Source organism: Leptosomus discolor, chromosome 2 (genome assembly GCF_034619465.1).
Source record: "Leptosomus discolor isolate bLepDis1 chromosome 2, bLepDis1.hap2, whole genome shotgun sequence".
NCBI lineage: Eukaryota > Metazoa > Chordata > Aves > Leptosomiformes > Leptosomidae > Leptosomus > Leptosomus discolor.
Genome location: NC_141392.1, coordinates 114,821,386 through 114,893,474, shown reverse-complemented (window position 1 = coordinate 114,893,474; position 72,089 = coordinate 114,821,386).

Below are 72,089 nucleotides of genomic sequence, written 5' to 3'. Positions count from 1 at the left end.
GTGCCAAAAAATGAGGGCCAGGTCCGTGGCCATGGTTGGACATGAATGCCAAGGTGCTTGAAAAGGTGCTGTCAGCTTTGGAACCATTCAGCATCTATCTGAATTTTGCCTTGCGCTTCCTTCATTTGCTGCTGTCTTGGGAGCTCCTACCTCACCAGCAGAATTAAACCAAGACCTGACAAATTTCTCATGCTTATGCAGAATTGGTTTTAGTCACAGCATTTAAAAAAATCTTCTATAGCAAAACAAACATTACCCTGTCACTTACTGAAACAATTTGGGTTTAAACCTGAATTCAGCAACAAAATTTGTTTCTTACTCAGCAATGTATATCTAGGATAAATTACTATATATAAAGAAGCTCGTAAAAATATCTTCTTTTTCACAGTCATTGCTTTGAGGAAGGCCAGACTGACCCTGCCTTGCTGAAGTGGGAAAGACCAAGTGCCTCTTCTGAGGGTCTTCCTAGTTCCAGTTTCCGATTCTCTCATTCAGCTCTCATGTGATCAAAGGTAACTCCACAGTTGAAGACATGGTAAATATTCTGAATTTTCATGATTTCTCCTAAAATTGAAACTTTGTTTTGGTAAAAGTCTCATGCTATTCTAGAAGCTAGGTTGTTAAGAAAATAATGGAAAAATTTCCTCTCTGTGGAAATTGCATACACTATTTTCTATTGTTCACTTAAAACCAAGTATATTACACTTCCAGCATTGACAGCAGCCTCATATTTTTTTCTTTATATGAATAAAATATGAAGAAGAGAAAAAAAATATTTCCTGTCATAGTGTTGAAGGGTGAGATGTGAAAAATCTGGCAAACGCTGAACAGTTTCATAAAATTATTGAGTAACTGCTGAAAAATAGGTCTGGAAAACAAAGGTAAATAGGTGCAATCATGTAAGAGAGAGCTCCATAAAATGAAAACTAAATGTGTATGCATTAGTTCCATCACGTGAGAAGTATTTTTAGTGATAAAAGTAAGCAGAATCGTCAAACTTCAGTAGAATGACATGCAATTATACTTCAAGGCACATTTTCAGCAATGGAGGAAGAATCCACTTCAGAGTAAGAATTTTAATTTTTTATGTATTTCTCTCTTTAGTAGAGTACATGTCAGAGGATCTTAATCTGCCATTTGCTGTGCATCCCTAGGAATCCTTTCCCTGTTATGAACTCCAGCAGCAGCTGGTGAAAACTGATGGTCCAGTGCATCTTTCAGCTTTTTACCAGCCAACATAGTCAGTCCCAACCTATTGACAGTGAATTAAAGAACTGTTGTAGAAGAAGAATAGCTTTGTCTGATGTCTGGGACAGCCTGCTCATAATCTGACTTTCTGATGTTAGTGAGTTGCTGCTTCTGTCTGTGTTGCACCTTGCTGACAAATGGAGGAAAACATATACTGGCTCTGATGCTGGATTTATTCTTCTTAGGTGTCTATAAAGCACAGGGATGAAAAGCACTGCCCATATACAAAGAATGAGCTTGAAATAAATTTTAAGTTGTTAATATGGATGCTGTTTTTCTCAGTTTTACTGCTCTGATGACAATGAAATTCATGTGAAAGTATATACAGCAGCAGGAGAAACACATCATTTCATTTAGCAGACTGAAAAAAAAAAAAATCACCACCCAAATCATGTTTCTATCTGTTGTTTCTACAAACAATTTAAAGTTTTATTTTGCTGACAGTTCAACTGCGTATGACCAGATGGGATTCCATTTGTGGTTTGTCAATACACTTTTTAATTTCTCAGCTACTTTAAAATAAGAATTTGAGGGCTAATTCAGTGCTTGTAAAAGGGGAATTCCCATGTCTATAATGACTTTCATTAAAGAGCTTATCATCATGGGACAGTTAATACAGATCACTTAATAGCCTTTGCATGACCCCTTTGAGGCTGACATATTAATATGATAAGCCCTTGGCAGATGAGGCAAGTAGGATGATAAAATTCATCCATGCTGCGCAAAACCAGAGGCTCTGAAGGACTCATTTTTGCATTTTGCATTCTCAAACCTCTGACTTGAACCAACTAACTAATGTGTTCATCCAGAACACATCACTGTGTTCACCCATCAACATCACTTTAGCGAGGAGCATCTCTCTTATGAGGAAAGGCTAAGAGACCTGGGGCTCTTTAGCCTGGAGAAGACTGAGAGGGGACCTTATCAACACTTATATATATCTAAAGGGCAGGTGTCAAGAGGATGGGGCCAGGCTCTTTTCAGTGGTGCCCAGTGACAGGACAAGGGGCAGCGAGCACAAAATGGAGCACAGGAAGTTCTACCTGAACATGAGGAAAAACTTCTTTTCCCTGAGGGTGGCAGAGCACTGGAACAGGCTGCCCAGGGAGGTTGTGGAGTCTCCTTCCCTGGAGATATTGAAAACCCCCCTGGATGTGTTCCTGTGTGACGTGCAGGGGGGTTGGACTAGATGATCTCCAGAGGTCCCTTCCAACCCCTGCGATTCTGTGAGTAGGTTTTGGCAACATCACCTCTGACACCATTTTTTTTTAAATTCCTTTACCTCCATTCAGTCAGCTAATAGGTTGAAAAGTGGTAAATCACAGAAGCTCAGGCAACATTCCTAAAGGTTATCAGCTCTCTGCATACCAACTTCCCACTACATTCTTCAATCTTTATATCTACAGGTATCAGTCAAAATAAAATCTCATGGAAGGAGCGTGAGTATTCATCACATTTCCAGCTCTGAAAATGAAATATCAGAGTTCTGTGGCAATGTCAAGAACACAGGAGAAAAATTTCAGTGTGCTAAGATCTTGCATTCTTTTGTCTTAGTTTATTTGAATAGCTCAAATTTGAATGCTTTACCCAGAACACAGACCCTGTTGCAGCTGATGAGGATAGTGGAATTTCTATGGTAAAACTCTTAATACCATGAATACAAGCCTGGGAATAACCACGCTGAAGACAGTGTTTCTCATACAAGTGCGCACTGATGATGCATGATCAATATTTGAACACATGCCAAAGCCCAGTGTGAATCTTTACAAAATTCTTTAAAATAGACTTTAAATCAGGTAGAAAGTACCTCGAAGGTTTAACTATTTTAGTGACATGTCATAATTTTAAAAAATTCTGAAGAAGGCAAACTGCCAATCAATTCACTTGACATCCATCCTGGAACCTGAAAGGATTTTGAATGCCTCTAAAGATAAAGTTATACAAACATACCTACGTGGACAGAAGAAGGAGTTATAACTGAAAGAAAAAGAACAACAGCAACAGAACCCCCGTTGCACAATTTTGACTCACAGAGAATAAAAAGCATCTTAAAAACTGCTACTGCAAATAAGACAGGATGAGTAATGAGAGATTTGTGCCATCATTATATAGCACAGGGAAATGACTTCTCACCTAGCAGAAGAGTCACAGAACACATTGTTTCCTACACAACAGCTATAGAAAAGGGGATATGCTTTAGAGAAATGAGAATGGTTTTCATGGTTATCAGGTGAGTTGCCTCTTAAATATCTTTTTCTCCCAGGGTGCATTCCTCAGGCCAGGGATCAAAGTGCTTTCATATTCTTCTCAATGTTTAGATCCAGATGATCTAACCACCCTATGTCTGACTTACTGGATACAGGAGCACGTCTAGAGGTCCTAATTCCACCTAAAGGAGATGCGGAAGCATGACCCAGCCCCCTTCTTCCGCATGCTCTCTTTTATGTACAGGAATATGATCTCCAAATGGGATCCAAAAGGTCTAGTAGGTATGGATGATCAGTGGACCGAAAATCTCAGATATGTTCTAGCGTGGGTGCAGGTCAGATAAATAAAGGTTTAGATCCTCATCTCAGACCTTCCAACACATGTAAATGTTGAATAGCCAGTCGTCTCCAAGTTGATTTACTCACATGACTTTGCAGTGACAAAATCATTTTCAAATTAAAGATTGACTATCCTCAGATTTATAGGTTTACAGCATGTATGGGAAAGAATTACTAGACTAAAAATACTAAGTGCTTGTTTAATACACTTGATCTAGTGTGTGGCCCATGTGTAAGATCCTATTTGCCAAAGTAACTAGAATTTCTGGCTTGAGAAGGCAGATTTTGATATCCAGAAAAAGCTCTGGTTTGGTGTTTATTTGACCTACACGCTTTTTAACTTCCAGAGTACCAATGCTCCTCTCCAGCATCAGACTGAAAGTCAAGGATCCACCCTCATCTTGCTTTTCACAAGCCTGAAAACTTAAATAGTATTAGCTTGGTGGGACTTGAGTTGGGACTTTTCTCAGGTAGTGGTTCCTCTGTTTTGTTCCTTAAGGAAACTGTGTCATTAATTTGCCTTTTCCACTAGTCATCTCTAACAAGTTCTTGGATTCAGACATTACAGTAGAACATGAGTATCAGGAGGGTTTTACAGAAATTCTCCTTTCTCTTGCAAGGACAGATAAAAGTTTTGCCTTGGAGATAAACTTAACTGTCCCATGCAAGCATCACAAGCTCTGATAAAGGACATACCTTAATATGGATATTGGAGCTGTGTGATTAGGAGAAGAGAGGAAAACATATCTATTTATGGTGCAGTGTAACAGTCAAGTGATAAACTTTATATGAAGAAGAGAGAACAATTAATGCAAAAAATATTTTCCAATGGGGCGTGCGAACATATGACATAGGAGCAAAACACACAGGAACATTTGCCGAAAGATAATTTGTCTGAACCCTGAAAGGGGCATTTCAACTTACCATTGACTCTCTGAGATCCAGTCTTTGAGGAGGAACAGGCGGACAGTTGACCTTGGACAGCAAATTCCACCTAATAGGGTGAGAGCAAAATGCTATTGAATAAGAGGATGAAATTTTATACTCATTCATTATACACTCACAAAAGAACCTATTCTAAACCTAGCAAAAGGCAATGGAAGTCTTTACAATGATTGTAATGTTGCTTATGTCCTCAGGCTTCAGTTCAACAAAATTCTTAAGCACATGCCTAACTGCCATTAACATCAATTGAGTCTGGCAGGTTTTAAACAAGTCCCTGAGCTTAAGAATAGATTGAAGCAGTTCACTGAGGCAAAACTTAAACTCACTGACTCCGAGTGCAGAAGACTGTTGGTTTTGTCTACCTCTTACCATTCCTTCTTATAATTTAATACTTTTGTTATCTGCAAAATACTTGATCTCACACCATGCAGTTCAGACGACAATCTTCAGAAGCCCAAAGTATACGACTAATAAGCTGGATTCAGTGCTCTGTTCTGAACTATTTACAATTCTCAGTCAAATTATGGCAATGAGCAGGGAATGAATTCAGCTCTCCTCCATTTTATTAGAGAATCATTCTTTTTAGAAGTGCAGGAACAATACCAGAATAGCCTATCGAATTGACTGTCTGCTAGCAATTGCATTAGTTTGCTTATCTCTTTTGATTTCTTAATTTTATGGGAAGGGCTTTGGGTTTAATTTGCCCAGGGTACTTGACAGTGACACAGAGTGGGAAAAAGTTTTAAAATTAGATATTAACTTGTACAAGTTTTATCTTGTGTCATCACTATTCGCCCCTTTCAGTCTGTGGTATTTTTATTTGTCCTGGGCTCTGAACAGCTGATGTTTCTCATATTTTACTTTTCTCTAGCATGGGAAGTCAAGCAGAGCAGCATTTAGCCAGAGTGTTGGGTTGAAAAACTCTTGTAATAAGCTCTCTCTCCTTCAGCTTTGGGTTGCACTACTCCTTTTTGTAGAACTTTTTTTGTAACAGTTTTACCGCTTTTTGTAGAAGTGAGGGAGTGTCCATCACTGTTACTTTCTCAAGAACGCTTCTGAGCAGCTCTAGTGCAACGTCTGCATCAACAGCAGTGAACAAGGGAGAAGAGTAGAGGTGATTGGAGAGAGTCTGAGAAGACCTAGGAATACCTTTTCTTGGCTCTGAAAACAGATGATCTGTCTCGGGTAGAATAACACTGTGGTACAATCCTTGTCTAGGCAAGGTTGTCCCTTGTCCAGATATGTTTTAAGGACCATTTGGTCTTTAAGGTCTGTTTGCTTGCTTTTTCCCCTTAGGTATGATATAATTAGATATAATCTGACCTTTTCAGAAAACCTATTCCTTAATGTATTAATAAGCAGCCTCATTAATAGGTTGCTTTTAAATTTCTAAAGGAAAAAAAGTGTAATCATATTTTACCAGCGTAATCAGTAGAGAAGAAACAAACTACCGGTAGTTTGACAGCAATTGCCTACTCAGCTTCAATGGGAAAACTCTTTTAGCTGTTGACTTAGAAGGATATTGAAGTTCTTTCCCACTTTTCACTTTTTACCCTCTTAAAAGTTTTGTGTTACCCATGTTACTGCTTCTAAGCTTTTGTTTATCGGTGTACAAGGGGAAAAAAAAAAAAAAAACAAACAAACAAGGAAATACTCTGTTAACACCCTGGTTTCATTTTAGAGGATTTGCTGGCCAGCGAGTCAGCAATAGAAACAGCTTTGTTCATTCTTCCTTCCTTTGTAAGTGTAATTTCTCTCTCCACCTCAGTATGGCTGAGATGTTTGTTCCAGACTATTAGCCCTTCAAACAAGATTTTGATAGAAGAACACAGAAATATCTGCAACAAAAGGAAATGAGAAGATGCTACTGGAATTTAGTGATGAGCCAAAATTAAAAAAACTGTCCCTAGAGAATGCAGTGATCTTATACTGCACTCCAAATAGCCTTCCTGACCACAAAATAAATACATGGTGAGAAAAGAAAAAAGCAGCTATAAGGCAAGTGCATTGACCTTGTTCATTAGGACAACTGAAATTAGTATAAGCAGTCAAAATACCCGTCTGTAGATTAGAGGACTAATGGATAGCTCTTGCCCTTAGTTACAGAGTCTTCTATATACATTCAGACTACCTCACAACAATTTTAGATTTTTATTGAATGTCTAATTCCTTTTTCTTTAGGACTTAGATCCAAGCCAACATCATAGATAATACCCAGCTACCTGAAACTTTTTTTTTTTTTTTTTGAGTTAAAAGCATAGGGTAGAAATTAATTCCAAAATATAGTACCAAACCCCCACATTATTTTCACCTGAGGCACTGGATAAACAGGTAACCATCCAGCCTACTTGCCTCTATGCATATTTTTCTAATATCCCAGCTATTCAGAGGACAGAGAGGGAAACTGTCAGAAAGACCACATGGAAGAGCAGACCATGATGCGTTTAATCAGAAATTTTTTCTACAGAATGTTTAGATTATTCTGTCTTTTTATGTTTCTGGAAAAAATAAACCAACCAAACCTGCTCTGTTGAAAAAGAAGACTAAGAAGAGGTTTTGTCAACATCTATATACTAACTAGCAATTTGCACCGTGCAGAAAATTAGCAGCTTTCACATTACTACACTCATGAACCAAGAGAATAGTATTTGTTGAATGCTAAATTTTTAGTGGTTTTTTTTCGCCATTTAGATGGTCACTGAGAAGACCACTGTTATATAGCCCAGAAGTTATATAAAATGTTTCTGTAAAAGCAAACTCTGTTTGATTTTGATTGACTCAGTTAATAACTCCGTTGTAAAATTCCAGTCTTCACTAAGAAAAGCTGTGTTTTCAGTAAAAAATGAAAAGGATATTTCCATTATTGTGGATAGAAATAATTTTTAACTTTACTGTGAACATTTCCATTGTGTTGGTTCAATTCACAAGGCTAAAGAACAAGTAAACTCATCTTGTTCCCAACTGACACACAAAACTACCCTCTGGCACTGGCATTAGGTGAACCTGGAGAACAAGATAAGACAACACATCTGGACAGGGGTGCACAGCCGTAGGCATCCCACTTTGAATTCCATTCAGGTGTCCCAAACGTCCTTGAGGCAGCACAGAGGCTGCCTGGGACCCTTCCTTGAAGAGGTCATCTCATGCGCAGAAAGGCAATTTGTATCAGCTCAGTCAAAAGTTTCTTTGTTGGAAGCTTAGACAGTCAATGACAGATGGGAGATCTTGCCTTTACCCTCTCCCTCACACATGTTCCTATGAAGAGTATAACTATAGCTGTAGCATCAAATGAGGTTTGGTTTTTTCTTCTCTTACCAGTTATACCTTTTCTTCCAAGCAGCCTCGCTGAACTGAATGGGACCCTCTCCTCATGTGTGTGACTATGCAGTATAATGGAATGTGAACATCATCAACATGAATAACTGAATCCTCTTGCTGTTCTCGATCAGCAAATACATAAAATGGTGTAGTGGGTTGGCCTTGGCTAGCTGCCAGGTGCCCATCAAACCATTCTGTCACTTGCCTTCCTCAACAGGACAGTGGGAGAAAATACACCAAAAAGCTTGTGGGTTGAGATAAGGACGGAGAGATCACTTTCCAGTTACCGTCATGGGCAAAACAGTCTAAGTTGGGGGAAGTTAATCTAGTTTATTGCCAATTAAACAGAATAAGTTAGTGGAAAATAAGAACAAATCTAAAAACACCTCCCATCTTCCCTTCCCTTCTTCCCAGGGTCAGCTTCACTACCGACTCTTCTACCTCTTACCCCTGCGTGGTGCAGGGGAACAGGGAATGGGGATTCATATCACTTCAAGTCTCCACTCCTTCCTCCTCACATGGTTCCCCTGCTCCAGCGTGGAGTCCCTTCCACAGGATACAGTATTCCAAGAAATGCCATAGCACGAGTCGTTCCCATGGGGTGCAGTCCTTCAGGAACAGATTGCTCCTGTGTGAGTCCTGCCAGGAGACTGCTGCAGTGGGGGCTCTCCATGGGGTCACATCCTGCTACAGGGCACATTCATCTACTCCTGTGTGGGGTCCTCCATGGGCTGCAGGTGGATATCTGTTCCACCGTGGACCTCAGTGGGCTGCAGGGGGACAGCCTGCCTCACCATGGTCTTCACCATGGGCTGCAGGGGAATCTCTGCTCTGGTGCCTGGAGCACCTCCTCTCTCTCCTTATTTACTGACCGCAGGGTTGTTTTTCTCACATATTCTCAATCCTCTCTCCCAGATGTCACACAGCACTTTTTACCCTTTCTTAGATATAGTATCATAGAGGTGCTACCAATATTGCTGTCAGACTCAGCTTTGGGCAGTAGCCAGTCCATCTTGGAGTCAGCTGGAACCCCTACAGCATCCCTGTTAGCAAAACCATGCCACGTAAACCAAATACAGTCAGTCATGGACATATGGCTGAGTGCCAAACACCATAGCAGGATGTTCATCAGAGTGCTATGGTTTAACACACATGCAGCTTCACCTCTTGCTGTGCTGTTCCCCAGCCTTGCGTGCTCTGCTGTTCGTAGCGTTTCATGTGTCCTTTTGGAGCATCACTGAATTGCTCCTTTCCAGCCTGTACGTTTTCACATTACCCTTTGCATGTGCATCTTTGCAAAATGTATCTCTTCTGTAATGTTGTTCACTGCTTTCTATTGGTGTAATACCTGAAGTTTGATTATCCCTTGAATGCGTGAAATTTGTCAAGTGAAACTGTTTCTTTAGACAAAATACTCATTTGGATTGACTGAGTGAGCCTCTCAGTTCATGCAAGTGTTTCTACTGGAAAAAATGTTTTCATGTCAAAACATGTTAGCTGAAAGAACACTTTTTTTTTTAAAAAAAAAATATTTCAATGTTAAATGTACATAAATTTAATTTTAATAAAGGCTACAAAATAATAACTTGTATTGCTTTGATAGAGACTATTCTGGACAAACAATTTCAATAACACTTTCTTTCCATTTTCTAGACCAAACAAAACCTAATTTTGGATTAGTCTGAATATTTTCAGTCTGCAATGTGACCGTTAAAAACAAAGTATATTACAGTTCTTTAATTGTAACTTCAATGGGCCAAGAGTCTTGTTACTGGTATCACAGAAAATGCTTACTACAGTATTGTACTCTAAAACATGTAATAGCAGCAAGAGGGCTGTTTTGCTAAAGGAAGACTTTGATTACAGTTGTAAGCCTTATTAGCAATTAACTCTGCCTTGTGTGCTTCATCATACAGATGTAATAAAAGGAGGGAGCATCACCATGTCCAAAGTCCCCACTATTCCAGTCATCATGTAATAGTCATCAGTTTAGGAGTATCCATCCAACCACCAATCACACCCAAACAAATTCTCTGCAAGATGTAGTTTCCTGATATCCTTTAAGAGCCAATATTAGTAAAGTCTGCAATATCATGTTGGAAGACAGAAGATAAGGTAAATATCCTTCAGTGAGATCTGTTCTCTCATTCACAGGTCAGTCCTGTTTGCTGAATTTTTAAAAAGCCATAACTGGTATATTCAAGTCCCTCTAGGTAAATATGGACAGCCTTGATAACCAAGTCTTCTGCACAGGAACTACAGGACTAGGGGGTTGGACTAGATGATCTTTCAAGGTCCCTTCCAACCCTTAACATTCTGTGATTCTGTGATTCTGTGACAGGTTTGTATGAATGCAGCCTTCACACAACACATACTTCATTCAGGGTGTGCAAAGCACTTTCTTTTGCACAAAGTGATGATCATGCTTACACCAACAAATCTTGTCTGAATTTTGCAGGTAGAAGTAATATGGCATTCATTAAACTAATAGAATCTTTCACCGACAAATTTAAATCACAGTAGCCCACAAAGATACCTGCAGGTGTGTTTAACTGTTTATGAGTTTGTATAGTAAAAGCATTCACCAAAATGATATATTAGTTCATGGTCCTTTGCATAGTTATTTTTGTCCATTATATCTGTCTTCCTCACTTTCTGTTGTTTATCTACAACATGCCTTCACCCATATGGATATAGGTGACATCACAATGCTGTAATAAAGATGTGGTTGCTTTTACCATTACTATTCTATTTGCATTTATAGATATCTTTGTACCTGTTCTATACATTCCAAGATGTCATTTGAGGTATTTAACAAAGAAAAGCCATTCTTGTGTCTTCATAAAACCTGTTTGTTGATAAAAACCAGATTTTAACTAACATTTGGACTATCCATGATTTAAAAAAAACCAGATGGAATCAATAACTGTTGTACAGCACACATAGCTGTTTGCTGTGTAACAGAATATGTCTAACATAACTATTATGCCCAGACTGCAAAACACTAAAGAAAAGAATGCAGAAAATGAACTTGAATGAATCAGATAATAATGTTTACATACCACTATGTGGTTATCTTAGTCCTTGCAATCAATAAGAACATTTCCATGAGAAAAGAATTCCACGTAAATGAGATAAACCTCAAAGTCAGCTAAAGAGAGTAATCATGATAACGTGCATATGATGCTGTATAAGTAAGGATCTGTGGGTCTCTCTTTGTTCAACTTAAAACTAACAAGAAAACTCACCACAAAAATACCCCTACTTTTGTGCACAGTCTCTTAAAGTCCCATCAACACGTTTACAATATCAGTTCCTCAGCTTTGAATCTTTGTTCAGTCTTCTTAGTATATTTTGGTACACTTGTTGGTAAGGTGATTGTATCCTCTAGACCCTAGACTATTCTACGTATTTGGAATAGCTGAACCCTCTGGAATGTGATTGCAGTATTGAAGGGACTTTTGACTTTGACTTTTTACCATAAGTGGGCGAAATTCAAGTACGTGGATCCAAACTCCTGCCAGCACTTGCAAGCACTTGGAACAAAGTGTTCTGATTTCACCAACATGTACTAACAGATCTAATTGTTGCAGGACTTCAGAATTTTTCTTTTATGGATACTCATATAAATGAATGTTTCACAAGAAGGATGTACTCAAGAATTTGATTTTTGTTTGTTGGTGAATTCATAGAAAAAATATAAGAAAGGTTATTAGGATTTTATAAAAGTGTCTTTTCCACAGGTGGAGCTAGCATTTCTACAGTGTGATGTAACACCTCTGCAGCTTAATGTACCCTGAGATGAGCAATGACAATGCAGCATGAAATACATTTTTTCACCTTCCAGTCTTTCAGGCGTAAGAAATCATAGTTGCCTCTTACTGTTTGTGGTAAGCAGAAAGAAACTTTGAAAACGAACTTTTGAAGGCACTGAAAGTGCCTTTTAATGGCTTCATCTTGAAGATATGTTCATATTTAATACCTAGAAAGAAAGAAGCTGGGTTTTCATGATGCAGTTCTCCACTACGAGTGGTCTATATTAGCACAGTGTTCTAGTGACAAAGAAGTGTAAAATAATGAATACATAATATTTGTAAAGCTGTGGTAAGGCATATATTTTGAACTTAAAGTAGCCTCTGGACTGTAGAGACAGAATACAGTTAAATTCAGTTTTTACTTCCAGATTTAAGTAACTGCTCAGCTCAAGTATCTAAGTTTGCCATTACTTTCTAGTAGATAGTCAAATAGGAAAATTCCAGGAACACGTTTCTTTCACTTCTCTATGTGCCCTTAGCAATTTCAGATACAAATAATTAACATATGTATGCATGTTAAAAATAGTTTAAAAAAAGTACATAACTTAATCCATTCATATAATAATCACATAAAATAATTTGTAGTACTATTTAATTTGTAGCCGTGCTCATGATATAAAAATCTAGTCAGGTATGTCACAGGCTAATTTTCTTTGCTCCCACAGCTTTTTAAAAACTCCATCTTTTTGGCCTCAGGGAGAAAAAAATCATATTTACTCTCTGTCTTTAAAACAGTAAAATCCTTTGCCATTTTCCCACAGTGCATATCAAAATGTGTAAGATTAAAGTATTAGAAACAATCTGATGAAACTTGATTTTTTTAGAGCATATTTTGTACAGCGTAATACTGAAACGTTGCATCCCTCCTTTCTTTCTAGACACCAGAATTCCTTTTCTTAATGTTTTCTGTTCAGGGAAATAGGAACACATGTTTTCTATGTAGGCACTTCAGCAATTACTGATGCCTGGAAAAAATTTCTGAACCATCAATTATCTCCTTGAGATACTGGACTTAGTGCTACAGTCAGTGTCTTGGCTAAGGGCAACAGGTGAGCTTTAAAAACGCACAGCTGAAACATAGGCTAAGGGCAACAGGTGAGCTTTAAAAACGCACAGCTGAAACATAGACCTGGATCTAGCACGGTGGAATGGGAGCAGAACCCTCATCTGAATACCAGCTACAATGTGGGATAAACCTCACAATCACCTGAGGCCCCAGGTACCCCTTGTGCACTGCTGCTGCAGCACCAACCAAGTGATTGGATGTTTAACCAAGACAGCGCTTGAGAACCTGCTTCATTTTTAAGAGCTCAGAATAATTTTTTACGAGCCAGGGGTTTAAATTAAATAGTGCGCTAAGGTAGACCAAGGGAATGGCACTTTTTTTGGCTTTGAACTTGAGCATATATTTAAATATAGTGACGGACTGAAGGCTGATGAGGGACTGTCTCTCCTGCTTTCAAATTGCCTGGAAAAAGATATCTTCTACATTTCTTATTCTTTCTTCTTCAATATCTCCCAAACTGCATTACTGGTCTGTATAAACAGTTTCAGGGTTTAGAAGGATGAAGGAAGTTAAGTGAAATAATAATGTAGGAGGTTTTTTTTCCTTTTTTTTTTTTTTTTTTGTTTTCTGTCCTTAACAGAGACCCAAAGAACAGTAATTTTGTTTATTTATTTATTTTTTTTAAACCTTCATTAAACTACAAGGTGACTTTTTTCAACTTAAACCTGAAATTACTAAAACTGATCTTTGACTTTCTTCACTCAGTTTTATGATACTAAAAATCCATACAAACGGATGTAATGTTATGCTTATTTAGCAAGTACCTCTCTTGATGGCCTTAATTATTTTATTTTCCTATTCTAATGTAATATTTTAAGCTTCTGTAACATTAAAAATTGTTAAGGGACTATTTTCAGATGTCATTATGACCTTTAAAAATACCTAATCTAGCTATTTAGAAGCTTTACAACACATGGGCCTATTTTAAAAGGAGTGTGGGAGGATAATCAAAGAAAGTAATTTTGTACTGAGTAAAAAGAGAAGTGCACTAATTCCACATTAGTAAGCACGCTTCTTATAGAAAGTTGTCCTTCAGTGCAATTGAATACCACTGAATATTGTGGTAACACAATACCACTTGAGTGTCCTTCAAGGTGGCTTTGTTTGAGGTTAGTCATACATTTTAAAATTCCTTCCCATAAGAAATTTTTTTGGTGGTATTTTTATGATACACACACACATTTCCATCTGCAGCCTTTTTTTTCCTGATTATGTGAAATATATGGCTGGTCTTAATAGCTTTTTCCGCATGTGTCTAGTAAAAGATACCCAAATGCTTAGCCAGTGTACGTTGCCTGGACATACACATTTGTGTGTTATATCCATGGAACCTGCATAGCTGTGTGAAGATGTAAGACACACACACAAGTGTCACATGTAAAAGCTGCTTCTCTCATGGACTTCAAACCAGATCAGAAGTGGAAGTTTATTGATTTATTAATAACATAATTAACTGGCAACTAGTGAACCGTACATTCAGGATCCATTTTGGTGGTAAAATGGATAAACCACAACACTAGACACTTACAAGATGTGAACAAACAGCTGCAGACTGAAATACCTGCTGTAACTAATCCCCACAAGTTTTGATCACACACACACACACACAAGACATCCTTGCACAGGCCATATGGGTTTCAAGCACACACACATCTCCAGAGGTACATTACCTGGGTTCTCCAGCACTAGAAGTGCCCAGGATGCTACCTGCAACACCCTCAAGCATGCACAGGGGAGAAACTCCCCTTGAGGTCACACCTGGGGGTCCCTCCTGGTCCCCCATCTGTCCCTCATTCACCAGGTGCCTATTTCCCTGCAGCATCCCAGGGGAGGATGCTTAACCCAGCCTGGGAAAGGTGTTAGGAATTTTCATTCTTTTATCCACCTGTTACTGGAAGATTTTACTTCCAATTACATGTCTGAAGTCCAATTAAGAACCATTGTAGAATGTTTCCACTATCAAATCTATTGTGCACAGATTCACAAAGTGTGAAAACAGAAGAAGTCCAGTGAAGCTTAAATACTGGAAGCTGTTAGGTTTTACCTAGTTACCACCTCTACAGATCGATAATTTCCATGTGAAAAAAATTATATTGTCTCAAGAGACTTCTGATCTTGCTGTGAAGACACCAAGGGGTGGAAAACTGACATCTCTTCAGAAGTTCTTTTCCACCAGTATGTTGATTTTTTTCTATAATATATACACAACATACATTCATCATATATTAATATATATACAAAGATATATATATGCATTCCTCCCCATAACACACCATGTGCTTCGTTTCTGACTACTCAGCATCCAGTGGTGTATTCTTCAATACTTGAATGTTTTAGCATTACTAAGGCACTCGTCACTGGTAAACTGATCTCTTTAAATCTCACACTAGGAGGTACATGCTTCTGTCATCCAATCATTTTCACACTTTTTTTTCTGTCTTCTTTCTTAGTTTTGTTTTTATCAATGCTAGAAAAAGAAGAAAGATTACCTCCTGGATCTTATTTAGTTTTCTGCAGATTTTGTATGATTGCACTATACTTTTGCATCACAAAAGTTCAGTGCAAGCTCATTCCAAATTGTCCTCTAACTGTACAAATCCTTTTCCTAACAGGTGTTTTCCAAACTGTCACCGGTAAGACAAAGTGAGCCATCACCTGAAGTGGATCTGGATGCTGGCATTTATTCAGAACTAATAAGATGAGAGCTTTTACTCTACTTGTTTATTTCACGTGTTCACTGTCTCTTCTCACATCACTATGCTCGTAGGTCTTGACTTCTCTCCCCAGCAGGGAGATCACTGTTGGTCCAGGAAAGCTGGGCAGAATGTCGTGTTGCTTCCTACTGCACAGCTCCTCACAGTTACCTGTTTGAGGTGTTATTGGCCAAAATCCCTGGGTGTCCCCAGAATTGACTCCATACATCTCCATGACATTTCTTCCAGGTAGCGTCTTCACCTTCTTCTTTCCAGGCCCCCTTCTGCTTTCTAAGACCACCTCTTCTCTTCAGGAACCTTTCTTTAGCACTGCCCCTTACTTTCAGACCCCAAGCCCCCAGTTTCTCCAGTTCAAATAGAAGAACTTTACAGCAGCAAATGTCTGATCAGCCTCATAATTAATTGGTAGTTCTGCCCCATGCCTCTTCATTAACTGGAGGATTTAGGATGTGTAAGATATGTTTAGTCTGGGTGTTATAAAAATTTACACCCAGTCCCTACAAGTTGTATGTAGCAAGTAACAGGCTTGTGCCTTAGAGTTCAAAACCTTGGTTTTGGACAGTCACCCAGCTACACACATATACACAACTATATGCTGCCTGTTAGCATGCACCATTTAAGCTAATTTTTCAACTACTACGCAAGCAGTGCCTATACTCACCAAACAATATATGTGGCTGGTGTTCCTCACTCTCAGGTATCTAAATTTGGTGTTGGTTGCTTTAAAGCCTCATTTTGTTTAAATAGGTGAGTTTCCCAAAGCAATCAAATTCACTTTATGTGATCCATATCACCTAGTTTTAGCCATTTGAAAAGGGACTGACAGGGTTCAGTTTGATATTGCACCTTCTTGTCCCTGTATATGTGTCCAGAGGTAAATCACGTGTTTAAGCTGCCGTTATCACTTACAGAGATCTAGTTAATAAAGTCAGTGGAGACCAGACAAATATTCACTCATGTTGCTGCTGACACCTTCCCTTGGTGAGCTAAATTTGCTCTAGACTTTTGTGTCTGTGTTGATCATATCTTCATTGACTGTAATGAGAGCCTAGACAGCTTTTATGCTTCTGGACAAGCTAAATTTAGTCTGGCAAGTTAATTTATGTTGACATCTAAATTTAAATGTCTTGAATAGAATCCTATCCCACCAGCCTAATCTATGTTTATTATATCTCGTCCTTCTTTAGTCTGAATAGGAAGAGGTGCCTCCAGAGGGTGATTCATCTCGCTTGTTTGGGGATGAAGACATCATTCCCTCTCCCTTTCTTTTAATTGTAGAGAATCTGAAATAATAATTATCTGAAGCTATATAGTCAGTTCTTAGATAACTCAAATTAGGTGAGGTCAGTTCCATTCTGTTCTGAAAGCATTGTCCCCCCAATTATTTACACATTTCTCATTTGTTGTATTATTATCAAATTAGTTGGCCATAATTTATATATATATATATATGCATATATGTATTTCTGTATTTTTGAAATTCTATATTTCCAACATGTTTTTTTCTTATTCAGGCAGTTCTAGCTGCTAGTAAAAAATTTTAATTGTAGACAGGTACGTTACACAGGCTTGGAAGACTTCCTAATGCAAACACAGTCATCATGCAGATTGTTTATATTCTTGACAGGCATACTTTGCCCAAGGGGATTTTATCAGGGAATCTGCAAATGGTTACAGTACAAACCCATAGCAATGCTGGTTTTCCCTCTCGTATGATATTCTGCTGCTAGGAACAATTTGGATTGTAATTCATAGAACTGATGAAATGTATGCTTGAACATGTCCCTCATATAAATCCTGCATTACATGGAATAAAACTGTACTAATTATGCCATTTTTTTTGTTCTGGTTTTAGTTTGTTTTTAAGGCTGATAAATAAAGATATGAAGTTTGATGCTTTTTTACTGTATCTTGGTAGACTTCCTAGGGGACAGCTTTGTTGTTTAAAGCAACTGTCATACTAAAGCAAGATATAGATAAGAAATGAAGCCAAATACTAAACTGTCAAAGGTGAACAATAGTCCTTAAACAAGCACTTCTAAAATGCGAGAGTTTGTGTCTTTAAATTCCAGCTGAATTTTAGTTTGACTGCTGTTCTTAAAGAAGTTAGCAATGTCATCTTAGTTTCTGCTTTAGATTTGTCTAGGACCCTGAGTTGACATTTTAATTTTAATTAGATATTATGTATCTGCTCTCTTTACTGAGAGAAACATCGATCCTCTACATACCCAAACAATCTCCTCAGGTTACCTTGAGGTCAGCACCATAAATATAGCGAGGGAAGAGCCATAGCCTCCATACAGAGCTGGCTCACTGCTGTCAGCACTGCAAGAAAAACTGAATCTTGCAGAACTGAATCCTGCTGCTCCAGGGATGAGGATCCAGGGCTTGATCAGAGCTGGGCCTTCCTCCCATACGGGCTGAATAGAAGGACTGATATAGAAAGGGGGAGTAATAGGGCTGAGGGAGGGAGGAAGGTCCTGAGGAGAGGAACTTATTTATTTCTGTTGGTGGGTAGACTGAGAGAGTTAGAGACAGTGACTATTTCTGTGGGATGCCATTAATGTCTTGCCACAGTTCTAGACAGCAACAGTTAGCGTGAGCTTTAGCATGCTGCAGCCCTATTATTTTTTGGTGAACACCACAGCCTGCTGATCAAGATGATTGTTAACTCCACGTGTGTCTGGAGCAGCTGTCATGGGGCTAGTCATCTTACCTTTCACAAACAAAATATAAGAAATACTTTTCTTTTTAACTTTTTTTATACAGTACCATGTTGTTTCATATTGTAAGAATGGAAAGTTAAAGGAGATTATGTTATTTTGGTAGCAGGTTCTAGTTAGGATGAAACAAGTCTTTCCACTTTCCGTGCCTGTAGCTTTAAAGGTGGCCTTAGCTGGATTTGAAACCCAAAGTCAAAAATTAGTTTACTCTTCTGTAAAATAATTGCTAGGATTAAAAATGAATAAACTTATGAAATGTTTTCCAGAAATTCAATATTCGTAAATATGGAATTACCATTGGTCTTTTGAAATTATCCAGCCTGTAGTAAACAAACTCTTACTACACTGAACAGTGAAGAAGATTACGCTGTAAGTCAAAACCATATAACACAGTTTTAGGGTCAGACTCCAACTGGAGATTAAGAAACAATGGGCATAAGTTGAATCAGGATGGGTTCACACTTTAAAGTTAAAGTAAAAACTGAAAACTTTTTGACCTAGAGGAAAGCCAAGCAGTGGATGAGGTTGCCCAAAGAGGTTATGGCATCCCCACCTTTGGAGTGGAGATGAAACCTTGAGCAACCTGGTCTGACCCTATAGCTGACCCTGCTTTGAGCAGGTGGTAAGACTATAGAACTCCCAAGGTCCTTGCCCACCTGAGTGATCTCATGATCCCATGAACTCATGGCTCTGTTTTACAGCATATGCTGAACTCAGTGTGTCCATAGCTGCACAGTTATGATTACTCTTCTAATTCAAGTATGTTTATCTTTGTTTGTGTCTATGGTGCAGTGTATCCAAATCTCCAATAAACACAGAGTTGGAACAGGAGGGTGAAACTCTTTGCTTATTTTGTATGATAATTGTCACTGTTTCTGCCCCTAAAGACCTGAGATATGGATAAAATGTAGTCCAGATTTTCCCAGTATAAATAAGCATAGAGATTTCAACAGTTTGTATGTGTGTGTTCTAGAGGAGGTGAAGTAATTTCCTGCAAGAGAAATCCATTGTGTTTACTACATGCATAGAAACCACTTCCATTTTTTAAAATCCATGTGCAGGAAAGCAGAAGCTGGGAAAATGTTAGGAGAAAGTACCCTGTGTGCTTGCAGTGTTTATACTCAGCATGGGTCTGCCTTAGTCAACTTTTGGAATCAGGACAGACCTTTAGTCTGAACCAGGCCATTCTAAAAATCATGTTCTAATGAGTCACAATCCTGAAGAAATCTCAGGTTTTGCAACACACAGGCTGAAAGATACTAGTAGAAGTGGTATAGTGACTCAAAAGTACTTCTCTTTGAGCTTGCTTGCTTTCATTCTGAATATATCATGGACAGAATCCAAATCAGAGTATTCAGTGTTCGCAGCTTGATATTTGAAATCCTAAACTGAGTGTATACTTGCTCGAATTCTAACATATTTGGACTTAATTAATTATATTAAATTAAATATAGTAAATCAAAGTTAAATTTCATATGCAGAAAAATGGCTGTGATATATGGGGAGCAGTCAAATTAAAAAGCCAATCTTCTAAAACAAAGAGTGTATTAAAAATCAGTTCTTTTGGTTTCAGTCTGGCAGATGCCAAGAAAAAAATTTTGCCCCAAAGAGAAAAGGTTGTTACATTCTCCAGCACTAATCCTCTAAATATAAACTGTAGAGTGTTTGGATGCCGTTGGATTACTGGGATTGTGATGATTCACAAACTAGTCATTATGCCAGGAGAATAAAGGGAAAAGAGATCTTTACAGAGACTGTACAAGTGGTAAAGAGAACTGCAGAATTAATATTACACAGCAATGAGACAAATTCTCCAAATCCAACAAAGCAGACTTCGTTGGAGCTAGGTTTATACTAGACATGCCAACTAACTTTTATCTGTGAAGAGGCTATAGGGCATAAACAAAGCTTTCTTTTCATTAGATACCTCTTTCACTTCTTTCTAATGTGTCCTGATTTTCTTAAAGACTGTAACTCAAAAAGCATTCTTTTATTTGTGAAATATTTTACATAATTGCTTGGGAATTATATTAATGAGGCTCTCGGACCTATTTTAAGGCATCAGCAATGCAGCTAGCTTTTCAGTACTGCAATGCAGAAATCCAGCCAGCAATGGACTGAATGATAGTCTCTGATTAATTAGTAATTATTTAAAAAACCCAAAACTGATCAGCAAGATATGTACAATTCAGCCCTTCAAGAGGAGGGATTTTGGTGGGTTTTTTTTTTTTTTTTTTTTCCTTCCAGACTATTCCTCTGAAGTATATACAAAGTATATTAGTTTCTTGGTTGATGTACATCCCTTTAGGCTCTTTTCACTTCACTATGGAGGCAAGTAGCTTCTCCAGGCTGGAAATGTAGATCAGATTTTTGCTCTGACACTTGTATCCCAAATATGCATTGTACACGGTTTTCTATTAAGGTAACTTACTCAAATGTCTGTATTTCTCAGTTGCAACTGTAAGCATGTATTGTACCTCCTTTGTAGTGGTTGTTACATTACATTCCACTAGTCACCTTAATCCTTGGATTGTTACATATCTTTCTTTCAGGGATTGACCATCTTCCTGAAGGGAAAAGGTGCTCTGGACAAAAATGGAATGTTGAAGAGGGACAAATCACCTGAGCATGTGTCATATCTGAATTATTTACAGAAAACACTAACAATTTAGTCTTGGATAACACATTTTGTACTTGAAGAACATAACAAGATCTTTTGTACTTGAAGAAGATAGCAAGATGTACAAGAAAGATCTTAGGGCTAATTTGAGTCCTGGGGACTTGCAGATCATCTTTGTAGTGGTTGGTATTATGGAATACGTTAATAGTGTTAAGGATAAGAGTTTCCTTAATGGAACTAAATGCATGAGTTATCTCTCAGTCAACTTTGTCTGTCTTAAAATTAAATGCCTAGATTAAGGTTGTTATATATTTCATCTGCTGTTTAGGAAAGGGTAAGGGGACTTCTAAAGTATGATTCAGGGTTCCTTAAGAGAGGTAGGATGAACTGCTATGTAGAATTTCTCATATTTTCCATAGCACCCAGATGAAACATAGCTTAAACCTAATTTTTAGGTGGTTAAAGCTAAATGAAGTGAACCTGACTGTAAGGCTCCTTGTTCTCTGAGGTACTTTTGAAAATTCTACTGAAAACATGAAAGGCTTTAATACTTTCCATTGTATTTTGTGGTTTGTCTGATGAGGACATCCATATAAGGTTAAAATAAAGGTTTTTAAATACTGTTTGTAAGGACAGAAGCATGCTTTAATGTTTTAGGTGTATCTGGGAACCGGGTAGTATAGATAGAATCATGAGGCTTCTCAGGTCAGCTTTCCATATTGAGAAAGTAATTTTACATATATGCATATTGGAAGAGGAAGTTGTTTTGTTTAAATTCATGTGTATTTCTACACCAGCTGACAAATGCATACTGTGCTTATGATTTGTTTGGCTAATCAAATGGAGGCAGGGATCACTGCAGGGTGTCACCATCTTTGCACTTGGAAATTCAAGGACAGATTTGTTGAATATTTACAATACTGTAAAAAAGCATGGTGGGGCTCAGGGCACACGATGGTCTTTTTGGACATCTATTCCACTATTATTCATGTCGTTCTCAACATAGGGAAGGGACAACTAAGAACCCTTTCTGCAGCTTTCCTAGAAGGTGATTCACTGTATGCAGAGATGATTCACTTGAGCTAAAGACCTACACAGCACCAGTAAGAGCTGTAGAATCAGGCCTGAAAAAGTTCATTTTGCTCAACAGGGAAATGAATAGCGAGTCTTATGTCTGCAACTCTTGGGACACTTGTATTTCTGTGCCACAAATACTTTCATTAAAGATTAATCATTTCTTGTAGCAAAATTGCAGGTCTCTTGCTCTTATCACAGGAGAATTTCCCAGTGGCATTAAATGAAGTTGTGCTGTAGATGTATGCATAATCTCTAGGAGACATTATTCAAGTCCTTTAAGATGTTTTACATCTTGACATTTTCAGCCTAAAGCTGATTTGTATCTTTTATTTACAAACATCCTTATGCCTTTAAATTTCTGGAAACAAGTAAAGTCATTTAGTATAAAGCAACTTAATAAGAAAGACAGTATATACACACCACAAATGATTTAACTCTACCTATACAGTTTTATTTACAATCGTTAGTTATATCCCCCTGAATCTGCTGAGGTCAGTGAAATGAATGCTGTTGACTCCAGAGGACTGCAGCTAAACAGATACAGAATAATGCTGCTAAACATACTCATATCCTTTGAATCATGTAAAAGGACTTCTCAGTAAAGAACTCCACAAAAGGCAAAATCTCTACATGAGTCACCTTCACCTTCAAAATGTGAAGATGCTTTATTTAGACACCCCTGCCCCCCATGTTTATAGCTTTCCATCTGCTTTAACCCTCTACTTGATTTCATAGTATTGATTCTACGAGTACACAGTCTAGTTGCCACGGTACTGCTTATATTACAGTAAGATAGCCAATAGTGAGTGTGAGTGGTGGGCAAGAGGTCACTGAACAGTTTTGGAAGGCACGTGTCTAAGTCCGATTACCCAATTTATGTATCTCAGCTTGGTTTTACCATTCCGGAGTGTGTAGTTTGCTATGGAAGAATGCTTCAGCAAACCTGAGCTCTACAGGAAAGAGGAGATTCCTCTGAAAAGCAGATTGCAATACCCCTGGGCGTGCCTACCTTTTCCCATTGACTGAGTATGGACACTGGCACCTATGATTTTGGGGGTTACATAATACTTGGAAATGAACAGTATGAGTTGTTCTGAGGGCTGAGACTTAAACAGGTGGAATACTTCTTTTTATTATTTCTGTATTTCAGATGTCAGTAATATTTCTATCATCAGATGCTTAAAGGTACAGCCTAAGAACCTCTGTGGATCATTGCCCTGTTGTAATGAGCAACATACGTTGCAAGGAAGCCTGGAGCAGACAACTCACTACTGAGACATTGTATTGCAATGGACTCCAAGGTGTCTTGATACGCATAGGGTTAAATTAGGTACAGTGTGATATTATTTGCTTTATATATATATATTATTTTTTTTTAGATTATTGAATGAGTAATGTTTACAGCAAAGCATAATCCTACTTGAACCTGCACTAATTAATAACTTTGGAGTCATTAAATATTTTAATGAGACATAATCAACTGCTTTCTGCAGAATGGACACAGATGGCAAGGCAATAAGAAGAAGAGGTATGGAAAAAGTATTATTGTGTAGCCATGGAAACAATATCTCTCTCTTTCTCCCTTCCTTCTCCCTTTTAGGTTCAGCAATGCTGCACATCATTAGGGTGTCTGCCTCTCCCAACAATGGCAACTTTGCAGTGTCAGTCAGTAAATCTTTGCATCCATTCACGCTGTCAGCACTAAGTGACAGAAAGCCTGGGGAAGATGCGAGATGCATACCAAACAGGCTTCCAGAATGTGACAGTCTAGTCACGTATTCTTATGCAACTGCCAATTCTGAGGCTCAATTCAATAAAGAGGAACAAAATGGAACAGGCCTGGTTAGACTTTGTTCTGTTAGTGTGGCTTCTACAGTTAATTTCAGTGTTCGTGTAGGTTAAAAATCTGAGAAATGAAACTTGACTGTGTAGGAACATAGGTGAGCACAGCGCACAAATGGTATAAGGCTATGGCTCAGCTCTGGATAGAAGCAGTTTTGTTAACCCACTGCAATCAGACCTTAGTACGGGTGTTTAATTGTGCTAAACTGGATGTTGATATGGTTTTGAACTGGTAGTAAGAAAGAAAATGTTAAAACCTTTGAATGTCAGTTATTTTCACACAGTCATTCCCATGTGTACCAAGAGCTTTTGCAAAAAGCCCCATAATTATAAGAAGCTGAAGCAGAAGCAAAAAGGGAGAGTAAAAATAGAATAGAAATTCATATTAAAAGCACCGAAAGAAAATTTGAGCATGAGCTCTATCCTTAACCTTTCTCCCTCAGTTTCAGCAGTAATTAAGCAAATTCTAAATGCTTTATTCAATACATTTATGGTTAGAGATTTCAGGAGGGAGTGGAAAGGCATGAATTTATGGATCTTCCAGGTAGAAAGGAATAAATGGCATACTTACTACCGCAGATTTGTGTTTCTTAAACCTTTTAGCCCCAAAGAAATGTAAGGCACAAATGATGGCATCATAAAAGGCAAACATCGATTAGAGTAGTTACCATCTATACAAATAGAAGAAAAGGAATTACTTGTAACTTAATTTACACAGGCAAATGAAGAAGAAATACATTCCCTCCTTGCACTGTATATACTGCTTACATTGTGCATATTGGAAACATACTTTCTGCAGAACTTGTCTCTACATCTTCCTTTCTGGATAGGAGACAGTCCCCTTAGGAATGGATGTGCTCCTGAGGGGAGTTTTCCTCCCACCTCAGACCCAGGAGGATGCTGATGAGACAATGTCTGAGTCACTGTCTGCTTCCTGGTCACCTTCTGGGTCAGCACAAAACCAGACAACCTAACAGCCCCAAAAGCACTGATTTATCCCAAACCATAAACCTAAATAAGGCACAGGACACTTCTCATAAATCAGGCTACGCTGCATTTCTGCCACGATGAGTCGCAGGTCAGTATCTTCTGGACAAGGGCCAACGGGAATGGTACATCCTGTGGATCTTCAAAGACAAGCCATGATCCAGGAGCAGCTCTGATCAGGCAATGACAGCAAGCAACTCCATGGCTATGGAGTGCAGGCTGGTGCTGGGCTTGACATATTGCAATGAAGCTGGTGAAGGGCCTGGAGAATAGGTCTTATGAGGAGCAGCTGAGGGAACTGGGGCTGTTTAGTCTGGAGAAGAGGAGGCTGAGAGGAGACCTTATTGCTCTCTACAACTACCTGAAAGTGAGGTGGGTGTTGGTCTCTTCTACCAAGTAAGAAGTGACAGAACAAGAGGAAATGGCCTCAAGGTGCATCAGGGGAGGTTAGAATGGACATTAGGAAAAATTTCTTTACCGAAAGAGTAGTCAAACATTGCCACAGGCTGCCCAGAGAAGTGGTGGAGTCACCATCCCTGGAGGTGTTCAAAAAATGTGTAGATGTGGCACTTTGAGACATGGATTAGTGGGCATGATGGCATTAGGTCAACAGTTTGACTTGATGATCTCGGAGGTCAATTCCAACCTGTTGATTCTATGATTCTATGTTTGCGTGAGTGGTCTGTGCTGACTTTCCCTTAGGGATTTGAATTACAAAACAGGAGAGCGAGCCACATGGAGCTGCACTTTGGGATGCTTGCTCAAAAAGAACATTTAAGGGGGCATCATGCAGCTCACAAGGGGATCTCTGCATCTAAACTTTATTGTGGAGCTCTGAGCTTGGGTCAAAAAATGGGAACTACAAGACAATTTGTCTGTAAGGACGTCTTCCATCCAAAGGGACCGTTTTTGTTCTGGTCTGAAAAAATATCCAACTTGCATGCAAGCTTCTAGTCAACATATAGCTTAACATTTGTGCATTTTCCTTAGTATATTTGTTAGAATAGAAGATCAAAAAATCTTCAAAATTTAAGAAAATTTTCCTGTTACATACTTAGTTTACACAAGCGCACATACTTCCGACTTATTTCTATTCCTCAAACACACTCATCAGTTGTCTTTGGGAATCACATTTTTCTCTCCTACGTTTGTGCCAGTTACAACAGGCTTTGTATATTTACAATACTCTGTGTTCATGCCTGCCTTTAGTCCAAGAGATGCTTCACTTAGCTATCTAATAATAATTTAATTAGTAAATGGTTTTGAAAATTGAAAATCTAGTTCTAGGTATTACAATTTGATTTACTTAATTGTAGCTCCTCTTTTATATTTCTGAGTTTGGGAGCTCTATCCTGTGTGACTTTTCCCATCTGTCTGGTCAAACTTTGAGAAACGATGAACAGCAGGGCATATGAACATCTGGTCAAACTGTAATTTCCATTGTAATGCTAATGTAGGCCTCCAAAGTCAAACTCACTGAATGAATGTCTCTATTTGCCTATAATATGAAATGTATTTTGATAGAGCCGTTAAAGCAAAAATAATTTAAAACGGAAAGATTAATAGTAGTCAGTTTTCAGAAAATGAAATTTCTGATACCGAAAGTTCCGGAATAGAAGAGCCAGGGTTTTTTTTTAATAAAAAAGATCTGCAAGTTTTTGAGTTTTTGACAAAACTGAAATGTTATCTGGTTGGAAAAAAGCCCTGGTAAACTGACTGAAAATATATTGTTTTCATTTTTCAGTTCAAGTATTATGCGTTGTTTTGTTTTGTTTATTTTTTCTGAAGCATGATGTTTGTGAAGATTTGTTTTGGATCATAAAAAAAAAAGAGTAAAACCTAAAAAAGTATTTTGAAATTTAATATTTCAAATGTAAATGCTTCCTGTGAAGGCTCAGCAATTTTTCACACGAAAAATTAAAATTACATGTAATCCGAACACAATGACCTTGCAAGGCAGTCACTGTGTCAGAAAGGAAGGACAGTGTTGTGATCAAAGCATTGGACTGAGACTTAGAGAAATGGGTTCAACTCTTCAATCTGTTTGAGTCTTTCTTCTTAATTTGCTTCTCTTAAAGATGATTACACAGACTAGGGATGTGCAGAATAACAAGGTGAAAACTATGGGGGAGCCAGGCATGGTAACAATTTTCAAGTATGTAGAATCCTCCAATAAAAAGGAAATGAATAATTGCTTTTCCGTGTGCATGGTGGAAGGAAGTAACAGATCTGAATATAGGAATGACTCAGCTTAAGGGTTACAAAAAATGGGGAAACAACAGAAGAATAAGACAAGCCCACGGAAGCTGTAGAGTTTTTAGTAACATATTAAACATATTCTGCCAGAAATTACTAAGATATAGTTTATCCTACTCTAAAAGAAGGAATGGCTTAAATAATGTCTTGAGTGATCCTAAAATCTTACTGTCTACAGTAAGAATATTTTTTGGCTACTTGAGACCAATACCTCAAAGGAGTGATTCATTGCATCCTATGGTAGACATCTAAGGTGGGTAAGGCGAATGCAGGACATGCCAGTGTCTCCACTGGCTACAGAAGGAGCCTTGACATTTAGCTTAAACTTACATGACAAGGTTCTAGTCAGTGGTATAGTCTGCAGTGTGTCGGTCTGCCTTTCTGGATGGTTACACAGTTATAGAATCACAGAATGGTTTGGGTTGGAAGGGACCTCAAAGATCATCTAGTTCCAACCCCCCCTGCCATGGCAGGGACACCCCGCACTAGACCAGGTTGCTCAAGGCTCCATCCAGCCTGGCCTTGAACACTGCCAGGGGTAGAGCATCCACAGCTTCTACAGGCAACCTGTTCCAGTGTCTCACCACCCTCAGGGTGAAGAAGTTCTTCCTTGTATCTAGTCTAAACCTGCCCTCTCCCAGCTTCCAACCATTACCTGTTGTCCTATCACTGCAGGCTTCTGTTAAAAGTCCCTCCCCAGCCTTCTTGCAGGTTCCCTTCAGGTACTGGAAAGCCGCTAGAAGGTCTCCCCAGAGCCTTCTCTTTTCCGGGCTGAACAAGCCCAACTCTCTCAAACTGTCTTCATCGGAAAGGTGTTCCAACCCTCTGACCATCTTGGTAGCCCTCCTCGGGACTTGTTCCAACAGCTTCATGTCTTTCTTGTGTCGGATCACAAGTCATGGGGCTCATAGGTTTGAGTGAACATACGTAGGTATGCTTAGCTCTCCTGCCTCGTATCTACTTTTAGCATCATATTAATTAAAGCACCAGTACATATTTTTTCTGTCAATAAATTCAGTTCCCAAGCACACATGCCTAAACACTTATATGTATAAAGAAATTCTATCACCTACTCTATCTTTTACTATTACTTTTTCAAATCTACTTTCAATGTTGGAAATACATAAATTCCTAGTATTTTTTCTCACTTCCATTCCTCTTTACATAATTTCAGATCTTACATTAAAGTGGTCATTTTACTTCTAGCATTCAAAATAACAAAACTGTGCCATTCATTTCCCTCAAGGATATTTTCATAACCTCGTTTGTGAGAGGAATTACTACACAAAGCATAAAACAAGTGATAACTGACCTGAATAATATTAATGGAAATGGGATTGTTTTGATTTCTTTTTCATTTTCACTAATTAACACTTAAGCTTCTTATGTTAGTCAACACACCATTCATTCATCAGACACAAAAATGTTTAGATTAGCTCCTGTTGTGCCTAGGATGTCTGGGCTAAATACATACAGCTCAGATAAACAGAAAGGCAGCATTATTTATATAGCACTTCCCTTTCATTTCTGGATTAAGGACATTGCCATCCTGGAAATTCAGATTATCAAACTACAAGTATCACCTTTGGTATCACCAGTGGTCCCCAGAAGACATTTCCTCTTTTACTGACCATGTGGGTTTTTTTCTGTTTTTCAACAGATCTATGCAGCTCAGACTGTGACCTTTGTATCCTCTGGGCACTCTTTAGTTGTTCCAGTAGACTATGGCTTGTGAGGCTGTCCCAGAGCCTCAATTTTTTGAGTTACCACACTATCAGGTGGGAAATACCTTGTTGTCTGGAGAATTTAAATTATATGTAATTCAAAACAGCTTAAGAAAATTAGAAGATAAGCAATAGTATCCAAAATTGATAAAACAATTTATCTGAAATGAAATAAATCCAACATCCAATCTGATAATGCTCAGGTGACTTCAGAAAGACACCCCTCTCTATACTTCATCCCCCTGCATAGCTGTCTTCCGACAGTGGTAGATGGAGTCTTTGCTTTGTGCTTACCTTAATCCTCAGTCTACACCCATCTGAAGCTTTATCACAGAACATATCTATTAGACAGAACTCCATTAGACACTTCTTTTCAGTAAAGACCTCGGAGTACGCTTCCAGATTGGTTCAGGTCTCAAATCACCTTTCTTTTTTATTCCTTCTTGTTATTGGACATCAGCTCTTTTAGCTAGCCTCTCCTTTGCAACATTCCAAAGGATCTAGAGAAGCTTCATTTTTTTCAGTATGAGACTCATTCTTTTCCATCTCTAACCTGAAGACAGTCCAACACTCTTAAATTAAAATAAAAGCTGTTTCTTTTAAAAAATATTTAAGTCTCTTTCTGCAAGAGCAGTGTCCTGGTTTGGCTGGGACAGAATCACAGCCCAGCCATGCTAGGCAGGCTGTGGGCAGTTTTGAGTCAGCCAGGGCAGCTGAGTTAGCTACAGGTGTAATCCATCCCATAATGTCATGGTCATTATAACAGGGAAAGGTTTGATGAGGAAGGGGAGCTCCTGTGGTATCCTGATGGGATTCCTCCCATTCCTCCTCTGGCTTCTCCTTGCTGTTGGGGACTGCTCTCCTTTTGATTGTGACTGCTGTCACAGTATATTCATTTGGCTGAGTATAACTTTATATACCTTTGGTATTAATGTTGTTTCTTTAAATTTGCTTTCACTTCATCCCATGGGTCTCCTTTTCCTGACTCCCCTTCCTGGCTGGTGAGGGGTTAATTGGGTGATAGAGCAACTGCTATAGCTTAGCCCTGGGTACAGGCTAAATGTAAACAATGAGTAGTCTTGTTCTCTACTTTTAGCTGGTTGTTAAACAACACTTTACTACATTGAATGCCAAAAAAATCCTTGCCTTAAGTGGTGGTGGCTCAGCATGTTTTAGTTTAGACTTCTTACTGAAATTTACAGTTATGTGAATCTCAACATTAAAGACACGAAATGTTGCAATATCTAAATACCACAATTGTATGTATTTTTTTACTGGCTCCTGACTGAGATTGTACACAAAGGATATCCCAATTTTGGGATGTCAGCCAGTTTGTGTGACGGAGTGAATTCCCTTAATTACCTGATCATGCTCATTTAAAGAGGCAGCTTTGACAAGGAATTACCTTTAGAAAATGTGAGGCAGGTATTCACTTACCCTTTGTGTACACTGTTTTGTCTTTGTGAGATTTTTATTTGCCAAAACATGGAGTTAAATAATAATCTTTAGTAATTTGTGCTGTTTCAAGATAATAACAGATCAATTATTCTAAGAATCCTCTGAAGTGACAGGATCTAATACAAAACATGAAAAGAATACTGCTCCTTTACAGAAGAGAACCTTTGTTTTAAAGTTAGATTGGAACTGTCATAGAGGTCAATCTGCATAGGAATTTTCCAAAACTACTTTTTAACTTAAATGAATTTAAGAATTCATTTTTGGAATACAACCCATCACACAGTGATAGAAGTCATAAATCAGGAAAAATCCTGTTCATCAGAGTGTATAAATGCTCCCAGTGACAAGATTGCTTCTATGAGGAATATGAATAAAATTTGCCCCTTCCGTTTTCATGATACAAAAAAAATTCAGTGTTATATTTTACTGTTTTCCCCTGTGATACTTGTGGAATCTGTGGGTTTTAAAAGTTTAGAAAATTATTTGGAAGATTTGGATGCATTGAACAGAAGTGCTAGCTTCTTATGTCTTCAACCCGTGCCATGCCATGTTGTAGTGATATCTCAGTGTAAAGCGGAAGTGTGTAAAATCAGCATTCTCATTTAAGACGAAACTTGGGCAATGTCAGAGTTGATTTTTGCTCTGAATGAATGAGAATGTAAAAAATCTTATTATTTCCCATGGAGCAGCTGAAATATAAATTTTTTAATAGGACCAAAAAATTTATTTTATGTCTCAAGTACTATTGATGTTACGAAAAAAATGAAACTCTAAATTAATTCTCAAATAAAAGGATTACACTCCAGAAAATGTCAAAATGTAACCCCTGACATAGTAGGAGCACTCAGTGTACTCTTTTTCTCTAGATTAAACGCCATCTAAATGAATTTTTTTTGGTATAAACTTGCAGCTTTCTTTTGGAAAGTTGCAAGATAAGAGCCTTTAAATGAAAAAGAGCTATTTTGCGCAACTAGAAGGCTGGCTCATATTTTTCCCTGTCATATTTATTTCCTTTGCTTTTTTGAGCTGCATAAAACAGTACTTTTATTCACTAATGCAATTTCACAGGATCAGATTCTGCTGGTGGCTTGTAGCTCATACGAAGCAATTACATGCAGCATAAAGAAGCCCTGGGGAGCTTTGTGTTGAATCCTTTCTAAATAACTAGACAGAGCAGGATGTGTGACAGCAGATTCAGCATTTACAAAGCTGCTGTGATACACCCAGGTCAAAGTTTGCCTTGTATGGATGCACTACAGATTTATAATTTATTTAGCCTCCTAAAATACAAAAAAATTGCATCATAGGATTTTTCAAGGGAGCTGTGCTATTAAGCATTCAATTCATGTCAAAAATAAAAGGGCTGAAATAAAATATACCCCCAATAAAAAACACTTCCTGATTCTCAGTGTTATCTGCCTGGTAATCACTGAGCTTCCAGAAAAGGATTTATGTGTTTTAGGGAGGTGGATTCCTTGCACGTTTTCTGGAGGACAGGTATGCTGGCACCCTAAACACTAGCCAGAGCATAGAGCACTGGGACACTAAAGCTGTTAAAGAACAAGTGCAAAAAGAAGCAGATGTGCCATAAATTATGTCTCAAGCTTCATCTGAGACATCACCATCTCCCCAGAGCAGTTTTCTTGCTGCTGATGGTGATTAGAACTTCCTCCAGAGTTGTTGGAACTGTGTGTTCAAATTTGTCCAAGATGTCAGGTCAGTGTCAGGTTTTCTGCTAAATGATCTTAAACTCATGACACAATTTTTTTTTTTTTTTTTTTTTTTTTTTTTGCAAATAGTGCCTTCCTCCCTGAGTAGTCTGAAGGGCTTGATGTGAGGCAGTTTGGGCTGGGTCAAGTTCTGAGTGCCTCAGACACAAGGGTGTCCTCTGAGTCCCGAAGAGTTGGGGTTTTGCTGGTTTTTTGTTGTTGTTGTTGTTTTAAAAAAAAAAGTCACTTAGCTCTTCAGCTAAGCATTGTAAGGAAGCTTGCCAGATGTATCAGCGGTACACTTAGAATTTTTTTCCTTGGTAATTGTGCATAGTAGGTTTAAGAATTGGTTTTTGCTTGCTTTCCTGAATGGTAGCTCTCAAAATACACTGAGCTGGTTTGTTAATCCTCATTGTTTTCTGGTTCCTCAAAGTTCTGTTGAATGTCTTATTCAGTGTTAATGTTTCTTAGCTGCTGCTATAATTTATGCCCTAGCTCCTGTCTTGTAGACCCCTATAGCTATATGCATTTCCATTGGAAAAGGTGGGGAGTAATTATCCAACCTGGAATGGGAAAGGGGAGGAAGTTCATGTGCCCCATCTACCATACATAGACCTGAGTCAAAACGGATTGGGTAATTTCACCTTTGGTTTCAACACACAATTATATGTATAAAGGCAGCAATTTTCTGAAATGCACAAAATCTGGATGTGATGAGAACATCAGGACTATGAAATTTCCCCGTGTCATGAAACTGCAATAGTGAGGTTAAAGGGACGAGAAGAAACATGACAGTAAAACATGGTATGAGCTGAGTTATTGTAGCCATTAAATGCCACTGGCAATCTATCTGGCCAACTCTTCCAGAGATGTACTTGGACCAGCAGAGAGCATCAGGCAGCCTCTATGTCTAGAGAACTTTCAGATGCTCTACTTTTCTCTTTTAAACACCTGTCATGTAGATTTTTTCTGAGATGAAGTTCAGTGCCTATTGCTTGATCAGTCAGTTACTGTTAATTTGATTTCAAATATGTTGAGACAAGAAACAAAATCAAGTCCTTCAGAAGAGCTAAGAAAAAGCACTAGCCTGTCAACTTCACTGATTTCTTCCTAGTAGATAAAGAAATGCCGTTACTATAGAAAATAGGAGACAAAGCAACCATGTTGGAAATGAAAGAATGAGTCTGCAGGCCAGAAATATCCCTGTAAAACCATTGGAAATGGTTCTTAACATAATGTAGCCTTTTACAGATCACAGACACTAACACCCAACAGAGTTAGTGTGTTGCTATTAGACTGCAGCAAACCTTGCTAGATACCCAAAATGCTGTGTAGGCTACAACATGGTACATGAAGTCTTGAATGCATCAACTCCAAAAAGCTGTTATGCTTCCTTACAGTTAAAAGCATTTTGTAACTTATGTCTAATATAGTTTTAAGTTTAAAGCATTTGACAATAAAAAAATGCATCATTTGACATTTTTTTCTCCATTTTTAGGTAGGAGTTGTCTTCTGTGATAACAGAGAATCATAAGGTTGGAATAGACCTTTCAGATCATCAAGTCCAACTGTTGACTGAATACCACCATGCCCACTAAACCATGTCCCAAAGTGCCACATCTACGTGTTTTTTGAACACCTCCAGGGACAGTGATTCCATCACTTCCCTGGGCAGCCTGTTCCAATGTTTGACTACTCTTTCAGTAAAGACATTTTTCCTAATGTCCAATCTAAACCTCCTCTGGTGCAAGTTGAGGTCATTTCCTCTTGTCCTATCACTTGTTACTTGGGAGAAGAGACCGACCCCCACCTCACTACAACCTTCTTTCAGGTAGTTGTAGAGAGCAGTAAGATCTCCCCTCAGCCTCCTCTTCTCCAGGCTAAAAAACCCCAGTTCCCTCACCCACTCCTCATAACACCTGTTCTCCAGGCCCTTCACCAGCTTCGTTGCCCTTCTCTGAACACGCTCCAGCACCTCAATGCCTTTCTTGCAGTGGGGGGCCCAAAACTGCACACAGGATTCAAGGTGCAGCCTCACCAGTGCCGAGTACAGGGGCACAATCTCCTCCCTACTCCTGCTGGCCACAGCATTTCTGATACAGGCCAGGATGCTCTTGGCCTTCTTGGCCACCTGGGCACACTGCTGGCTCATGTTCAGCCGGCTGTCGACCCGCACCCCCAGGTACCTTCCTGCTGGGCAGCTTTCCAGCTACTCATCCTTCAGCCTGTAGCGCTGCATGGGGTTGTTGTGAACCAAGTGCAGGACCCAGCACTTAAATATATTAGTAATTACCATATTCAATAATTAAAACATCTAGGAAACTTTTAGTTGTATTTTCAGTATTCTAAATAAAATACTTAGTTTTAATCATGTCACATTCTACAACAGAATGATGCAAACAGCAGATGTGTGATATATGAAATGGTCAAAACCTCTGTCCTTAGATCAAAAATTTCAAAACACTTCTTGAGGTCAAAGGAGGTTAGTAAGTTAAATTTCACTTTTCTGTTGGAATTCTGCCTTTTAAGTACGGACTTAAATATTCATCAGATCTGAAGTACGAGAAAAAAGAAAAATTCAGAGTAAGTTTCTGGTCCACAGGCTCTGAGCTATTCCTTGGTAGCATACAGGCATACCTGAAATCCTATGATTTTCTGCATTAAAAGAGAATTTTTTTTTTATATCATTATAGAAACTTTCACTGGATAGGAAAGCTGTTTTGTACATAGTTTTTGGTATATTTAAATGCTCAGAATAAAACGACAGAAATAAGAATCACCACATAGAATAAGCAGAATCGGTTCAAGTTCATTGAGACTTAGCCAATAAATGACAAAACCTTGTACAATTTCTTTCTGATTTGTCACATTAGTCTATTACTTTTACCTAAAGAAATATTTTGAGAGGTGAGATGGGAAAATGTGGTAGATTCTAAGAAGGATACATGCTCTCTTCTGAGCTGTACCTGTCAAACCACAAGTGATCGCAGGCTGAGGTGTCCCCAGGGTATCTGATGCATGATCATTTCGGTGCTTCTTGTTTCTACACAGTTCGTGAATCAGTCACCTCTAATGTGTTGTATGTTTACTTTTGTCACCTTTCCCAAAAATTTGTTCACAATATTAGGAAATTAAATTTCTGAGTCTGAAGAAGTTCATGACAGTGTGTGTCTGGTGGGAGCTGCTTAGGGAATGTGAATGGGTCTTGGAACAGTGCTTTTGCAGGGTGATATGATGTAGTTATAACAATGTGAAGTGAAAAGCTGAAAGAGAAATAATGACTGAAAATGTTCTAGCTGCAGGAGACTGCCTGTCAGTGCAAAGGCCACAATGCTGTGGATGGAGTCAACACCTCAGAAGAGCTGAAATCTGTGCTGACTAGGAATGGAGGGCTGGGATAGGAGAGGGAGGAACAGGGAGGGAGGGAGGGTGGGATGAAGTGATTTGGAGAAAATACTGCACCTGTGTATTGTAGTCTCATGAGAATATAAACAAGGGATACCAGCTACTAACAGATTTGAGGTCAGCATCAGTGTATAGTTGGCCTCACATAAGAGAGCCAAGAAGTGCACCTTTCAGAGCCGGCATCAACTTACAGGAATAATGGGATGTCACTCAGACAGAATGCCCTACACTCCCCTGTTTTGCTACCTGTCTCTCTTCTCAGGCTGTTTCTGTCTAGAAAATCAGAAGAGAACCTGCTGTTGCTGACACCCTTGTAGTTGTGTTGGATTTATACAGTCAGTATGTAGACAACGACCAAGAATGATGGACACATCCCCAGCTCTCAATGAAAATGTAGCCTGGGGTATCATTATCATTTCAAGGGTTTTTGTGTTTTAGGGCTGAGAGGTGCATGAACATTTCACTTATCAATACAAATTAATAGCATCAAATGGGCGAGTCAAACAACAATTCATAAATCTGTATGCTGCTAAATGACATTGTAATTCATCAAATCAAGGGCGAATGGAAAATAACCAGCCTTTGAGTTCCAGCTCACTGCATCTCCACCAAGGGTGATACTGTCTCCTAAGACTTTTGATGTCTTATACATACAGATTTGTATTTAAGACAGCACCTTTATTCTCTGATACTATTGATGAGTGGGCTGCACAAACTAAGGTTATTCTTTCATCTAGACAAAACATTGGGGATTTAAAAATCAATGCAGAATGCACACTGTGACTTTCCTGAATACTGCTTGATTTCTCATCCTTTTAACAACAAAGACAGCAATTGACTGAGCACTGGCACAAGGTTGATACACAATCAGCCCAGGGTGTCTCTCAAGTGGATGCTGCTCAGTAATGTACTGCAGACTGGTGTGAACAAGGAGTACAGCTGTTTGTGCAGTGGCATGTGATCCAAAATTAAACTGCCTTTCCAGTGTAGCTCCTGAATTGCCTAGAAGAAGAGATGTTACCATACGAGTGACTGAAGGGCTGACTACTCAAACAAGGTGTGCAGAAACAAATGAGGTTAGCTGGTGTGAAGCTGCTAGCACACCAATACACCATGGCAGCCTCAAGGAGCTCACCTTTCAATAAAATGAGGAAAACTAATTCACACTTATTGTGGGGCAGAAGTGGGTACCGAAGCCACCATGGCTTAGAAGAAAGTTACAGTCTCCCAAAGGCACTTAGATCTACTTTTCCTCAATCTGTAAGGATCCTGCAACGTGTTTTCAGACTTGGGAACCTTGGGATCTTTTGTCTTGAACTGACTGCAGGATGCATCCCTAGACTCACTGGTTATCTTTAGCTGTGATGCTTAGGATTTTCAGTTTTTCGTGAGCTGTTAAATATTCATAAATTAATATGGACCTCCCAGGATTTCTGAGAGAGTTAAAAATATTCTAATTCATAGAATCATAGAATACCAGGTTGGAAGGGACCTCAAGGATCAGCTAGAAAATCAGAAATCAAAGTCTGGACAGTATTAACTGGAGGATTTGTTTTCTGTTAGACTACTGTAATTCCAGAGAGCTTAAGGTGAATTCAGGAGAGCCATAAAAAATTTACCCTGGTGACAATAACAGAAAAATTGTATATTAGTATCTGTAATAGTAGAAAAGATTACTTTATTTGCCTCCAGTTTAAATGTGAGTCATTTATAGTATTTGTTGTCTAGTTTTTTTAAATGTCTCTGTGGAATAACAAGAAAATTGCATTTGTGAAACAGGAGCTTCTGGCAAAGAATGTACAATTTTTCAAAAGAGGGCAAAAAATATCACTGAGAATGCTACACTCCCAAAGGTGCATGGGATAAATATACTCGGTGGAAAACTGAGAAAGTGTTTCTTATAAGGTGGTTGATTAGTCAAAGTCACTGCATTGCTATGTTGAAATAAATTACTTTTTTTTTTTTTTTCTAGCACTCCGGAGTAATTGAGAAACAAACAAATTATAAATTGAAAAGGACAGCAAGACATGATAAAATTTTTTTAATCCCAATGGATAACCAATGTGAACAGCTTGATTTTCCAAATTCCCCTTTACATGTTACAAACCACAAAACAAATGTTATTTTACTCTAAAATTTCAGCGCAGAGGGAGAATCCCTGAACTAGTCGATACAAGCTATAATTCTTTCTCTTTTCTTGATTTTGTACAGCTCTTCTTTCATTTTTGTGACTTCTATTTCAGATATCATACTTGCTTACCTAACTTTGCCTGACTGAAAATCATTAAATAACCTGTTTACTTCAGGCTGATGGTCTGTTCACCTTCTCCTGAAATATTGTCCAATGATTTCAAAAGCAATTCATCCAATCCAGAGGTTACCATCCTCTCCATCCCTGTTGTGCATGTTATGCTGGTCCCTGCAAAGTGTTGTAGTCCACTGGATTCCTGCAGCTTTTTCCAACGCCAGGAATCAAACTGAATTTTGCTGTTGTTTTCAAACTGACAGTGAATCCATTTACTTTTCAGCCTCAAATCCTTCACTGTAAGGCTATGGGTATTTCATAACATCCATAGTGTCAGACAATTGCCTTTTCTTTCTGAGCATCACTTGCTGATTTCTCTGCTAGGTAAGTTCTAGTTGGTTTTTTTAAGGGTATATTCTGTGTCTTTAAGTAGTCTGGTTTTAAGTGCTCTTTCCAAAACTCAGTTACAACGTTTCCATTAAGAGGTCTGAGCTGAAAAAGGACTGGAGAATTCTAGTTAGAAGAAAAAGCAATTATCAGCCTAAATGAGCCACTGTGATTCTTGTTCCTTCATTACATGCTCTTTCCTCTAATGATTGTTATTTTATCTGTTTTTAAAGACTCAGTTACTTGCTTCAGTGCTGACAATCATAACAATCAAGGACTCGTAAGTCCTCCCAAACTGCAAAATTTATAACATCATAAGCATTTTTATCCAAGACCTTTCCTGGTCTTTTCTATCTTCCCATTTTTTTTATCCCTTGGAAAAAAAAAAAAAAAAAGGAAGGAACCATTTTGCTCACAACTGTCATACTCATTTTAACTGTCATATGCCCTTGTAGACAACCACTGTTCAAATATCTCTAATACCTTTTCAAAATCATCTTCTGAATTAACAAAAAGAAATGGAAATCAACTGAATATTTAAGAAAGTTCTTTTTCACTCACCTTATTGATAATCTTTATTTACAGTTATGGAATGAAATGCAAATTTAACTTTGACTACTTCCTCACATTTTCAAACTGAATCACTGTACTCTTTTGAGCATACTGGTGTAATTTGTTTTGCCTTTAGTACCACATACTGTTCAGAAATCAGTCAGAAAGTGGTCAGTCTCCTGTGCAATAACCCTTAGTTATTGCACACTGTGAACTTTTGCACAACCTAATAGCTTCACGTAAAAGACCTGCAAAGTACCCTTCTAAAGAAACACTTCCCTGACTCCAAGGGCTTTAAGAAAAAGCTTTAAGAATAATGAGAGAAGAAAGAGAACATGGACATACTGACCTGAGAGGACTTAGTCCAGGCACAGGCCCCTTCCCAGGGTACAGTCCCCTGTGTCCGAAAGGCTGACACCTGCATAAACCATGCCAGCAAGTTGCAGGAACAGAGAGTTGTCTCTATCTTATTTTGTCCAATAGCTAGCGAAGCTGGAAAACTGACTGCCATGGCACAGCACTTAATACTAACGACTGACTTCATAATGCCAACAGTAGCCTCCAAAATGACTGTTTTTTTCACGGCTTCTGTCAAAGTGAAAATGTTATTGAAAGCTATTTGAAGATGTGCTAAAGGGCACTGCAAGTTCTTCACATGAGTGACAGATTTAGGCCAAAGAAATATTTTGGAGCATGAAGTCCTTTGGGACGAGTGTAAAAACTCTTAACAATAGGGCAGCTATGTGGATACTAACCTTTACCTAGCCATACTCTGCAAGTAACTGAAAGTTATTTTTATAATAATGATATTTTCTCCCACTGACATTTTTTCTTTCTCTGTTTTTCTCTCTTTTGGTTCAATTTCTTAAATTGTTACTGCCATCATGGTATCTGGCCATTCCCTACACATCATAAAAAAGTGGAAGTGGCATATTTTCATATATTTTTCATTCTTCTGATTCCCTTCTTCAGCTGTGAAATTTGGAAATGTAAAAATGTTGCCTATTATGGGCTAGGTTATTTTGAATTGCACAATTTCACTTAAAATAGACAACAGTGAGGTTTATCCTGCAGGAAATCATCTTAAGATGTGGGGCCAGTCTCAGAGAGATTTCTCATGTAGGATCACATTTTGATTCAGAAGAACTCAAGACATTGATAATTATTGTCACAGGGTCCAAAATGTGAATGTATCATATTTTTTCTGTACTTTATTGTTTATTTGGTTTTTAAGCTGCCTTGGGATCTTTTAATACTCAGAGTGAATAGTAATAGGATACAAGTGGAAAGGGGGGTTGTTAAATGCCCTACACTGTAAAGTATTTGTTCATAGACTGGAGATTCTTTTGAGCTGTCATACTCAAATTGCTGTTATTACTACTACTGCCAGAACTACAAACTGATATTTTATTGCTAATAATTATGTTTCTTTACAGGTTTAGAGTGTGAGATTCCACCTGGTTTTAATTTATTACATTATTCTCATATTGTAGATGCTGACAAAGGTCTTATGTATTCAGAAAAATAAAGTATATGGTAAAAAGAAGACCCTGTCTAGTTAGATTAACCTCCATTAATTTTTGACTTGGCAAATTCCAGAGGATAAGTGGTTCAATGGCATTTCTGGAATAATCAAATAAAAAAAAAATTGAAATTTACACCCAATACAACAGAAACGACTCCTCCTTTCTCTGTGTTCCCAATATTTGAGAGAAAGGTTTGGTAAAGTTATACTTTAAATGTGCTATTTCACATCAAAAATTTTCAACATTTTAAAGGCAGATGAGTAAAACTGTTTTGAATTCTAACAGTTAATGAATTCTAAAGACGTCCAGCTCAGCACAGAGCTAAGCTGAATTTCTATATATCAAAAAGCAGTTAACAGAGCAGTCTCATTCCTGTCTTGCCATGTATTTAAAACAGTCCTATGAGACATACAGGTTTAATCTTGCAGGCCAAATGTGATTAACCATGGTACATTTGTGGTTACAAATATTGACATTTATGCTACAAAATATTTTTAGGTGCTGCTGCTGAACTGTTGATTATGAATTGAAATTCAGGTGCAAAAAGTCTCTTCACTGATTTTATATGGCATTTATCTTACTAAATTTGAGCTAATCAGTGTTTTCCATACCATTTTAATTAACATTAAGATTGTTGTTCATTCATTTATTAAGCCAGTGCCTTCTGGATGTTGGACCCACCAAAACCCACATCCTTATTTAGTTTATATACTGACATTGTTGAGTAGGCTATGTTACAAACCAGAGTACCATTCTCTTAGCCTATATTATTTAAAATACAGCTTGAAAAGATAATTTCTATCTCAAAGACAAGGCAACTGGAAGTACCAGTATGTGGTACTTGAAATCAAACAGAGTTTGTAAGAAATCTCTCATCTCCAGATTGGTGCTATATGATTTCTAAATGGTCAGTATAGTGTATTTCAGTAAAGGTGAGAAGAGATTATTCAGTTGTCTTCAAGTGGTTTCTCCATATGATTCAAGCTCGTGCTACCTTGTGACTGGATGTTAAAGCTTGATGCTCCATGCAGCTTTATTTTTGTTGTCATTCCTGTCAGCCTGAATATGGGAATGGTAGAACATATTGACCAAAACATGCTAGCTGCTTAAAAGAGAAGAACTTCTGATAACAGTGATGATGTGAAGTGGGACTCAACTGTGAAAGATCCATCAGTGTCGAAGACAAAATAAATTTGGAGACTGTTGTTAGAGAATTCTTTCTATGAGCACAAGTAAAACAGCACAGATGCTGGGAGAAATATGACAGTTGGGTGCTTGTGCTATTAAGGAAAGTGGCTTTATTTTGGTAATAGAAAATCTGTCTTTTGTTACTGAGGAACAAATAAGTTTATGAATGCATGCAAATCTGAGACTACAGAGCAAATTCTGTTGTCATTATATTGGATTGCAGACTTGATCTGGTTATGTAAAACAAGGCAGATGATGACAAATTACAAATAGGGGATCATAAGGAAACAAACTAATATCATTACTGTGAAAAAGGGTGGGCTAAATGTACTTGCAATCTTATTAAATTCAAGATTTTTGGAAGTATAAGAGAGAAGAGGCATTTAGGGAATATGTGTATTGGTTTTATGGTGAGTTAGAAGTTCCACCTGAACATGAAGACTATAATGAAAAACATGGGAAAGTTTGCTTGAAATTTCAGCAAGTAGAGCATGTTGGTATGAAAAGCACAGCGCAGATTTGATATGAACTTGAGAAAAGTTAACTGTCTGATTAGAAGAACAAATGATGCTCATGAAATATTTCTGGAGAAACAGTGAGGAGAATGCATGCATACATACAATGTTGACAATTAGGTCATTAGATTATTTTTTTTAAAAGCATTCTACTTTTGTTGATCATGAGTTTTATGCCAGTTTAAAAGTGTCAAGAGATTCCTGTTATCAGCAGAGACTCCTCAAATGGTCTGAAGTGGGAAATTCTGTAAAAGTAAGGTTTAGTCAGTAAACCTTACTTTTATAGTTTAGTGTAAATTTCACCAATGATCTCAGATCTAGAGATTTGCTGCTGTAGAGGTGAACTGCAGTGTTTGTATTGAATACTGAATCTCCTAGTTACAGAAAATCATAATTAGGATTATACCCGAGTTAAAGCAAATACAAGATTACCCTGATAAAATATTAAAACCATGCAGGAAAATAAAAAACTGGTTTTATATTTCTCTCAACATCAACAGTATCTGACAACATTTGCATCCTATTGTTTATTTGTTTTTGTTGCTGTTTTATTTTTCAGAAAGGGCCATCCAGTGGAAAAAGAGATGAACAAAATGTCACAGAAGAACATGATATAAGCTTCTAATCTAGAAATATATCCCGAGTGTTTCTAATGTCCAGCCAAGCCTTTTCTACCCAATTTCAGAAAAGGAATACTACCACAATGAAGACCAAAAGTCATGGAGCAGAAGTTCAAATTCTTTACTTTTATTTCAGTGTTAAGAAAGTGAAAACTACCCCTTTATTTTTTTCCTTATTTTTTAGTATTTCATTTGTGCATAAGTGTAAGGGTTTGCAGGAACAGCAAATTTAATAGCTGCTTCTTTATTTTGAGAAACCTGCCTTCATGTTAGGTAGTTGATTATTCTGGGCTAAAGTGGGATTCAGAAATTGCTACTTTGTCTGGGTGAAACCTTCCCATCTATGTTCAGTCAGTGTCTTTGTTAATAAGTGAAGAGGGCAAATAAGAAAAACAAACTAATAATGTATAATTACAGTAAGATTTAGAGATGAAACATTTAAGTGGATTCACTTAAATGTAGGTAGTCAGATTTCTCTGCTTCATGTAGCCAAGTCAAGCTGTGATTATCACCTGTTTGGGTGATTTAGATTCACTAGCTAAATCAGCAGACTGTTTTAATGATTGCACTGTTCTGTGTTTCATTAGGTAAACAGAACTACCACAGCAATATGGAGTGTGCTCAGCTAAGTACACATTTCATCATGGTTAGAAACATCTTCACCTCTTCATTTGAACTAAGAAAATGAGCTACAAGATACTACATTTTCATATCACGCTAAGGATCCCTAAAGTAGCATGGAAGTCTCAGTTCAGCATCGCTGACACCAGGACCCCTTGCAGGGCAAGGTGTTAAAGTACACACATGCAATGCTTCAACACTTAGGCTAGATTTTCTCATTCCTGGACAAGTTTGCACTAACTGACAAAGGACTTTATTAAGCATTTCTCATCAATTAAAATGCTAGGGTTTTTTAATATAAATGTATTTTACCAAGTGTATTTGAGTGGTGATGGTTTTTCCCTGGGCATTACGGGGTGTAGCAAATGCTAACTTCCATTCACTCTGAGGACGCTTGTCCAAGTTCATAGGTGCCCGTTTTACAGAGGCATTTTTGAAATTCAAGCTATACTTTAAATGACTGAAATTTTTGCTTGTTGGCAGATTCTGAGTTCTGAAGTACTACAAGTTTCACAGACAAAGCAGAAAACCTAGTGGAAATGTGAGAAGTTATGATGTGACACTGAAATGTTACTGTAATTGTAGACAGTGTACAGTGTGTTACTCGCCTTTCAAATAGCTTTTTATACAAGATGAGAGAACTTAATACGCTAGTTTAGATAGCCTTACAAAAGGTGTTTCTGAACCTTAATCAAATGCACGTACTAGTCTGCAAAACTCTAAGGTGAATAGGTAAGGTAGATCTGGAAATATCAATACTACATGTTCAATTTCGGGATATAATTGGGGATTTTTAAGCACATAAAGGAGGAATTTTGGTTTAAGTACTTTTTAATTGCTTAAAAAGAAAGTAGTTTAAGTACTTTTTTGCCATTTCTTTAAGTTCAAAGATAAAGGAATTTTGGAAATCTTGCTTCTTTCAGGTCTGACTGCAAGAAAAACATATATGATGTTTTAGTATTTAGTTTTTAGTTTTTAGTGTATTAGTGATGTTCAGAAGGAGTTAGCCCTTGAAGAGGAGGGAAGGAAAGTAAAAGCACTGGTTTTGCAGCTCAATATATTTTTCATCTAGAAAAATACTGTCCTCGCTCCTTATATCAAAGTTTTTCATTTTCCAGGTCAGTTTATATATATAAACTAAGATATTAACAAGGGTAGTTGATTTGCTTTGAATGCAAGACTAATCCCTTCAGACTGCTCATTTGTGTTCTAATTAGCTGATTAGAAACGCAAGCATTAGCTCCTCAGCTTGGAAGCGGTGGAAAGCAGGAGGGGTTCATGTCCAGCCTGCCTGCTGAGCTCCATTCTCAAATTTTAGATGTGGAGGCAGAAAAGATGAACTCAGATGAATCAATGAGGTTATTTGTTGCTGTATTTTCATATGTAATCTTCCTGGTTTTGCTTTTGTCCAGTTATGCTTTACGAGTCGTAACCAGGACTTCTAAACTATATCTATGTTTGTTAGTTAATTAAACAGGGCATGTGCATAGGTTTGAGCATTGGTAAAGGTCATCTGAGCTATAAGATTGTCACTGTGGTTCTTGATGTGATTTTAATCTCTGCCAGTCATGGTTCAAGCCCATGGAGATAGCATGGACCATGGACCACTCCCACAAAGTAATTTGGATGTAATTATTCTGGTTCTCAGGGGGTGAGGTGACAAAGTTAAGCTGTAAAGAAGCAAGCAGTGTTGAGCTGAAATGGCTTGGAATAATTTTTTAAATGTATGCTGGAGACTAAGAAACCTTAGAAGGCTTGTTTTTATTCCACTTCTCCCAGACTTAAGTTGTATTTGGTTTTTCTTACGTATATCTGACATTTCATGTGTCCTTTGTTCAATATTTCTTTATGAAAATGTTAAAATGGAGATACAGGAAAACAAGTCTCCAAAAGTGGGTGGTAACTGGATAGATAACATTAGAAAAGCAGTTTTTGATTGTGTTACTATGAAGAGTAAATGTAGACAACAATATCTGTTTTGGATAGTTTTCCTTTTTAAAATGAAGGAACAGAACAGAAAGTATCCAGCTGATCTTTATTATCAAATAAAAACTCAGTTTGGAAATTATCTTTAAAGGTTGTCTGGTCCAAGCCTCTGATGAGAGCAGGGACAAATTTGCAGTTAGACCAAGCTTTAAAGTTAAATCAGGCTGCCCAGGGAATTGTGAAATTAAGTTTTTGAGTATCACTAAGGATGGGGATTCCTACATAAACATTGCATAGCTGTTCTTCCTCTTTTTCCTCTAGAACAACTGTTCAAGAAGTGCCAAGAGTGTTATACTTGACCATAGTTAGCTTCGGAAGAACAGGCTACAGTCTTTTGAAGTACTGACCTTGGCAATGCTTATTTGGGTTATTGCCATTGAGGTCAAGACAGTTGCTGCCTGAAAAGGACTATTATGATATTCTGATACTACTAGACAAAGTATTACTTGTCCTGTAATAGTTGCATTGTAAGTGTGATAGAAAAAGAATACAAGATAGGGAAGGCTTCTGTAAAGATGTGGTCTAGTAGATCTCCTGATGAACCGGGTGTATCGGGGGGGGGGGAACAAAACAAAAAAAAAGATTTGCAAACCCAAAAATCTTTCTTCTAGTTTTTCTGAACTCAAAACACCCCCCCAATTTCACTGACATGGGAATATGTCAGCCAATAACTTTGTTCGGTAAAATTTGAAAGCATAGAAAAATAACTTAATTGTGAAAGTCTCATAAAAAATAGCAGTTAGTTAAAAATAAGCCAAAATAATATATATAAAAAAATAAAATACAAACAGAAGAAAACAGTCCCAAGTGCAATATCTTATAACCTAGGAAAGGGTGTGAGCTTTGTCAAGAAAGAAGTCTCCATATTTAGAAATGTGGAAATTTCCCAGTGTACCTTTGTTAACCTACTACTAGGATCACCACTCAGAAACAAGACCATCTGAAATGTAGATATATCTTGGCACAGCAAAAATGATTGATGTCCTTTGTATTTTCAATTTTTGAATAGCTAAGGACTGAATTTATACTGTATAGAATAAATGTGAATGATTCATCACTTATTAAAATGGTCACATGAACTTCTGTAGAACTCTATGAAGGACTCAGTAGAGGGTGAACTTAATTTCAAAAATCTGTTACGTTCCAGATACCTCTTCTCCTTTTTTTTTTTTTTTTTTTTTTGGTGTGTCCTAGTGCTGTCTATACACATAAATTAAGAGAACCCATCTTCATATAGTCTATTGATCAGCCAAAATTAATGTATTTCTATTTACCTGCAAATACACTTCCATATTTCTAGGAAATTTTTGGATCTTTTTTCTTACTTATAATCTCATGCTCAAATGGATAGGCCATTTGAAATCAAGTCTAACTGTCAGCTTTAATGATAACATCAACAGGAAAACAGTGATGTACCAAAACTTTACAACTGAGACTGCTCAGTTAACAGCCTCTAGTCATCAATATAAACCTCCAGCCTCACCTGTCTTCAGCAACAAATTCCAGTTGGTTCAGCTAAGCTTGAAGAGTAACTAGATGTTATATCTCACTTAGCCATTTACTTCTTTCTCTTATGCTTTTTTCATCTGCCCCTGTATTGAAAAGCAAAATTAATTTGAGTTCTTTCTTCCCAATGTCACTCAATGCCCATTTCTCCCCTCTGGTAGGCCTTTCTCATAAAATATAATTCAACCCAAGTGACAGAAGGCTTTACCTACAACCCTTAGTATCTTAAAATGTGCAACATTTCATTTACATACGTGCTAGAGTTAATAGACCAAATCCTGAGATGTTTGCACAAAGCTGTATCGTTTTTTCTTTCAAAATTAACAGCAGAAGTGTAGGGTGGAAATTAATGGATAAAAATCAAATTTTTGCTTCAAATTTTCCCATGGGCTTTCTTCTCTCTGTCCTTTCCCTTTGTTGCACAGTTCCTGTCTCTCCAGTCTTTTCTATTGATTTTTATCTCATCAACTTTCCAGGTTGTTCTTTTTGGTCACCTTTCTTTCCTGATTTAATTAAATTTTCCTTTCTCGCAATTTTTGTTTTGTCTTTTTACTGTCTTAAACCACCAGAGTAGAAGATCATAGATGCCATAAAAAGGTTACAGAGTTTTGCATAAGGAAACCACTATTAAGAAGATATCTAGTGCAATAGTCTGAATGCAGAAATGCAGCAAATATTACATTGGAGAGTGCTCACAAAACCAGGGTTTTTTGGAAGGACTTAGATTAACATTTTAAAAGCTGCTAGTGATTCTAGACTTTTTTTCTTGTGACAGCATGATATCATTAATGTCAGGATATAAAAAATGCATGATTTCCAGTTTCAGTTTGATCGTTATTGGATTCCTAAATTAAGGGTGTCTTTATTCCTTCTCAGAGCAAACAAGGACTCTATTTACTAATTTAATCTTTGAAAGAAATATAATATATATAAGAATTTCTACCATTATTACACACACACTTCCTACAAAATTAATGTGCATTCTACAGTATTAAATATTCTAAAACTAAGAGCAACGATTTTAAAACATTTTGGTTTTAATTGCTCTCTGCTAAAACTGTTGAAGTTAAGGTTGCATTAGATGACCTTTAAAAGTCCCTTCCAACCCAAACTATTCTATGATTCTACGATTCTGTGATACATAACTGGTTGTTCTCAGGTATATTCGCCTTTTCAGTTGTGCAGAAGTTTTAAGAACTGCATTAAAAATAATTAGCATTGCAATAAGTAGAAGCAAGGAAGGGTGCACTGGTAAGACGGTGAAGTCAGAAAGCATTTCATATAGTTCTATTCTTCTCAGAGACTGCCTACCTCATTTGAAAAGCTATTCCAAAAGCTATTTAATTAGTCAGCTTTATTGGTTTGAGTTATGAGCTCTAGCTTTTCCTTAGTTGTGCACTCCTCGGCACAATGGGCTTGAAACATAGATGGAGGTTCTCCGTGTAAATGTGATATTAATATTATAAAGATACTGATATTAAATAACTGCAAATAAGTATTCGCTTGTTCATTTTCCCCCACTGTCTAGGTGGAGAGAGGGTACAGACTTCCCGAGAAGAAAGCAGGCTAAAGAGCAGGATAGACATAATTACAATATAATCAACATCTGATCTCTTTTTTAATGTTGTTAATTTTTTTTTTTAATCCAACAATCCTTTTACCCAGCCCCCAACAGAAAACTCAGGACTTCCTTCCACCTGTCTCAGACTTCCAAGGAGAATCTGCATCACCAAACAGTGCTGCAGGTGCCTGGTCCGCCTTTGTCCTGCAAACCTCGCCTTCCTTCCTACATGCTGGCATAGCATCAACCACAGGGCTGGAAAATACTGCATACAGCTTAGGCAGTGAGGACTCTCATAAGGAGGTAAATATGTTGTTAGCCCACCTTATATTGAATAAATCAGGGAGCTCAAACATCTTTCCTCCTGTGCAACCACCTCCACACCTCTGGTGCAGTTTGGCTGGTTAATGGAAATGGCTCTGGCTAGTGAATCTGATGTTGTTTGATGTGATAGGTAACACATTACTAGAATGAGGAGGTTCAGCTGTTGTTTTCCTGTTTTGTACATCAGATTTGTCAGCAGATATGAGACAAGAACTGGGAGACTTCATTTGGCATCACCACTGCCTGGTAATGGAATTGCAAGGATGTGAGTAACTTTATCAGCAAAACCAGAGGTATCTTCAGTTTCTTAGGAGTATAGCCTGCTAGCAACGTGTTGTGGGTCATTCTGCCACATTTGGAGAATATGACTCTGACTTCTAACTGTAATTACACTTCCATGAGTAAAAGACAAAAAAATAAATCCCTCCTCTTCCAGCAGAAGGTTCTTTGAAGATATTTGCAGTTTTTCAACACTAGGCTCCAGCAGCGCTGGTCCATATCATATCTTTTCTTGCAGGATTGATTTAAGGGTAAGAATTTTAATTCTGTCACCTGGGCTTTGCACTAGAACAACCAAATTTGCTTCAAAAAAGTAGGGCAGGTGAAATCACTGCCTTTTTGGCTGTAATGTTGTCCTTTTTTCATCTTAAAAAAAAAAAAACAAACCAAAACAAACAAAAAAACCCAACCAAATTCTGTGTCCTTTAAAAGAAAAGTGAATTGTATTTTACTTTCATTTTTTTTCTTGATTGCCAGTTGTGTTTTAAAAGACACAGCATAGTGATAAAATTTATGTGTATAATTCCTAAGCAAATCTCTTGTCACTTGGATAACTTCCCTTGTCTGAATGGTGGAACAGCTTTGGAGTTACAGTGCTGTTCAGTGTTGTGAAGTCACTGTGTCACGTTTGAGGGTGAAAAGTAATTTCAAAGGATACTTGAAGAGAAGAATAAACCTCCAGTGCTCTTTCATTGTTGGGAAATCAGTCAGTTATGGTAAGAGTAGGCCACCAGCTAGACAGCTAACTTGAGATATTCACAATGTAGGTGTCCACATTAGAGGTAGTCCTGTTAGTCTCCAGGGGACATCTTTGTCCGATCTGGTCTAGATGTCTAACTTTTAAAGTGATGAGCTGTATTTTGAAGTCCTAGTCTCTTTGAAATGGCTGTAAAGAGAGCAACATTAATTAGCTTACAAGTAGACAACTACATCGTAGAGTCAAGCGGATCCGCAGTTAAGCTACACCTTTGAACTGAACTGTAGCCTTGAGTTCACTAGCAGACAATGGAGCTACATAAAGCCAGTATGACACTTACAGCTAATGAAGTGGCAGTATGATGAAAGTAAATGTGCCAGTGCCACACACCCTTGATATTACCCAGTAGCACCTGGCCTACACTGTGACAGTCACACGGAGCAAAAGAGGACAAACTCTTCTGTTAAATAACTTTGCTCTCAGCAATACAACAATGTACTATTTTAAGCCTGCCAGTACCAATAAGACATTAATACTGTTTAGAATGTTAACATCTTAAAAACTCCACAGCTTAATGGTGTCAATGGGGCAATGCCGATACATTCAAGGTGGAGATTTGGCCATGAACCTGTGTGTTAATATAGGACAGAGTAAATTCATCAAACCAACATTATCTTCCCCTCTCCTGTTGAAAAGCTCGTAACAACTCATAAAAATTAATAAGAAAACTGTTTTTGAGGTGTTAAAAGACAGGGAAATCTTTAATTTACATACAGTCTGATGCCTTGATTATTTAAAAAGGTATATGTTTAGCTTTGGTATTGCAGAGCAGTGTATGTAGTAAAGGATATCATAAAAACTTGTTAGAATACTAATGCTGGATAGCCTAAATTTATATAATACCTCTAATAAGGCGATCAAGCAAAGAGGTAGAATCTAGATACTGCAATCTAGGTTAACAGAGTAGAGAGGACTATATTTTCGAAGGGGTAATAAAAGGTAAACAGAATAAAACAATGTTAAACAAAGGGTAACTTTTGGTAAGTGTGCAACAATGTAACTGAGGGGGAAATTAAATTACCTGTGTTAAATATATAGGCAGTAGATTAGGGAGAGTGTCATCTCACAGTTTAATAGGTTTAAAAGAATATATATATGTAAGTCTAAGACAGTTTCCTAGGGTCTTTTTTTTTTTTTTTTTAACCAATTAAAATCACCTCCACACATGCTAAGAAATGTCTAAGGTTAGGTAATACCATAGGAGTGATTATACTGGATCAGCCTCAAGGTGTGACCTAGATGCCCACACATTTGAGTCACCTGAGATTATCCAAGAAATCTATATGGGCATGGAGGGTACTATGCAGTTCCTATGAGAAACTAGGTGTCTTGGAAGATATCAAGTGAAAACAGACTTTTGTATTGGTTGCTGAATTGAGCTCTGAGGGTCCAGCCGCTGTTCTGTCTCCAGCTTTGTCCAGAAGTGGATGCCTGGGGATAAGTGTATGCCAAACTTCCTCCTAGGCTCCATTTTTCAGGTCAGTAGTTTCTCTACTCATTGAGGATGCATTCTTCATAGTGATTTGACAGACAGCAACACATTTTTCTCCCCGTAAAGATTAAGGTAATTGAAAGCAGGTGTATGTAGGAGCTACAGAAATACACCCAGTTTAAATACCTGAGGACAATGTATATGGCATGGAAGACACAGAAACATGTACAGGACCATCAGGATCACCAGTTGTAGGAAAGGCTGGCATTACGCAGGCAGCTTTTTGAATGCTGGAGTGCTGATTGCTTTCTAAAATAAAAATCAGTACCTGGCTGCTTACTGGCTTCAGAATTTGATTGGTAGATTATTCTGTCAAACAATATCAAATGATGTCACAATTTTACTGCTCTTGCTGCTTCTTTCTGTACAGTTAGTTTTCCTGTACTGTCATAATCATTGTAGATGCCTGCTGCTCATCCAAGTCAATCAAGTCAACCATGGGCAATGGAAGGAAAAGTGGAGTAATGATGATGGTTATCAGAGCAGGGTATTAAATGACTGGCAATAGAAATCTGAAATGGTGGCTAGAGATTCAATGAGGTGTTACAGTACTTAGTAACCTGGATTTTTTTTTCCTCCCTTAGTTTTTCTCCCTTTGCATTCCTTAATAGCAGAAACAAACATTTATTGTTTACAGCACCCATTGGCAAAAACCTCCACTCTTTAATCACATGTGTGAAAAGCCACAGCTTTTTCTAGACCAGATATCACTCTTCAGGTGATTCATTTAATTCCTTTTTTTCCTGCAATGGAACAGTGAGAATTCTTTCCGTACTCCTCATGAGTACATACAACCATTCAGGTGTCCATTTTCCAGGCTGAAGAGTCCTGTCTTAAATATTCACGTCCTAAACAGAAGACATTCTGTACCTTTGATTACTCTACTACTCTTTTCTGAACTTTTGTCAATTATACTTAATATTTTAAGAGGTGGGGCAGCAAGAACTGCGCACAACATTCAAAGTGCAGACAAACCCTGGATGGAACAGTGATAAATGAAGCTTTGCATTGTACTAACCTTTCAAATAACTCATAACAATTACTATTTCCTGAGCATTGAGCTGATTTTTTCATGGGTTTATCCTACCTAGTAGTTTATTCAGAGCACGGAATTTTGCATAGAAAATTAGGTTTGTTTGGGGTTTTTTCCCCATGTATATTTCTATATTTCTCTCTCTCAAATTTCATCTGCCATGTTATTGCCCAGTTGGTGGGCTTTATACAGTCCTTTTGAAGTTCTCTGCCACTGGTTCTTAATTTAAGTATACTGATTAATTTAGTATTATTAGAAAAATATTGTCCTTTCTCTATTCAATGCTTTCATAATTATAAATAAATGCATTAAAAGCACGGGTCTCAACAATGGTTTCTGAGGAACTCCACTGCAAGAACTCACTGTCCCCTCTTTCATGCCCTTTAGTGATTATTTATATTTATAAGGGACTTCTCTAAAATCTTATTATTGTTTCTTTAAACATGGTTTGGTGAGATAAGCTCTTCTTTCTAGGTGGCTGTTTCTGTTTTGGTTACAGATGGAATAGACAGCAGACTTAATATTCAGGCAGAAGAAATCAAGCAGAAGTAACCCCATCTTTAAATCACAGAATTAAACTATATAGGTGTATACAAATAATCATGGTATTATTGTGGTCAGGTGAGTGAGAACCCACGTGTAATGCTTTTGTCTGGTTCAAAGACAAACAAAAGACTGTGGCACTGAGAAAATTATTAAAATGATCAGTATTATCTGCCTTTATCAACAGTGCATAGTCATTTATAGGCAGATCATTTCAAGAAAGATTATGTAGGATTAGAGGTGGCTCAAGGAAGGAAATAATGTAGAAGAATATGTAAGACCTTCTAATGTGGAGAGAATGAAAAGTTTAGGATTGTTTGCATTACGATAGGCAGGACATACAAAGTCCTAATAGTAATTATTATAATAATATAATAGTGTGTTGGAGAAAGAATGTATCTTTCCATTTCTCAGGATAGAATGCAAAGAGATCTTTCAATGGCATTAAAAGTGTAAACATTCATGTAATTCTCCACACAAAATGAAATGTGGCTGCCAAGATCTTTGACATGAGATTTTACGGGGGCCAAGGTTTTAGTAGTCCTGGAACAAGCTGTCCATGGTCTTTCATCTGAATCTGTCTCTAGACTCCACTAGGTTTGACCCATCTGCTTGTAAGTAGGCATGTAGTACCATTAGAGAGATCCCTGGGTACTGCTCTAAACTCCAGTGATATCTACAAAAAGATAACAGACCTAGCTTCTGTGTTGTGTCTGCCATCCGGGAAAGGATCTCTTCAGTCTCGTATGACTCCCTGAATAACAAATAGCAGTAGACATCTGTATGTAGACAATTGAATCAAGTCCAACGGGTAAGGTTGTGATCTAGTTAACTAAACACATGTCTCCAGGAGGTTTTGTAATATCTAGTGTAATCTACCCTGCCTTCATCTCCCATTTGGGAAGTACCTGGAATTCTTGAGACATTAAAGTACTGGAGCGTGTCCAAAGAAAAATGAAGCTGGTGAAGGGCCTAGAGCACAAGTCTTATGAAGAGCGACTGAGAGAACTGGAGTTGTTCAGCCTGGAGAAAAGGAGGCTCAGAGGAGACCTTATTGCTTTCTACAACTGCCTGAAAGACGGTTGTAGCGAGGTGGGTGTTGGTCTCTTTTCCCAAGTAGCAAGTGGTAGGACAAGAGGAAACAGCCTCAAGTTGTGCCAGGGGAGGTTTAGATTGGACATTAGGAAAAATTTCTTCACCTAAAGGGGTGTCAAGCATTGGAACAGGCTGCCCAGGTATTTAAAAGACGTGTAGATGTGGTGCTTAGGGACATGGTTTGGTGGTGGACTTGGCAGTGCTAGATTTATAGTTGGACTCAAAGATCTTAAGGGCCTTTTCCAACCTTCCAACCTAAATGATTCTATAATTCTATGATTCTTACAAAAGTCCCTTGTCGAATCTGCCAGCCCTTTGTGGATGTTTTGGTGCATATTCCAAGTGAGGCAGTCCATAAAGTAAAGAAACACCATTTATTTAATAAACTTTTTATCATTTTTCTCATAGCTTTCCAAAGGGATATTGTTCTAGTATGTCAGCCAATACACACATTCTATGGGTACACCCTTTGTTTCCTTTGGCTGTCATAAGAGGGTTTTATGAATTGCTTACTGGGCTTAGCTGAGTTTAATTGTCTTTGTGTCACTTGGAACAAGGTTTACTAAAAATTAAGTGGGTACTGGCTAGACTATCTCAGTTGGAACAGACCTACAACAATCACCTGGTCCAACTGCCTGACCAATGCAAAGCTGACCATGTTAAAGCATATTATTAAGGGCATTGTCCAAATACCTCTTAAATACAGACAGGCTTGGGGCATTGACCACCTCTCTAGGAAGCCTGTTCAGTGTTTGACCAACCTCTCTGTAAAGAAATGCTTCCTAATGTAGAGTCTAAACCTGCCCTGGCACAGCTTCAAACCATTTGCACACGTCCTATCACTGGATACCGAGGAGAAGAGATCAGCATCTTCCTCCACTTCCTGGCCTCATGAAGCTGTAGAGAGCAATGAGATTGCCCCTCAGCCTCTTTTTCTCCACACTAGACAAATCCAGAGTCCTTAGTTGCTCCTCAAAGGAAATTCATTCTAGCTCTCTCACCAGCTTTGTTGTCCTCCTCTGGATGCATTCAAGGACCTTCACATCCTTCTTAAATTGTGGAGAGCAGAAATGCACACAGTACTGGTGGTGAGGCTGCACTGGTGCTGAATACAGAGGGATAATCACTTCTTTTGACCGGCTGGTTAGGCTGTGTTTGATGCACCCCAGGATGCAGTTTGTCCTCTTGGCTGCCAGGATACACTGCTGACTCGTATTGAGCCTGCTGTTGACCAGCACCCCAGAGATTCTTTTCTGCAGGGCTGTTCTCCAGACACTCCTCTCTCAATTTATATTTGTGCCTGGTGTTACTCTGTCCTATATGCAGAATCTGGCATTTCAACTTGTTAAATTTCATCCCTTTACTCATATCCCGGTTCTCTAATCTGTCTAGAGACCTCTGCAAGGTCTCTTGTCCCTCAAGACAGTTAATAGCACCTCTCAGTTTTGTAACATCAACAAACTTGGTAATGGTGCATTCAACTTCTGCATCCAGTTTGTTGATGAATATACTGAACAGGACTGGTCCTAGAATTGAACCCTGAGGAGCACCACTGGTGACCAGTCGCCAGACAGATGTAGCCCCATTCACTACAACATTTTCATCTCTGCCCTTCAGCCAGTTCTTCAGCCAGTGCACTGTGAATCCGCTCATCCCACAGTTGGACAACTTGTCCATCAGTATGCTTGAATGACAGTATCAAAAGCCTTACTAAAATCCAGAAAAACTAGATCCGCTGCCTTCCCTTCATCCCCTAGGCAGGTGACCTTATAACAGAAAGATATAAAATTAGTTAAAGAGGACTTTCCTTTTGTGAACCCATGTTGACTGTGCCTGATGATTGCATTATTCTTTAAACACCTTTTAATAGCACTCAGTATAATCTTCTCCATAATTTTTCCAAGAACTGACATTAGACTAACAGGTCTGTTCCCTGGGTCTCCCTTACATCCTTTTTGTAAGGGCTTTTAAATATCATCTTGCGTTAAACCTCATCTTGATTGATGCAGAAGAAATTTTTCTTACATCACATCAGCTCAGTAGCATTTGAATTTGTCAATAAAATTTACTAAGCACAAAATATTTTTCAGAAATCTGATTACCATCTTTGACTCATCTCCTGCCTGTTGATGGATGGTTAGCTGTGTACCTGTCTGTATTATCAGTGAAAGGACAGGATTAGAAAAGTGGCTTTTTGCATAGAAAACAAGATATTCTGCCTTTGGTAAACAAGCCAACATGGCACCTTTGCATATCTTGAGAAACAGCATTTGTCTGACTAACTGCACTATATTGATAGTTAACCTCTGTCACCATTTTAGACACTGTAAGTCAACAGTTTGGTGTATTATAGCCAAATGGCTCCTTCAGAGTTGCCATGCATGTACAAGATTTTCTCAGGTGTAAAGAGATTAACAGACAGCTGACAAAGGATTCTGGTCATTATAGATACCTTCATGATTTTTAGAAAGCTGGAATTGGCTGTAGACATCAAGTAGATATGTGCTTTAAAATTATATTGACAGCATGTTGTGACAAGTGGTAGAAAAACTGTCACGGTCTTGGTGACCTCCTTGCTATATGAAAGCCCGAGGAAACCTGGGTTGCTGTGCCAGGAGGAGAGTATGGGTGTCACAGGCAACAACCTCTGCTACAGGTGTAAATAATTTCTCAGAAGCAATAATTACTATTTCCACTCCTTTCACTGTAAGAATAGTCCAGCCTTCGTTCTTGAGGCAGCAAAATTCAATTTTCCTTGCACAGTTGAGAAACCAGTGCTGGTTCAGGGCAATTCGTACAATAGAAAGACAAATTAACTCCTACTAGTGAGATTTCCTCTTAATACACTTTCTCTGTACGCTCTCAGCTGTGCTTCTCTTAAGTGAATCAGTCCACTCTGCGGAAAAGTGCAGAGTGGAAATAAGTATATGAGAAATACGCAGAACAGTACCAAAAACCAAAGTGAAGTGAAAAGTTCACTATACTGAGTAGTGTTTTTTTTTTCCATTGTTTTGCGTTATCAAGAAAGAAATTATTTTGCTGCCAAAGTTTTTTCACCTCCTTAACAGGTTGTCAGAGAAACTGAAATTTTAAAAGACATAATTTTGTAATGATGTATTTTCCAATAAAAATGGTGTGGAAAATTGTTGTGTTTGGGCTTTTTTTTAATTAAGTTACGTGTTATGAACTGAATATTTCAGGGTATATAGAAGAGTTGTGAAAGCTTGTTTATGAAAATGATTCATAAAACCTTTGATAAAACAGCTTATTGGAATATTTAAACTCCACAATAGTATTTTTGATTAGATTGTTTATAAAGCCAACGTTTTCCCATATGATTTAGTTTTCTAGCATTATGAAACCTAAATTTAGAGTTATGAAACCGTTTCTCCAATAAATTGCTTTAAAATGCTCAGGAACCTCATCTCCAAGAAAGACAATTTTGTGCAGGTGGCCTGTGTCCAGAACAACCCCACAAGTGTAGGCAGTCACAACTCTAGCTCTGCCTACATGTTAAGATGGTGACAAGCAAACCAACTGCAGTCCTAAAGCTCCTTTATTTTTTTAGGAAGGAATTTTTAAAAATGGGGGTTTTAGCTGAAGCAGACTTAAGAATAAATAAGTCTTCCGGATGAGAACTGTCATGTATTCCAGGAACTGGGACATGAATGTAGCTGGTGCACATCTACAGTTGATCAAGCAGACCACTACAGAGCCATTCTGAAGATAATATTGAGAACATGAATAACTTCTCCTAGGTATTGACCTCATCTGCACTCTGCATCAGAAGGAACCAATAAACTGTATTTCCTCTCTCAGCTCCTGGCTAGCGATGTCTTCAAATCAAGGCTTCCTTATTGACACAGAAAATCTGCTATAGCAAAAATTAGAATTTCCATAGTCAAAGACCTATTATATGCTTTATATAAAAGTGAAATTTTTGTTCTGTGATATACACGGAGTCCGGATAGATATCAAATGTCCTCATCATTGTTAAACTCTGGCTGAACATGAATTTATTTAACTTATTTTCAGTTGACAGGCCTTTAGTGTAAGTCTCCTAAGCTATGTCTATGGTAAGAAAGAATGAGCAGAAGACAATTTCTTGAGTCACCCTCTGCATGTACCTGTGTCTGTCTACTAAGGGCATTGAGGCCTGGCTACCAAGAGAGCTAACAGAAACTGTTTTTACTGAAAAAGCAACAAAAGGAAGGAAAATTACCTTTAATGTGTAATTTTTATGGAAAGGAATTCTAGCTGTTGATCTCAGAAGGTTCCTACAGACCTGCATTGCTGAAAGACCAGATCTCCATTTTTTCCCATGCAACTAACTCTTGAACTCAGCTTGCGAGTGAAGCTTTCCTAGGAATTAAGGTAGAGTCGTCTGTGAAAAGTATTGCAAGTAATTTGATGTTATTTCTTTAATATAAAACACTGTGTTATAGATACTATAGATACTACAGTATCTAGTTAGTAGTAGGAAGGAGCTACAGAAATGGGCATGGGCATTCGTAACTGATTCTGCAGGACCTAGCAGGACTACAGTTCTGCATTCAGATGTGTGCTACCATCTGTCACGAGGCAATTCACAGTTTTAAATACAGTTTTGTGTGGTGGGTTGACCCTGGCCAAAATGTCAGGTGCCCACCAAAGCCATTCTATCTCTCCCCCTCCTCAACTGGACAGGGGAGAGGAAAAAAAATAACAACAAGCTTGTGGGATTGAGATAAGGACAGGGAGATCACTCAACATTTACTGTCACGGGCAAAACAGACTCCATTAAAGGAAAAATGTAATTTATTGCCAATTAACTCAGAGAGGAGTAATGAGAAATAAACCCAAATCTTAAAACACCTTCCCCCCACCCCTCCCTCCTTTCCCAGGCATAACTTTGATCCCGATTTTCCTTCCTCCTCCCCCCAGCGGCACAGGGGGAAAACAGGGAATGGGGGTTGGGGTCAGTTCATCACACTGTTGTTTTCTGCCGCTTCTTCCTCCTCAGGGGGAGGATTCCTCACACGTTTCCCCTGCTCCAATGTGGGGTCCCCCTCACAGGAGAAAATCCTCCATGACTTCTCCAACGTGAGTCTTCCCACGGGTTCAGTTCTTCATGAACTGCTCCAGCGTGGGTCTCCTCCATGGTGTGCAGTCCTTCAGGAACCGACTGCTCCAGCGTGAGCCCCCTCACGGGGTCACCAGCAGCAAACCTGCCCCAGCGTGGGCTTCTCTCTCTCCACGGGCCACAGGTCCTGCCAGGAGCCTGCTCCGGTGCAGGCTTCCCACGGGGTCACAGCTTCCTTCAGGTATCCACCTACTCCGGCGTGGGGGCCCTCCACGGGGTGTAGGCAGTCATCTGCTCCACCGCCCATGGGCTGCAGGGGCACAGCCTGCCTCACCATGGTCTTCACCACAGGCCGCAGGGGAATCGCTGCTCCGGCACCTGGAGCATCTCCTCCCCCTCCTTCTTCACTGACCTTGGTGTCTGCGGGACGTTTCTCTCACATATTCTCACTCCTCTCACTCGCTGCAATTACCACTGCGCAACAACTTTTTTCGCTCTCTTAAATAAGTTATCACAGAGGCGAAAAATGCTGTCGCTGATGGGCTTGGCCTTGGCCAGCGGCAGGTCCGTCTTAAAGCCGTGTGGCATTGGCTGTATCTGACATAGGGGAAACTTCTAGCAGCTTCGTACAGAAGCCACCCCTGTATCCCCCTGCTACCAAAACCTTGCCACGCAGACCCGTTACATTTTGTAAGAGTACTGAATAATTTTGAAATTTCTGTGAAGTTGTAGATAAGCAGTATTCAATACTGATTCAGTGTCAAATGTTGATTTCTGTTATAAGCAAAGGAGCTACATAGCAACGCTCTTTTGTTCTGCAACTAAAGGATGTACTGAAGTCAGTGAATCTCCCACTAAAGAAACAATCTGTGGAACTAGGCTGTTTATTAAGAAAAGGATTTTCTCCATCCCCATCCAAACCATGAAGATGCTCATCAGAATTCAAAAGTCCCCAGTTCCTGTTTAAATGAAGACCCTTTACATTTGCTTTAGGGATGGCAAAACTGACTGGGTCTGTGGTAACATGCCGAAATTATGCTGGAAGGTTGAGATTCATCTCACTTAAGATATCTAAAGGTTATATATCTAGTCTAGGCCCTTAGCTCTTTCTGTCATCAGCAGAAAGATCTGGGGGCTCCAGAGAATGATTCATCTCAGCTGTCCTAGACATATGTCATGGTGAGACGAACTGCACTCTGGAGGTGCCTGTTCTTTCCTGTAGCTATAAATGAATCACCATGTGACTAAATCAAACTTTAAAACTTGAACTTAAAGCTAATTTGCTGATACCTAACTGGAAGTAGATGAATCTCACTTCAAATGTCTTTTTGTTTTAACCTTTTCTTCAATGTAAAGAAAATAAACTTAAACAATCTTTCAAAGAACACAATGGTCATCAAATTGAAATGGAGCAATGATTACAGGTAGAACAATTTTTATAGATCTTTATTGGTACCTTTAGCCTGGAGATAAGCAATTTTTTTGTGGTATAATGGAAAGTGAATGCAAAGAATAAGTCTTATAAGTGATTAATAGCTGTGCACTTTCAACATAATGTACAATAATTTATTTCCTGTTGTGCTCACGATTAGATTCATCACACTTCACCAAAGCTAAATGTTAGCTGCCTAAAAGTTAGAAATCTGTAAGTTAAACACTTAAACTATTTATTTAGAACCTAGTGAGAGTCATTGTTGAAATAAAAGCACTTCCAGGAGATTTATCATGCCATTGTAACACATATATCCATAACAGGCAGAATAAATGTCATTTCTAATGACTTTAGGTGACTGAAGAAACCCTCATAACCACAGACCTTGGTACTCGTGGGCATCTTTAACCACACCAACACCTGGTGGAAGAGCAATATGTCTGGGCACTAACAATCCAGAAGATATTTGAAATATATTAATACAATTTCTTGGTACAGGTGATCAATAAACTGCATAGAGAAGGTGCTCTGTTACACGTGCTACTCACAAAAAAGGAAGTACTGGCTGAAGATACAAAGGTCAAGGGCAGCCTTGGTTGCAGTGACTAAGAAATTGTGGATTTTAAGATCCTAAGAGATCTGAGCAAGACAAAGAGCTGAACTGTGAGCTTGGATTTCAGAAAAGCAGTTATTTCTCTGTTCAAGTATGTACTTGGTAGGTTCCCATGTGGAACTGCCCTGGAGGGCAAAAGGCACAAGAGAGCTGGCTAATCTTCCAGGATAGCCTCCTCAGAGCCCATGAATGGTCCATTTCTACATGCAGAAAGTGGAACAAGGATGGCAGGAGACCACCATGGATGGACTTGGAGATCCTAACTGAGCCTAGCACAAAAAAAAAAAGAAGTATATAGAAGGTGGAAAAAGGGACGGGATGTGGGGGAAGAATGTGGGGGAAGAATGTGGGGGACATTGCTTGCACAGGTAGGAACAGAGTGAGGAAAAGCAAAGCTGAGCTGGAGTTGAAATGAACAAGAGAGATGAAGAACAAGAAAGGTTTCTGTAAGTACCTGAGAGCAAAAGAAAAGTTAAAGAGATTATAGGCTCATTGCTCAGTCAGGCAGGGGATCTAATAGGAAAAGACTGAAATACTCAGTGCTTTTTTTGCCTCAGTTTTCCCTTGTATTGCTTGTCCCCAGGCCTCTCAGGTCACTGAGCCTCTTATCAGAGTCTATGTGAGTGAAGGAAGACCCGCTGTAGAGTAACAGAGGTTTAGATATAACTTAACCCACTCAGACACGCACAAATTAATGGGACCTGGTGGGATGCATTCAAGGGGTTGATGAAGGTGTCTGATGTCATTACAAGACTGCTATCTATCATCACAAAAGTTCTGGCAGTGAGAGGCGGTTCCCAATGACTAGAAAAAAATCAAATGTCTAAACCATCTTTGGGAAGGAGGATCCAGGGAACTATAGGTTGGCCAACCTCACCTCTGTTCCTGGAAGCTGATGGAGCAAACCCTCTTATTAGACATTTCTAAAAAAGTACGAAGGACAAGAAAGTGGTTGGAAGGAATCAGCATGGGTTTGAGAAGGGCCTGATAAACCTTATTTCCTGTTATGACAAGGTAACTGTCTCTGTGGACAAAGGGAGAGCGGTGGATCTTTTATACCCTGACTTTACAAAGGCCTTTGACAGTCTCCCATGATGGCCAGGCTGAAGCACAGGCTGTGCAAGGAGTGTCTGTGCGAGCTAAGTCTGTTCAGCATGTAGAAGAAAAAGCTTGGGGAAATATTGTTGCTGTCTGCAACTACCTGATCAGAGCATACAGAAAAGAAAGGTAGACTCTCTTCCTGGAGGTGTCCAGCATAGGACAAGAGGCAATGGACACAAGTTGGAATGCAGGAGATTCTGATAATGATGTATAGAAAAATGCTTGTAACCAAGGAGATGATCAACACTCGCATAGGCTGCGCAGAGATGCTATGGAATCTCCACCCTTGAAGATGTTCAAGACTTGACCAGACACGTCTCTGAGCACCCTAATATTATTAAACCTGCTTTGAGGAGGGGGTTGGACTAGATAAGCTCTGGATGTACCTTACAACCTGAATTATTCTATGAGTCAATGATTCTGTTCAATTTCTAGATGTTTGAATTCAGGTGAAATGAATTCCAGTCTTAGGCAGGAATCAGCTTGAGAGTAAGTTTTTAAATTTATGTGCCCAGCTGTGTAATAGATGTCTGAACTTCCATTATAGTCAATGGTGATCTGCTTAGTTGAAAAGACCCTACTGAGGTTGAAGTCCAGTCTGAAATTTGGGGGCCCGCTGCCATAACGGTATGTAAGGACACAACACATTGCGTTCAGGACTATAATATCTACAATGCTGGCTATCTAAGATCAGGAGGTGGAAGCCCATTCCTGACATGCCTGGAGATTCAGATAAGCAAAGTAAATAGAATCACCTGCTATGAAATAAGCAGCAGAGGACCTAGACTGTAATTAGTTATCTTCAGAGATTTATAATCGTGTATTATTGCTTTACAATGCCAGTTCAGTGAAAACATAATTGTCTTATGTTAAAAGTCTTGTAAAGTTGAAAGATTTTACAGCCCTTTCCTGTATTTAGACTCTATAAGACTAGCATAAATCCCCTATTTAGACATTTTTCCACTTTAGGATCAGTGCCAAAATAAACCCAAAATGTAATTGAATTAAATTTGAATTAAACTTGACTTTACAACATTGCCATTTTGAACTGAGTTTTCAGGCACAAATCATTCAAGGTTAGTTCAAAGTTTAGAGAAGCTACGGAAAAGATTAGATTAACTGGAAATAAATTTTTTTAAATGACCTGAAATCAAATCTTTTTTATCATCTCTTTTTAAGTTTGTAGACCACGGAATTTTCATCCTCCAACACGACCTTCCTACAATGGGATCCTTCTGCTTTTAAAATTTTAACCTTCTATACTTTCAAACATGTCATCACATGTGATCCAGTTGTAAGGCTTCTCATGTAAGCGAACATCATGTTAGACAAACCTTCAGAAATTTCTGACTATGTAGGCCACGGACTTATGCCCTCCGATTCTGCCCCACTTGTGATCAATATCAGGAATTCAGCTTTTACTCCTTTGTGGTCTCTAGAATTATTGTTTTTCTTAATTATCTTTAGGTGTACCTCTAGAAATGCCTCTTTAATGAAAGTCCTTGTAAGAGCTAGTGAGTCTTCATTTCTACTTAGGACAGTGTCCAGTAGGGTTTTGAATATCTCCAGGGATGGAGGCTCCACAGCCTCTCAAAGAATCTGTTCCAGTGTCTGACTACCCTCACAGTAAAATTTTATGTGTAAATGGAATTTCCTGTGTTTCAGTTTGTGCCTGTTGTCCTGTCACTGGGCACCACTGAGAAGAGTCTAGGCTCCATCTTCTTCATTCCCTCCCATCAGATATGTATGTACTTTGACAATATTCTCTCTGACCTTTCTCTTCTACAGAGCTGTGGGAGATGTGACTGTTCAGCCTGTCCTCATGTGACAGATCTTTCAATCTGTTAATCACTTTCATGGCTCTTAGATGGATTCACTTCAGTATAACTGTGTCTCTCTTGTACTGGGAAGGCCAGAACTGGACCCAGCACTCCAGATGTGTCTCACCTGTGATGAGCAGAAGGGAAGGATCACCTTTCCTAACCTGCTGATGACAGTCTACCTAATCAAGTACATGGGGTAATTCTTGTCCAGGTGCAGGACTTTGCATTGCCCTTTATTGAATTTCATGAGGTTCCTGTCAGCTCATTTCTCCAACCTGTTGAGGCACCTCCACATGACAGTACAATCATCTAGTGTATCAACCACACCTCTCATCTGCAAAATTGCTGAGGGTGCACTTTGTTCCAGATGTCCATTTATCTAATCTGTACTTCCTCAGTTTATCTGTGAGAGAGACAGTCTTGAAAGCCTTGGTAAAGTTGAGATGAACAATATCTACTGATCTCCTCTAACCCACCAAGTATACATCCCACTGTAGAAGTCTATCAGGTGGGTCAAGCATGAATTCCCCTTTGTAAATACATGCTGACTACTCCCAGTCACCTTCTTGTCTGTCCTTCATATGTTTCTAAATTGTTTTCAGGATTATTTACTCCATCAGCTTCCAGGGCTGGCTCTCTTCAGCCGTGCTTTGTGGTTTTCAAGGTCTCTCCTGTCCTCACCACCGTATGTCCTTTGCTTGCCAACCTGGTCCACTACTTCCTCACTTGACTTTGCATCATCATGTCTCTCCTCTATTGTTCCTAGTTTAAAGCTGTCTTTACCAGGTTGGCCAACCTTGGAGCAAAGATACTTTTGCCTTGTGTGGTCAGATGGTTCCCATTTTTTCCTAGCAGTCCTCGATCCTCAAAGAGGATCTCACAGTTGTAAAACCTGAATTCCTATTGTCAACACCAGTTGCACAAACAGCTCCAATTAATAATAATCACTATTTCAACTAATTTGTAGATTCTTCAATTATCCTACACAGTGTCTTGTTAATATGAGGATTAGCTTCCTTTCCAAGAAGAGACTTCACAGTAAAAAAGGTATAAAGATGAGTGGGTTTTATTCTTGTAACTGGCAGTTGACATTAGCTGTGGAATATTTATTGGAAATTCATGAGACTCTCCCAGAGGTCAATACTCTTTTGGCACAAAAAGAAAAGAAAGAAAGAAAAAGTCTTTAAAAGCCAAACTAACAAGTGTGTGCTTCCCACTGGGCTTGTGAATGCTTTGCTTGCTGTGCCTTGTTAAATGTAAATTTAAAATAAGTCAAGTAGATACCTGCTGAGAAGCATGTAGTTTCACCATCTAACCGGGTCATACCCAAAGCTGTCACAAAGGCCATGACTGCTAGGTAATCTAAAAATGATTTCATGATCAATCCTCTTTTTATAAACAGACTGCTCTGCCCTAAACTTCCCAGCACAGTCTCACCATAGGGCTCAGAAGGCATTAGAAAGGCTGAATTCAACATGTGTAACGAAGGGGGTTTATCTCTGATTATGGGATTTATCTCACCTAAATTTAGAGGTAGGACTCAGGTAAGAATCCTACCTCTAAATTAAGTATGGGTTAAGACATCTGCATTTTGATACCTGTATGTAATTGTCTTTATGGGATTATAGGTGTCTAAACTCCTCGCTACAGAAACCATAGCCATACCATCAGTGGATTTTAGGAGTTGATCAAGCTGACCAGAAGCCTAATACATGACTCAGTTGCATTAGGCTACGCAGTTACCTAACACGCTCAGGCCTGCCTAACCAGAGGTACCAAATTCAAAAGGCTGGCAATTATGGCACAGCAAATACATGGGACCTGTATCTTGCTGCAATGGCAGCTGGAAGCTGGGACTGTCCTGTATGGGTGTCCTGTGAGTATAATAATATTAAGGAGAGGACCTGGCTAATTTTCTTCCCAAAACTTGCATGGGGTGAATATTTCCCAGAACACGGTTTCACTGATGACTTGCTTTATTTCTTTCTTCCACAATTTTTTGTTTCTATAGGACAAAGCAAGCACCTGCAATGATCCAGCCTTTCTTTGTCATATGGTAGTATGTGCCTTGCAAGAACCAGCACTAAGACACCTACTGTCTTCTCCTCAACCCTTGTAAATCTTCCTTTGCTGAGCATGCATGAACAGATAAAAGGAGGGCTCAGCATTTAATTTTGTACTGATAGCTTTCAAGCACTGTTAACCTTGATCCATTGTTAAGGCTGTTAATTACTGTATAGTGTATATCAATATTATCACCAAAGGCGCATTCAGATATTTCCATTACATAAGCATTGCATTATGAAAATTATTGGATTTATTCTGAACAGTGCACAACAAATTAAGTTACAGTTCTTTGCCAAATATGTTCTGCTTCAGCAATACTTTATTGACAGACCTAAAAGGAATGCTTACTGAATCCACAATCCAAACAAGACAATATATCTAGTTGAATATGAAAATCAATGGTCTTACAATGACTTTCCTTATGTAAAAGCATGATCAAGCAAAATATTTCCATCTATTTAAGGAATGTGAAACTTCAGATAACAATAATTCTTACATTTGTTCACTGCTTTCCATCAGCTGTCTTAAGCTTTGCCATCTAGTGTGTGGAATTCTAATAATACCACTATTCAGTTAATGAAATTGAGGAAGAAATTATATAATTTGCCACAGCTACAAATGGAGTTACTTTAAAAGCAAGAGCTCTTGAAGAGCTGAATAATTATATGAATGTGGAAGCAGAGAAACTGTAATAAGTTTATCAGTGTGTATGTATGCCAAAAGCTCCTAATACACTTTAGTTTCAGTTAAAAATTATTTAATAAAAAAAATCCAAAGTACTAAAATTTATTTTTTACCACTACGAAAAATACTCAGGGCACCTACACATGTATTTTGTTTTTCTGCAATTTTTTTTCTAAATTCTATCAGTCCATGGAATTTTTTTCCTTCATTTATATTGATAGAGAATAGAAGACTGAGGTGACTGATGTAACAAAAATTATTAGGGCAACACAAACATCTTCAGTGTTTTGTTCTGCATCAAACACATAAATGCCTACTGTTCACACAGGCAGAACTGAGGAGCTTTCCAGACTTGCACACACAGTGTTAAAACAGTTTTCTTAAAACCAGAGATATGTATTTGATGAATCAACAGTTTGCAGCATGCCACTGCAGCTCTTGACTCCTACTCGTGTATTATATTTTGCATTCTCCTTCCTGTCTGGTGAACTGCTCCAGTCTGCTCAGAAGAAAAATAGACATGCTTTGAGTTACTAAATAATAAATAAGAATCACCTAGTTTTGTAACATGGAACATTGCACAGCCTGTGAGTGCTGTCCTTCCCCCATCAAGGTAACTGTAGGCTGGGGTTTAAGTGAAGGTAATTTTAGACTTGTTTGAAATGTGAAACAGGTTCCCGACCAAACTTACCACTATTAACAAAAAAGTGTGAGTGCCTGGCACCTCAGCTGAGGCTGGGCCTCCATTTTGCCAGATTTACTAAGCTCCCTGGAGATGGCTTAGGTTCTCTAGGTTGTCTCAAATGGCAACAGTCTCCTTTGTTGGACACCTGAGTCCTGTTCTCCTGTCTAGTGGGTTTAATCCCTCTCTAGATAGCTCTGACTATGTGCATTTAACGTCAATTGACTGAACCAGAGATTTAAAAACATAGGACACTAAATGTCTTAGTAATTTTCTCAAGGTGAATCTTACTTCCTTCACTCATTGTTTAGGATATAAAAAGAATAGAGAAATATGGTTGTAAGAGATTGCACTTCATGCACATCTAGGTGCGATGCCTGTCAGAGGCAGCGTGGGCAATAAAGGTCTCTCAGAAGAACTGCAGCAAAGTGAGGCCAAGCAGTTTGTCATTGTCATAAGCAACCTGAGACAGCGTGGTATCCTTGCAGCCTCAACATGGAGCATTCATCACAAAGACATCCGTCCTCTCAAATGAAAACACAGGCTAGAAGCATAATTAGCAAAGGAAAAATTTACTGTGTTGAAAGATATGGAAAGTTGTTGACCCATCTATTTTCAAATAGTAGTGAGAAGGGGCTGGGGAATGTCTTCTTGCCAGTTGATATCATGAAGGCATATTCTTCTCCATCTGGTAAGCTGAGCATGCAAATTCAGTCTCTGAAAACTGAGAAAATGGCAGCAACTCAGAAAAGACACTTTTTTGTTTCACAGGTAGGTGTTTGCGGTGTGGCTATAGCTGCAGAAGGTCACAGGAACGCCCATGCATCCCTTTTTCAAGAAAGACAATACATTTAGATAATTTGATATGAATTCTGGCTATATCTAATATGAAAAAGAAAGGAAAATATTTGTTTTCAAGCAGTTGTTTAGGCAATATATACTAAATATTTCAGTTAAAACTAAACTTCTCTTATGCTACTGCAAAAAAAGGAAAAGCTTATATTGGTAGAATACTAAACTTGTTTACAAAACACAAATCTGGTGAATGATCTGTACCATTCTTGGCATTTTAATTGAATGTAGGCTTATCTAAACTTGGTAATTCTGCCATCTTCTTACCAGAAGACAATATAAGAAAATAAGTTACCTATAGCAACGTTTATCTTGCTCTATGTTTTGTTATTATACATTGTCCATTGCTGTATACTCTGAGCTCAAGATATGTGGTCTAACTGAAACAATTTCTAAATTCCAAGTCACAGAAGTCAAAGGCAGGCACTGGGAGAATGAAGAACAGCCCACTGTAGGAGAAGATCAGGTTCAAGACCTGATCTACAAACTTGAACATGCAAAAGTCCATGGGACCTGATGAGATGCATCAGTGGGTCCCGAGGGAACTGGCAATGAAGTGGCTAAGCCACTATCCGTCGTATTTGAGAAGTCATGGCAGTCCAATGAAATTCCTGCTCACAGAGAAACATAACCTCCCTTTTCAAAAAGGAAAAAAAGGAAGAGCGGGGGAACTACAGGCCAGTCAGTCTCACCTCTGTGCCTGGCAAGATCAGGGAGCAGATCCTCCTGGAAAATATGCTAGGGCACATGGAAAACAAGGAGGTGATTGGTGACAGGCAATGTGGCTCCACTAAGGGAAATTCATGCCTGACAGATTTGGTGGCCTTCTACAACGGGGTTACAGCATTGGTGGATAAGGGAAGATCAACTGACATCATCTACCTGGACCTGTGCAAAGCGTTCGACACAGTCCTGCATGACCTCCTTGTCTCTAAACTGGAGAGACATCGATTTGATGGATGGACCACTCAGTGAATCAGGAACTGGCTGGATGGTCACACTCAAATTGTCACAGCCAACAAGTCGATGTCTGAGTAGAGAGCAGTGACAATGGCATTCCTCAAGTGTCAGTATTGGGACCAGAGCTGTTTAACAGCTTTGTTGGCGACATGGACAGTGGGATTGAGTGCACCCTCAGAAAGTTTGCTGACGACATCAAGCTCTGTGGTGCGATTGATGCACCAGAGGGAAGGGATGCTATCCAGAGGGACCTTGGCAGGCTGGAGAGGCAGGTCTGTGCGAACCACATGTTCAATAAGGCCAAGTGCAAGGTCCTGCACCTGGGTCAGGGCAATCCCAAGCACAGATAAAGGCTGGGCAATGAGTGGATGGAGAGCAGCCCTGAGGAGGACTTGGGGGTGCTGGTGGATGAAAGACTGAATACAAACCGGCAATGTGTGCTCACAGACCAGAAAGTCAATGGCATCCTGGGCTGCATCAAAAGAAGAGTGGCCAGCAGGTCGAGGCAGATGATTCTGCCCCTCTACTCTGCTCTGGTGAGACTCCACCTTCACTACTGTGTTCAGCTCTGGGGCCCCCATCATAAGAAAGACATGGACCTTTTTAAGTGGGTCCAGAGGAGGGCTAAGAAGGTGATCATCGGGCTGGAGCACCCCCCTATGAGGACAGGCTCAGAGAGTTGCGGTTTTTCAGCCTGGAGAAGAGGAGGCTCTGGGGAGACCTTCTAGCGGCCTTCCAGTACTTCAAAGGGGCCTACAGGAAAGGTGGGGAGGGACTCTTAATCAGGGATTGTGGTAATAGGACAAGGGGTAATGGATGCAAACAGAAAGGGGTTAGATTTAGATTAGATCTTAGGAAGAAGTTCTTCACTGTGATGGTGGTGAGACACTGGCATAGGTTGCCTAGAGAAGCTGTGGCTGCCCCCTCCCTGGCAGTGTTCAAGGCCAGGTTGGATGGGGCTTGGAGCAACTTGGTCTAGTGGAAAGTGTCCCTGCCTGTGGCAGGGGGCTTGGAACTAAATGATCTTTAAGATTCCTTCCAACCCAACCCATTCTATGACTCATTTTGATTTCAGTCTTTCAAACTCTACCGTTTTGCTCATAAATTCAATATTCTTGTATCCATGGCAACAACAAGATGTGCATACTCTGTCTTAAATATTATCTCCCTAAAAAGTCAAGCACTTGAAATGGAAAGCACTTTGCATGTCAGAACTTCACTGTATTTCAGATAGACAATTATGAACAAGAAATCAAATGTGTAGTGTCTATTCTCTTGGATGTAGTAATTACATCTCTGCTTCACAATGTAATTCTATGGCTCAAGGTTCTTCAAAATGAAATACGAAGTGCTGCATCTTTATTTATTAAATGCTAATGCATGCTTAACAGGAAGACTTATCTCTACAAATGTTTAACAATTATGCAGAATGCATTGAAGTGCTTTCAGCTTAATTAGTTTATTTTCATCTTTTTTATTTTAATTTTCACTGGAATTCAACAATTCAATTGGTCTTAACAAAAATACAGCAATAGGGATCAGCACCCTTTATAAAGTCCACAACTCACCTCCAAGTTCCGGTGAGCTAGAATAGTAAAGATCAGTACAGGCAGTGAAGAGAAGATAAAAGTAGTCTTTCAATATGATCTTCCCACTCAAAATAAGTCCCTAAATTTAGGAATAAATTCTGACATATCCCCAGTAATTACAAACAAACTTAGGAACTTTCCTTATAAGCCTTGGCTTCCCAGGACCCTAAAAATGGCTTGGAATGTAGGTACACAAAATAAATCTATTAGAGCCAAGGTTGGAATACAAACAGCTGCAACTTCCAGAATAAGTTAGAGAGGCCAGTTTCATATGAGTTTCTAATATTCAAATACTTCAAGAAGAGTTAGGACAGTCAATTAGTCATCAAAGTTCAAAATCTCCATGTTTGAAAATGCGACCCTCTTTTTTCTTTCTTATGTAGAAGTAGTAGAACAGAAAATAAATCATCAGGTGTGAATTACTTTTTAAAAAACTGGTCAGAATTATTTGTCGTAAAACACAAACAAGAAGATTCCAAGATGAAGAAGAATTTAAATGAACACTGCAGGGAATTGTATGTATAGAATTTTTAAGGGGAAATGCAGGAAAACATGCAGCAGAGTTTGTTGCATATCACCAACCCTGTTTTGAGAACACACAGTTCTTCAGCATTGTTTCTATCTGAATAAAAAAACTGCAAAATGTGAACAATTTTAATTTTTTTTTTCTGGTGATGTATTAGGATAAAGGTATACCTTGAGTTCAGATGACTATACCTTAAACCAACATATCAGTCTGGAGTTGCAGTTCTGCTTTCCTGAATGAATTTAAGGGCCACCACTTCACATTGACTGTCCTATACCTCAGACTGAAAATAAGTTGGCCTGTTCAAACAAGCAGTTTCTCCTCTGTTTGAAGAAACTTCAGGCAGGATTGAAGGAACCTGTGTCGGAAACCTTTTAATCAGTGTGAGTCTAGGGGAAAGAAATGGGAGAGGCTGGAATTGCAATTTCTTTTCCATGTTTATAGTCTTTCCTGAGATGACAGCTCTCAGATGGAGAGAGACAGAAACATTTGGAGCAACTGTTTGTTAATGTGATTTCTCTCTTAACAAGTGTCTTTTTCCTCTTTTGTTTTTCTCTTTATTCTTATTTCTGTTCTGTTCTTCTACTATTCTTCTCTTTGGGTCTCTGGCTTTTTTATGTTTGACATGCATGTAAAGCACAAATCCAATGCCAAGCTAAGGTCAACAGTTCCAAATAATGTAAATGACATCTGTAATAGTGTCTTCAATTTAGTTTTCTCTTCATGTTTTACCTACAGATCAGTTCTGACTTTCATAGATGCTGACTGCTCACAACTTCCACTATCTTGTTTTAAAATTGCTATGGACTCAGATCTTAAAAAAACCCCAATAACTCAAAGGTGTTTTGAGTTTGGATTGACACCTAAAAACACCTGCAGCAACCTGACATTTGGTCAATAAATGATTTTAGCCACCTTCATCTTCTGACATGCAAATCATAAAAATAAACTATCAGGAAAAGAAAATTTCTCACAACCAGTTTTGCTGGATCTGACTTGGACTTTCAAGATCATA